The 68,816-nt window shown below is 50.4% G+C and overlaps 2 protein-coding genes across 2 annotated transcripts; both read left to right on the plus strand.

The window, feature by feature from the left end:
- The first annotated feature begins 24,153 nt into the window (after window positions 1-24,153).
- On the plus strand, window positions 24,154-33,161 carry LOC147090534 (zona pellucida sperm-binding protein 3-like). Its single transcript, XM_085977055.1, has 7 exons — window positions 24,154-24,160; window positions 24,251-24,374; window positions 24,511-24,637; window positions 32,451-32,542; window positions 32,629-32,780; window positions 32,847-32,978; window positions 33,055-33,161. The coding sequence occupies exons 1-7, from the start codon at window positions 24,154-24,156 to the stop codon at window positions 33,159-33,161; spliced, it is 741 nt and encodes a 246-aa protein (XP_085833181.1).
- A 24,187-nt stretch (window positions 33,162-57,348) lies between these two features.
- Window positions 57,349-58,874, plus strand: LOC147090535 (zona pellucida sperm-binding protein 3-like). The gene is made up of 6 exons (XM_085977291.1): window positions 57,349-57,464; window positions 57,552-57,655; window positions 57,746-57,923; window positions 58,017-58,143; window positions 58,560-58,639; window positions 58,733-58,874. Exons 1-6 carry the CDS (start codon window positions 57,349-57,351, stop codon window positions 58,872-58,874), a joined length of 747 nt encoding a protein of 248 aa, XP_085833417.1.
- Window positions 58,875-68,816: the final 9,942 nt, after the last annotated feature.

Here is a 68,816-nt window from a genome sequence, read left to right on the forward strand (position 1 = left end):
GGCTTCTGTCATTCTCTCTGCGCCTAATGAACGGTATGTGATGGGTGGATGGGGAATGACTTCCTGTAGTCACCCACTGGCAGTTGTACCCAGTCTCCAACCCTTGTCCCTCTTGTACTTCAGATGACTGGCTCACAGAGCGCACCTCGACTGTCTACTACCTGGGTGACCTCATTCACATTGAGGCCTCTGTTTCAATGACCAACCACATGCCCCTGAAGCTCTACATTGATCGCTGTGTCGCTACGTTGAGCCCAGACGAGGACTCCACCCCGAGATACAGCATCATTGACTACAATGGGTAAGGAGCACTCTGCTTTCTCCAGCTAGTCCTGTCTCAATGGCTTCTCTTGATTCACTCAATGTCCCTTTTTAAAAATTATTTCTTCAGTTGCCTCCTGGACAGCAAAGCTGAGGACTCCTTCTCAACCTTCGTGTTGCCAAGAGACGAGCGTGAGCTGGACAAGCTCCACTTTGACCTGGATGCGTTCCGCTTCTTTGGAGATGACCGTTCCTTGGTAAGAGGAAGCCGACCATTGCAAAGTATTTACAGCCGTTCTGCATAACTGGGTTGTGCTCCACACGAGTGTCCTCCCACCCCTCTTCATCTAACTCCAACATATCCTTCTATTCCTTTCTCCCTCATGTATTTATCTAGCTTCCCCTTAAATGAATCTACACTATTTGCCTCACACTCCCTGTGGTAGCGAGTTCCACATTCTCACCACTCTGGGTAAAGAAGTTTCCCCTGAAATCCCTCTGCTGTATATCCTGTGATCCTATGAATCACTAACATTAACCACTTTTCTCTGTTTCTAGCCAGCTTGCTATCCATTCTGCTACTTGTCCCCTGAATCCACCTGTTCATTGAGTTCCCAAGTTGGGAGGGAGTCACTATATATAATGACTTGTGTTGAATGTGTCCCTCAGATTTTCATCTCCTGTCACCTGAAGGTTGCTGCAGTGGATCGGAGAGATTCCATGAGCAAAGCTTGTACTTTCCAGAAGATGCAGAATGTGTAAGTGCCCCCTCTCTCCCTCAGGGATGTGTTGTGTGGGGAAGTGATGCCCAACCTGATTGTGAAACTGATTCTCTTGTTTAGCTGGGCTCCATTGGAAGTATCCAACAATGACATTTGTGCCTGTTGTCACTTGGGCAACTGCAGTGCCACAAGGGAGTTTGGATTTGATTCCAGAGGAAGGAGGGATCTTGTACCTGAAGATGGTAGGACATTGATCCTCTAGATGTTGGAGGTTGCCCTTTACCCTCTCTAACTGGAATGTTTGATATTGCAGTGAGTGATGCTGAATTGAAGTGGGAGGGTGAGGCCTCCCTTGGACCCCTGGTCATTCTGGACACTGATGTGACAGACCTGGCAACCGAGTCCCTTAATGAGGTTGAGCAACGGATGGCGGAGAGGTCTCCAGGTGGTGAGTTGGCCGACTGCTAGTTTCCATTTCCCCCTCAGTATTTCCTTCACTCACTGTTGGTTTCTCATTGCTGTTTAGGTGCGGAGTCTGAGGTGGTCCTGATGGTGGCCCTGACTGTGACTGCTGTGTCTCTGATCTCTGCTTCTTTGATCGCCTTGTTCCTGTACAGGAAACGCAAGCAAACCCTGCGCAACAACTTGTGATTAATAAAGTGGTGAAATTAGCAAATCTGTAATGGTTATTGCTTGCATTTGGTCATTAATCACGGCTGGGGATTTGCATTCTGAATATGGGAAGTTTTCCATATTTATTTACTTCCATTAATGATTCTTGACCCAGTGGCATGCCTGCTGAGTGTATTTAAGCTTTTCACCAGATATCAGGCTACTGGGGTATGTGCCCCATTTCACTAGTTTATTAACAGCAACTTGGAAGTGTTTGCCTGGAGCTAGTTATCTTGGCCTGCTGTTTGTCCCTTGTTAAGGAGCTTTGTGGGGCTCTTGTGGAGTGAGGTTAGTGGGACTGATTATTGAGCCCATGAAATTGCAATGTTCCTGGAAATTTTAATACTGGGATTAGTTTATTACTAGAAGTGGAGGTTGTTTAGTCCTCTATAACTGACTGGGATAATGAGTCTAAATGGGGTAGATGTCCATATTCTAAAAATGATAGCCGCACTAGTGAGGGTGCAAAACATTTTAGGCTGATGCCAGAACCTAGATTCGACTTATTAGGAAAGATTGACCTGTTTGGGTTGCCTTCTCTAGGAAAGAGAAGGCTGAGGGTGTTTAAAATTATGACTGGGTTTGATAGGTTAGATATCGATGTTTCCACTTGGGGGCAAGACCAGAACTAGGGGCCTGTAACTACAAGGTAGTAACTAACTAATGACTCCAATGGTAAATTCAGGAGAAACTTCTTTACCCAGAGAGTGGTGAGAATGTGGATCTCTATCACGGAGTGGTTGAGGCGAATGGTGTAGCTGCATTTAAGGGGGAGCTCTAAGCATGAGGGAGGAAGGATATGCTGTTTGGGTGAGATGAAGGGTGGGAGGAGGCTCGTGTGGAGCATAAACACTGGCGTGGACAATTGGGCTGAATAGCCTGTTTCTGTGCTGTCGATGGCTTGTTAACCTGCAGGATTAGTCACCTGAGGAATTGCATCTCTGAAGGCCCCTTAAATGGCTTTCGGTGTTGGCCGTGGCTCAGTGGACAGCACTCTAGCCTGGGTCGGAAGGTCGTAGGTTCAAATCCCACTATAGAAACCTGAGTACAAAATCCAGGCTGACACTCCCAGTGCTGCACTGTCGGAGGTGCCATCTTTCGGATGAGAAGTTAAACCGAGGCCACTTCTGGCCCCTCGGGTGGATGTAAAAGATCCTATGGCACTTTTGGAAGAAGAGCAGGGGAGTTCTTCCCTCTGACCAATTGTTAGCCATCAGCCAACATCATAAGATGATCTGGCCATTATCACATTGCTGTTTGTCGGCTCTTGATGGGCTGCCATGTTTCTGACAATAGGGACTTCATTTCAAAAGTAATTCATTGGATATGAAATGCATTTTTTAATTTGTTCATGGGATGTGGGTGTCACTGGCAAGGCCTGCATTTATTGCCCATCCCTAGTTAGCCTTGAGAATGTGGTGGTGAGCTGCCTTCTAGTCCAGTTGGTCAGTGTGCTGTTGGGGAGTTCCAGGACTTTGACCCAGTGACGATGAAGGATCGACGATATACTTGCAAGTCGGGATGGTGTGTGATTTGGAGGGGAACTTGGAGGTGGTGGTGTTCCCATATGCCTGCTGCCCTTGTCCTTCTAGGTGGTAGAGGTCGCGGGTTTGGGAGGTGCTGCCGAAGAAGCCTTGGCGAGATGCTGCAGTGCGCCAGTGGTGGAGGGAGTGAATGTTTAAGGTGTTGGTGTGACATCCTGAATCTGGGTATGGTGCTGTAAAAATAAGATTGTTCTTTCTAAACATCTGACGTGAGTTTGGGACCTACAATAAAATATAATTATCCCTAACCAACATACTAGGTCCCCAATTGGGATTCAGTTGCCGTACTGGATCTCCAACAGCAGGTGGGGATAGAATCCATACCAACTTAACGAGCACAGTTTTGTATCTCTTGTGGCTGACCCTGGTCAGTGAATGCTGGCTGAAATCTGCAGTAGAACTGTTGTCAATACTTAACCACTTACATTTATGTAGCCCCTTCAATGCACTGAAATGTCCCAAGGTGCTTCACAGAAGCCCTATTGAATAAAATTTGACACCAAGCCACATAAGGAGATATTAGGGCAGATGACCAAAAGCTTGTTCAAGAGGTAGATTTTTAAGGAGGAGGGAGTGCCAGAGTTTGGGGCCCAGGCAGCTGAAGGCAAGGTTGCCAATGGTGGAGCGATTACATAGAAAGATAGGAGTAGGCCGCTTGAGCCTGCTCTGCCATTCAATGCAATCATCCAAATTCAGTACCCGATCCTTGCTATCTCCCCATAACCCCTTGATCCCTTTAGCCTTAAGCAATGTATCCAACTCCTTCTTGAATATATCTAATGAATTGTCCTCTGCTGCCTTCTGGTGGTAGAGAATTCCACAGGTTCACCACGCTGTGGGTGAAGAAATTCCTCCTTCAGCGACTGGTGCACAAGGCCACCCAGGTCTCGTTGGCAATAGATTGGGAGAAGGGGAAATGCATTCAGATAATCTGCCTTCCTGGTTTTGCCACCAAGTGGATAACCTCACATTTATCCACGTTATATTTCTTCTGCCCAATCACCCAACCTGTAAAACGTCCTGTAGTTTCTCGGCATCCTCCTCACAGCACACACGCCCGCCCAGCTTTGTGTCGTCTGCAAATTTAGAGATATTGCATCTAGTTCCCTTGTCTAGATCATTAATATATATTGTGAATAGCTGGGGTCCAAGGACCGATCCCTGCGGTACCCCACTAGTCACTGCCTTCCACTCAGAAAAAGACCTGTTTATTCCAACTCTTTGCTTTCTATCTGCCAACCAGTTCTCTATCCAAGTCAGTACCTTGCTCCTAATCCCATGTGCCTTAACTTTACATACAAATCTCTTATGTGGGACCTTATCGAAAGCCTTCTGAAAGTCCAAATACACCACATCCACTGGTTCGCCCTTATCTATTTTACCAGTGACATCCTCAAAAAATTCCAGTAGATTAGTCGAGCACGATTTACCTTTTGTAAATCCATGTTGACTTTGTCCGATCCTGTCTCTGTTTTCCAAGTGCTCTGCTATTACATCTTTTATAATGGACTCTAGCACTTTCTCCACTACCGATGTCAGGCTTACCGAGATCTGTAATTCCCCGTTTTCTCTCTCCCACCTTTTTTGAATAGTGGAGTAACATTAGCTACCCTTCAATCCATGGGTACTGTTCCAGAGTCCATCGAATGTTGGAAGATGATCAGCAATGCATCTACTATTTCTAGGGCCACTTCCCTAATTACGCTAGGATGTAGATTATCAGGCCCTGGGGATTTATCGGCCTTCAATCCCATCAATTTCCCTAACACCATTTCCCTACAAATACTGATTTCTTTCAGTCCCTCCCTTTCGTCGGATCCCTATATTCCCCGACATTTTTGGGAGGTTATTTGTGTCCCCCTTTGTGAAGACAGAACCAAAATATGTATTTAATTGGTCTGCCATTTCTTTGTTCCCCATTATAAATTCCCGAGTTGGGGATGCTCAAGAGGCCAAAATTGAAGGAGCGCAGAGCTTGCAGAGGGTTGTGGGGCTGGAGGAGGTTGGAGGGATTTCAAAACAAGGATGAGAATTTTTAAAATCAAGGCGTTGCTTAACCGGGAATCAATGTAGGTCAGCGAGGGGTGAATGGGACTTGGTGCGAGTTAGGATACGGGCAGCTGAGTTTTGGACGGCCTCAAGATAATGGCGTGTAGTGCGTGGAAGGTCAGCATTGGAATAGTCGAGACTACAGGCGAATAGAGATGTGGCAGTCAGTCTCACCTGGGTTTAGTGAGTGTCAACACAAAGCCTCATACACAACATACAAAAAGTTGATGTGCATTCACACTGAAGTCTTCCAATAAATATGTATAATCACAGAAGTGCTTGTTTGAGTAAACCAGTTAACATTTTATACACAGCCAGCACACCTCGCCTCACCCCTAAACAGCTGCCATCAAAGCCCAGTTGCTGTATTATTTTGTGGGTCTGTGCTCGGGTTAGCAGCCCTCCAGGATTGTCCCAGAGTCTCCAGGAATTAAAAGATTCATCTCTGGGATCCTGGCACGTCCTGAGTTCATGATAGGTGCGGTATTCCCAGAAGGTTGTGGGTTCGAGTCCCACTCCAGTGACGAGCACATTAATGCAGGCTGACACTCTAGTGCCACTGCTGAGGGAGCGGCGCACTGTCGGAGGTGTCATCTTTCGGATGAGACGTTAAACCGAGGGCCCGTCTGCCCTCTCGGGTGGATGTAAAAGATCCCATGGCCACTATTTCGTAGAAGAGCAGGGAGTTATCCCCTGGTGTTCTAGCAAATATTTATCCCTCAATCAACATCACTAAAAACAGATTATCTGGTCATTATCACATTGCTGTTTGTGGGAGCATGCTGTGTGCAAATTGGCTGCCGCGTTTCCTACATTATAACAGTGACTGCGCTCCAAAAAGTACCTCATTGGCTGTAAAGCGCTTTGGGATGTCCAGAGGCTGTGAAAGGCGCGATATAAATGCAAGTCTTTCTTTCTTTTACAGGCGGCTTTGGGCCGATGGTTCCCAAAGCTCTGCACCCAATGGGGGCACTTTGGTTTGGTTTTTGGTTGATGACATCGCCCAATGTCTTTCTATTGATGGTTTTGGAGAAGGTCAACCCAATCTCTGCCTCTTTCTTTATCATAGGCAACGGCCTATTAAAAGTCAACCACGTGCTCCCTTTTTAAAGCGTCGCAAACGATAAGGTCTGTAAATTAACATAAATTTGAAAGGAACCTTAACAAATCAAATTAAAATTTGGTTGCCGGGGGTGATGATGCACTCCATTCTCCGCGGCGCCCACCGGTCGCGGAAGGCCTCAAGCGTGCCAGTGGATACCGCGTACTCCATATCCAGGGCCACCCGGGCACGAACGTGGCCGCGGAAGAGAGGCAGGCAATCGGGCAGCTCTTTCCCACCCTCTTTCCAGTTGCCTGTTGACACAGCCGAGGCGAAAACTCCCTTTCGTCTTTTGTGTCGCCGCGAGATCACCGGGACAAGCTCTGGTTCAACATGGATGCGTTCCGCTTCTTTGAGGATGCCAGGGACCTGGTAAGAGTTGGCCAGATGTTGGAAGGTAAGACGGTGAGCGTTGACGCTGAGTAACTCCTGGGTGTGTCTCCTGCAGATCTTCATCAGTTGCCACCTGCGAGTAGCTGCAGCAGATCAAAGGCCGGATTCGGTCAACAAAGCCTGTTCCTTCCAGAAGCCAGCCAACCGGTGAGGTAATCTACCCCCGAATGGTGGACCTCTTTCTTTTTGGCGCATGAATGCGTTCTGACCAATGGCTTGCTTCCTTGTTTAGATGGTCCCCGGTGAACGAGTTGGACCTGTCCCTGCTGGAAGGATCCAATGAGGTTTGTGCCTTTTGTGATAGGAGAAACTGCAGGGTCCAGAGATTGCGATCTGGAGGAAGACCACACTCCAGGGGCAGGAGGGAGGTCCCATCTGAGCTTGGAATGTTGTGTTGGGTGTTGAGGGTGATAATGGATGTTTTGTAACTGGATGGAACTAATTGTTGCAGAGTCTGAGCCTGTGTGGGAGAGTGAGGCCTCCCTTGGACCTCTGATCGTTCTGGATGTAGATCTGGACCTAGTTCATTCGGTGGAAGGTGAAGCTGTTGGGACTCGTGAGGAGGTTCCGAGTTCTTATCGAGGTGAGTGTTGATTGTATGAAAACCCAATTCCAGTCCTGTGACTCCTAACTCCATATTGGCTTCTCGTTCTCGGCAGGTGATGTGGGTTCTGAGCTGCTTCTGGTCGTGGCTGTGACGTTGGCAGCTGGGGTCCTGATCTCCACCTCTCTGGTGGCCTTCCTACTGTCCAGGAAACACAACTGAATCCTCTCCCTCAATTGAGCTGCTTTATTTGTCAAATGGTTCAACAAAATTGAAATGTGACTTGGTTGAGTTATAGTCTTTGATGTTGAACTGGATTTTAAATACACTGTCATGGTGGTTTGAACTAAGTTGTCTAAATGACACTAGACCAGTTTTGGAGGCCTATATTTAACTGACAATTTCACCACACACTGCTGCGTTTTGGGTAGTTGAAATTAGGCATTTGCACCTGGAATAAGATTGTGACATTAATAGGATGGCAACTAGAATCATACAGCACAGAAAGAGGCCATTCAGCCCATCATACCTGTGCTGGCTCTTTGAAAGAGCTCTCCACATTTAACATCCCTTAAAGGTTAGTTACAATTGCCTTTTTGAATAGAGTGATGTCACCTACCACCCACCATCACACATGGGTGGGTAGTGGAGTCAAACAGTGCAGAGGGGATTGGTAAAGGATCAATGATCTTTTTCATTGCACTCTGGCCTCTGGTGCATTTCCCCCACCCGCCCAAAATCCTTCGCCCACCCCACCTCCCATCACCCCCTGTTGGTGGCCGTGCCTTCAGACATCTGGCACCTCAGCTCAGACATTCTCTCCCTAAAATCCTCAACCTCTCCTCCTAAGACATTGCTTAAAACCTACATCAGTGTCCAGGCATTTACCTGTCCTAATGTCTCCTCCTTTGACCCTGTCAGGTTTTTGTCTGATTTACGTGAGTTGAAAGCTTTCCTTAGTTGAACATTGGGCGGTGTAACAAGGCACCACCGCAACAAGATGGTGAGGATAAAGGGGCAGGAATATAAGATGGCCATTAACAGATCAAATTAAGAATTTAGGAGAACATTCTTTACACAGAATGTGGAACAGGGAGTGGTTGAAGCAGATATATTTGGAGTTGAGATACAGATCGACCATGATCGAATTGAATGGCAGAACAGGCTCGAGGGCCTGAATGGATTCCTCCTGCTCCTATGTAAGGGAGGCTGGTAGCATAGATAAGGGAGAATGAAATAAAGGGCTCTGTGGAGGCAGGGGGTTAGATACAAGGTAAAGCACGCTCTACACTGTCCCATCAAATACTCCCAGGGCAGGTACAGCATAGGTTAGATACAGAGTAAAGCTCCCTCTACACTGTCCCATCAAACACTCCCAGGGCAGGTGCAGCATGGGTTAGATACAGAGTAAAGCTCCCTCTACACTGTCCCATCAAATACTCCCAGGGCAGGAACAGCACGCGTTAGATACAGAGTAAAGCTCCCTCTACACGGTCCACATCAAACACTCCCAGGGCAGGTACAGCACAGGTTAGGTACAGAGTAAAGCTCTCTTTACAATGTCTCATCCAACACTCCCAGGGCAGGTGGAGCACGGGTCAGATACAGAGTAAAGCTCCCTCTACACGGTCCCATCAAACACTCCCAGGGCATGTAGAGCACGGGTCAGATACAGAGTAAAGCTCCCTGTGCTCTGCGCAAAAAAGTTATCAAATCCCAACCTCAAGGATCACACCCTATTAACCATCTCCCTCAGAATTCATGTTCCCACAGCTCCGGCCATTTGTGGATCCTCCCCTTCCTTCACTCCACCATTGGCACCTTGGGATGTTTTTCTGCATTAAAGGTGCGATATGATGTAAGATTTGAAATTTTCAGCAATAATCACGCAAGAAAACAGGATAAAATAAGACAGTTTATTGACCAAAGTAAGCTTGCACAGAAAAACCTTTGATAAAAGGGCATACAAAATGGCCGCCGGGCCTCGTGATCAGTTTCTGGACCATTTGATTTCTGTTACTGCAAGCCAGACAGGCTTGTGGATTGAAGACAGTAAGCCCGCGAAAGCCAGTATCGGGAAACCGAAACTCAGGGAAACAGCATACATATTCAATAGATTCTAAGTACAAGACAGTTTCAGGCAAACAGGATGGGGCCCATCAAGATATGGGCGGACAATGAATGAACACTTAAACCCATTTAATGTACAAAGGAGAAACCGTTTAACAGCCATCAAGGGAAATCTCCAGACCGATCAATATGCGAACCGAGTTACGGCGACAAAGTAAAAGACATTAAAAGACATTATCGGCCAGGAAGGCCAGTGAAGTTATCACCGGCTCCCTTTACAAGACAAAGCGCCCCTGCAGAGATTTCTGCCCGCCAAAATATTACAAAGACTGGACTATGATCTGGCGGGAGATAAGGCTGGCCCAAAAAGTGTATAAATATGGATTTTGAAAAGTCCATCAGCGCCTCTTCTACCTCGATAGCTTCGGAATTCGATCAGGAAGTTTCGGACGGACATTTCGGAAAGGACAACATGGTCGGTGTTCAGCCAGACAAGGCTCGGCCACGACGAGGGTGGCCCGGGTACCGTTGTCGGGAGATCATCGACGACCCAGGCCGAAGAGAAGACACCCTCAGGAAAACCGACGATCCAGGCCGGAGAGAAAGGACATTCCGGGCCTAGCACTTCCGTGCCTCAACATCCCATCGAGGTGTTGTTCTGTTCCATGAACCCAAATCCACAACAGACTTGGTGGATTTCAGCCATGACGAGCGCTCACCGAGGCTGTGTCCACTGCCTCATCGCCTGAGAGAGAGAGAGAAAAACAAGCTGCGCCAGAAGTTTCCAAATCCACGTGACGATGGAAAGCTGTGCCAGAAAGGCTGCAAACCCCTCCTTTTTGCGATTCTGATAGTGGTGAGCATGATCCCGAGTTCCTCAAGTCGAAACTTAGTTTAGGTATTAGGGGAGGGAGTAAGGTTAAATCGTAATGTGTTTCCCCTTTTACGACGTGCCGTGTGTTCCCCATTTCCATAGAGTCAAGTTCATAAATTTGTGCACGATTGTAGTTACTTTAATCTGTGCCTATGACATGTATTTTGTAATGCTTCAAACTGTTTAAAAATAAAAGCATCCATTTCGTGCTATTCAACCTGGTCTATTGAGTCCTTTCTCTGCACTACAGTTCTCTGCATCTAAGTCCAAGGTCTAGAACCATAGGGGAGAGTGGGTCGAACCACTCAAGGGTAATTATTGCACAAAGCCTGGCAGGAAACCAGAACGAGCAAGAGAAACCCCCTACAGAAATGGCGACCGCGGCAGGACCTTGGCAGCAGGAAAGTAGTGTGTTAGATCAAGGTCTGAATAAATGAAATGTGATGGATGAAAGAATAGCGGATTATGTTTTTGGAAAGGTAAACCTCACAAAACAATGGATATCTGACCTATTAAGGGATAGGCGCCCGCTAGACGCAGCCATCAAGTGGACAGAAAGCAAAGAGCACAAAAGATCTGTAGAAAAGGCGGTCTGGCTGATGTGCTGCAAGAAGCAAGTCCAGCTTTTGGACCAAGTCGTTGTAGCACAGACGGCCCAGATCAAAGGGTTATTAGCAGAAGTAGAGGAAAAGGTTGCGGGAGGTCAAAAATTGATTGAATCGCTTAACGCGCTGAATCAGGAACGCCAATCCACAACTCACCGCCACGAAACCCGGGTAGAGTATTTAAAATGTCAGGTCATTGAAGCCAAGGCCTGTGAAGGTAGAATGAGAGAAAGGTGTTTCCGTCTAGCTAAGCAAATAGAGACCCAAGAGGAAAAACTTCTGGGAGCCAGGGCAGCATATAAGATGGCCACGGAGGATAGATCTGAGAGCACTGACCACAGCGCTTGCCGCCGGGAGCAAGAGGACCTGAGAACGGCCCTAGCCAAGGCAAACGGGTTGGTGTGTCTCATAAACCCACCAGCGAGTCAGCTAATGCTAGCCAAGGAATCCAAAAGACCGATTCCACAAGAGATAGTTCAGGAACCAACCCCCGAACCCTCTGCGCCTCCTGCTTATGATGAGTCTTGGACTCCGGGAAAGGAAACGGAGACGGTAGATGAAGAGATTCTTGAGGAAGAGCCACCCCAGGTAGCAGAGTCAGGACCGGCACCGATGTGTCCCACGCGACACCGGAGGCTCGGTCCAGGCGCCAATGATGGCAAGGACGGACCCCTTGTGAACCAGATCATAATGCCCCACAGCGCACAACAGCTGAGGGCAATGATAAGTCACATCCCAAAACTCACCGAGTCAGGAGATCCCTCCGTCCATTTTAGGGACATGGAGCAGACCGCAGCAGTTAATGACTGCGACGGGGTTGAACAGTCTAAGATGCTGCTGTTCTCCCTGGACAGCTCGCTCCTCCAGTGTCTCCCTGACGAGAGCAAGAGAGGGCACAGGGAATATGGGTTGTTACGGGATGAGATCCTGGAGATTATAAGAGAGGGTGACGGAACTCCGTTCCTCCGTTTAGAAAAGACAGTGCAGCTAGAAGGAGAACCCCCACGGGTTTTCGCCGGAAGGTTGTGGCCCGTGTATCGGCGCAGCTGCCCGGGAGGACCGGACCGGAACGCGCTAAATGATGAACAAAGGGCTCATTGGCTCCGGTGCCTGGTAGCAGGTTGCTTGCCAATAGTGAGGGAGCAGGCCAAAGCATGGTTTGACCCCACTAACGCCCGCTCCACGGAAGACGTAGTGCTCGATCAGCTCACGATCAGTTACAGGAACAACAACGCCTGTTTTAAAAGGAAAGGTGCATGAGGTGAGGCCTGCAGCTTCTGCTAAAAAGGAATGGCATCAGGAGGGGAATCGCCCTCCCCAAGCCAAAAGCAGTTGTTACGGGTGTGGGAAGGAGGGTCATTGGCGCAAGGACTGTAGAAATCCATGGAAGGATAATAGGGGGAGATTCCCCGCAGCCCAAGCCCAAGCCCAAGCCCAGACCGTTGCCCCAGCACCAGCCCAAAACCCAACCGTAGCCCCTGCCCCAGCAACAGGAGGTGGTGCGGTTGTGGATCCCGCTACGATTGAGTCAATTTTAGAGACTATGCGGTCTCTGATGACCTCGCAGGGGAAGGTAGCAGTCGCCAACAGCCCTATCGCTCCCGAGACCCCAACCGAAGCACCTAAATGACTGACGCCTGCGCAGCCCGTCTACTTGTGTCCGCTCCGCTATGACGCCTGGAGAAGACCTGTGGTGGAAATGGAGGTGGAAAGGGAAAAGGGTAGTTACCTGTTGGATACGGGAGCTTCGTGCACCGTGATCCACACAGCTAGACCTTTTGCCTCACCTCTGTCCACCCAGGCTCCATTCTCAGTAGCGGGTTTCACAGGCAGAGAACAGGCTGGCGCGTACTCCATCCCGCTCTCCATTCATTTGGGAGCACTCCACACCACATGGACGTGTATCCTATTGAAGTGGAGTGAGGGGGGTGGAAAAGGCATCCTCGGGGCTGATTTCTTGGTGGAACACGGGATCCTCGTGGACCTGAGAAATCACTGTCTCTGGGGAGCCGAGAGCGGTTTAGGTAAGGTAGTTGTAATCCCAGGGAGGGAAGAAAAGGGGGCCCTGTGCACCATGAAGCCGTCAGGAGGTTACGATCTCGAGCTCATGGTAGCGAACGTCCCAACGGACTTGCAGGCGTGTGTGTCGGAAAATCTGACCACGTTTGCCACCCACAAGCACGACTGTGGGAGAGTCACTGGGTTTGAAGTCAGCGTAGACGGGGACCCCATGATCCGACCCCAAAAACAGTATAACTTCCCCAAGGAGGCAGAACCCGACATGGAGACCGCAATATCTTCATTGGTGCAGCAGGGCGTATTGAGACCAATAGCCACTCACGTGAACTCCCCCTTATGGCCGGTAAAGAAGCCGGACAATTCGTGGAGAGCCACGGTGGACTACAGAGTCCTCAATAGTAACATCCCAGCCTGCGCGCCCACGGTAGCAGCAGTTGCAGACCTAATAGGGAGTATTCCAGCATCGGTGACCACATTCACGGTGCTGGATATCTCGAACGGTTTTTGGTCCATTCCGCTGCGGCGGGAGGATCAGTACAAGTTTGCCTTTACTTTCAAAGGACAACAGTACACTTGGAACTGCTTGCCACAGGGTTTTCACAACAGCCCCAGCATTTTCCATCAATGCATGGCGGGGAGTTTAAAAGAATTTAGCCAGCCCAACCAGATAGTACAGTATGTGGACGACTTACTCCTGTTCACGGACACAAGGGAGGAGCACGGCCCACTATCAGCCGAATTATTGGAGCTGTTAGAAAGGAAGGGTTTCAAAGTAAACCCAAAGAAAGCACAGATCGGCCAGCAGGAAGTCAAATTCCTGGGTCTGGCCATCCGCGCTGGAGAAAGAGCCATAGATAAGGCCAGAAGGGAATCAGTACAAGATCTGCCGATCCCCAACACAGTAACGGGTGTAAGGTCCTTTTTGGGATTGACCGGGTACTGCAGAGATTTCATCGAGGACTATGCTGCCACAGCAGCCCCGCTACTCCGACTCTTACACAAGGGAATCGAGTGGTCTTGGGAGAAGGGGTGCCAGGCAGCATTTGAGAAGTTGAAAAGAGATCTGCAGACCGTGCCAGCCCTAGGGGCCATAGATGGGGGAGAGGAGTTTTTCCTGGAGGTAGCCGCTAGTGGGGACAGCCGGAGCGCCGTGCTGCTCCAGGAGCGGCACGGCAAGCTGAGGCCGGTAGTTTATTCCTCCAGGGTGCTCACGGATGTAGAGAGGAGTTTCTCCAATTGCGAACGGCATCTCCTGGCCACGCATTGGGCTGTGAACAGATCAGTGATCTTCACAGGAACCTCTCCCATCACGCTCCTCACCCATCACACCCCCACAAAGATGCTTCTGGATGGAAGGATTAAGGATGGGACCGTAAGCAGCGCTCGGATTGCGCGCTGGACCCTCCTCCTTTCCCAGATGGATCTCAAAGTTAAAGGCCTCTGCCAGCCAAAGCTCGCAGCCAACATGGTATATCCCGGAACAGCCCATCGGTGTTCCGTAGAAGGGGTATGGGAGGTCAACATAGGTTTACGGGCCGGGATACACCCCACAGGCCGCGAAATCTACGTAGACGGTTCCAGCACTGTATCTGCTGGCGAACGACTCACAGGGTGTGGAGCTTATGACTCTGCGGCAAACATTGCCCTGGCAATTAAGCTCCCCAGCACTATGAGCGCACAGCAGGCTGAACTGTCCGCGGTGGCGTACGTGGTTACCCACCCCGAGATTTTCCCAACCCCATACACGATTTGCTCAGACAGCATGTTCACATGCAATTCGTGTACGGAGTACCTCGCCATCTGGTCCCGCCGCGGATATACCTCTGCGGACGGGCGGCCTTTAACAGTTAAGCCCTTGCTGGAAAAGATCCTGGCAGCTGTGGGGGAGGAAGGGAAAGTGTTCATCCATAAGGTGAAGGCTCATTCCACCACAGAACCCCGCAGTCAGGGCAACCAGCAGGCGGATGCGCTAGCCAGGGAGGGTGCCTGCAACGGCATTCTCTGGGACCCCTATGGACCCTGATCCGTGGCGGCGATCCAAGGCAGGGAGGGAATTCCAGGGAACACAGGGGTGACACCGCCCCCAGACCTAAAGACCGTCCAAACCCTGGATCCCGCCCTAAAAACAGTCCTAAAAGCCATCACAGAAGGCAAGCAGGTAGAGGGTCCGTACAGTACGGCAGCCCTCTCAGTCAAAGAAGGCATGCTGTTCCGAGAGGAGCAGTGGGTTGTGCCGCAGCAGCACCGGAGGGAATTCCTGCAACTGGCCCACGAGGGTCCAGGGGCGGGACACCCCGGGCCTGAGGTTACCTGGCAACGGGTAGAGCAGGCGGGACGGTGGCCGGGACTTCGGGACGATGTCCGCGAGTTCTGCACAAGCTGTCTTGTGTGCGCTGCAAACAACCCAGACCCCCACAAAAGGAAGGTGCCCATGGGGCACATCAGGAGGGTAGAGGGACCATGGCAGTCGATTCAGGTAGACTACATAGGGCCCCTTGTCCTGGTAGATGCGTTCACCAAATGGGTAGAAGCTTTCCCGTGCAGAGCAGCTACGGCACTGGGCAATGCTAAGATCTTGATTCGGGAATTGTTCTCACGGTGGGGACTCCCCCGTTGTGTAGAGTCCAACCAAGGGAGTCAGTTCACCGGTCAAGTAATGCAGAACGCCCTCATGCTCTTGGGCATTGAGGGGAAGTGGCACGTAGCATACAATCCCCAGTCATCCGGGATTGTTGAACGCATGAATCGGACCCTCAAGGAAAAGCTGAGGAAAGAGACAATGGGCTCGCCCCAGAAATGGGCGGAGGTCCTGCCTTTAGACCTCATGGGGATCCGGGCCGGCCAGTCCAAAAGTACGGGGTATTCCCCGCACGAATTAATGACTGGAAGGATCATGCGAACACCCACCCATGTACTAGCCCCGGTGCTCACTGAGGGCCAGCTCCGAGAGGTGAAGCGAGACAAATTCGTCCAAACCCTTTTGGAGCGCCTGAAACAGATTTATGGGCAGGCGGCTGGGAACATGGGAAGACAGCATCGGGGAAACCGACTGTTACTGGAACCTCGTAAGCAACATGAGTGGGTAGTCGGAGACCAGGTCATGGTCCGAAACGATGCCAGGGTAGGGAGTTTTGAACCATTGTACATGGGGCCTTACAGCATTGTAGACAAGGCCAGCCCCATGGTTTATGCAGTGAAGGTGCCCCGACGTACCAAATGGTTTCACATTAACCAGTGTAAACTGTTTAAATCGGGTGCACAAGGGCCAACAACAGGGACCAGGTCTGAGAACAAAAATCCTCAGCCTGTAACAGAGTCACAGACCACACAGGCTGGAACAGTAGCCTGCGTGAAGGGAGGGGCCACCCCATCGGAGTGGGAGGTCTCCCCTCTAATTTGGGATTCGGACGAGGATGAGCCCGAACAGCTCGACCTCGCCTTAGACCCAATCACGGAGGAGGAAGAGTCAGAGGACGACGATCCCGCCCTCGACTCATGCTTGGGGGAGGTGGGGAATGGGGGCGGAGACTCACTACCTGTAGGGACAGGTGAGGTGGAGTCGGAAGCCACAAATCCCGGCCCCGGGGGGGCGGAGCCTGAGGGAGGGGAGCTGGAGCCGGCAGCTGTGGTGGAACCACAGGCTGTGACGGTGACAGTCCCAACCCCTGGTCCATCAGCCCCGGGAGCCTCACCCAAAGCAGCCCCTCGTAGGTCGACTCGAGCGCCCCAGCCCAGAAAGTTTTGGTCAGATTCTCCCCATCCTTCCCAACCTCGGTCTAGAGCAGCCCCAGAAAGGCATGGTTCCCGTTCAACAGCGACAGGCTGCGGGGGATCAAAGCCGAAGGTCAGTGCAGCCCCACCACAGGGTGCAGCACGCTGCAGCCCTCACAGGAATTCAGTAGGCCGCCCGGCGGAGGGCGGTGCTGTACATAAGTTAAGTTAGGTAATTATGATGATAGTTTAAGGAATATAAAGTTTACGGTGTTAAGAAATGTTAAGAGTACGATTTTGAAGTCTGCCCGGTATGTGTGCTTGTTTGGAAGCGGGGTCTAGGAACCCGCGCGTCCATTTAATTAGGCCAGCACCTATTGGGAGCCTGGCTACATCATTTTATTGGTTACAGAAACCTGGGATATGATGAAAAAGATTCTCATCGTGTTCGTAGCGATCGGGTGCGGGTGGGCCTACCGGGGCCGCACCAAGGACGTCATCATCTTTGGGTGTTCCGGGGACACGGCCCCCATCGCGACGGATGGGACAGGGGAGCGAGAGGTTGAGGAAACCGCCACCTACTTCCACCAGGGGAGATGGCCAGGTTGGCTGGGGACGAATTCTACGGAATACTCCAGCAATTTCGGTTTTGCCTACCAAGAGACTTCGTTAACGTGCCCTCGGGTGAGGATCCTTGCACCCAGAGTCAGCGTTACCGTGGGAAAGAGGATCTGTCTGGTGTGTAATGGGAACGTACCACTAAGGCGATGGTGGTGGCTGCGAAAGCTGGGAAAGGACATGAAGAACTCTACGGTCGAGTGGGAGCGACTGGGTAATAATACCCATCGGACTATTACGGGGACTCACGGACAATTACGTGTGTGTTGGGACAAATGGTGGGAACCAGATGAAGGAATATATGCCTGTATGTGGGGTTCAAAACGCGTTTGCCCCAAGGGCGTATCCATCTTCTTCCAGAGGCAGTGGCAGGATGAAGGAAAGGGGATGAGATGGGATGTCAGCACTCGGGCGTGCGGAGCCCCATACTCCCCTATTCTGGTAAACGCCACTGAACTCATCACCCGCCCACACAAGCCCCTGCCCACGCTTCCGGCGGCACTAGCCCAGAAAGAAGGGTGCCCCACCACCACCAAGGGACCCGGGAACGGTTTAGTATTGGTAGCCACCGGTCAGGTGCTGTACCAAGGGGCACACTACGCGGTAGCCTCAGTGATTTTAAACCTCACTGAGGTACGATTGCCGGAGTGGTGTCCCAAAGAAACGGAACAATTATACCAGGTCCCGTTAACCCGAATGTTTAGACAGTTTTACGAGTTTGACTTTGCCGACATCGACAAAGACAAATTATACACCACACCACCGGAAGTTTTGGATCGAGTCGGGAGGCAAAGAAGGGGTACAGTAAATGACATATTCACTGCTTTTAATACCGGGACATCTGTCGTCAACGCTCTAGATAACGTGGAGCTGCAGACACAGATCAACGGTTTAAAAGCCCAGTTAAGGAACATACTAACAGACGAAAATAAGGTAGTGGGTTCTGAGTTACATGAAGACCAGGCCATGACACTACACTTTAAGGAAATAATAGCTGAGCTGGAGAAACACGCGAGAACGGTAAATGCGCTCATTAAGGAGGATCGGAATGCGTCCGATCAAGCTGCGCAAAACGAGGCCTGTGTGCTATACGGGGCGTGGTTACTGGGCGAGGGCCGCAGTAATCTTGAGGATTTAAAACAGGGTTTGGTCCCGTCCTGGATCAGCAACAAGCACTTGCAAGCGCTCCACCCTTTTGAGAATGCATTAAGCCCGTGCCAGCTCAGGCTAGTTGCAGAAGCGTACCCAGTCCCAGTGGACTGCGGACGTTCGAATCATACTATCATGGGAATAGTGGTAAGAATGCCGGTGTTGGGTCCCGCAGCAAAGCCCGCCCCGGTATACAGGGTGGAGAACATTGGAGTCATTCAGGGGGGCGCGCACATTCGTTACGCAGTGGTCCCGCCTTACGTCATCAGATGGGAGCGTACGATGACAGGCACCGACCTCTCGGGGTGTCGGAGCCGGGGAGCACACATCATCCTGTGTCCCCAGCACTTGAATGCCTTTTTGAAACCACAGTGCGGGTTCCGAACCGCTAGCGCGAAGCCGATAAATTGCACCATGGAGGCAATGGCAGAGGACCATGTGCCCCCGCAGGTAGCATATATCGGGGGTGGGACATACTGCGTCACCACTGCAGCGCCTCACTACCGCTACGGACAGCACGAGTGGTGTTCGATCAGTGATAGCAGTTTCTGTTTCAAACCCAGGGCCGAGGTTCAAGTGGCACAACAACGAACTGTCCCCATTCCTGCACCCTCCACCGTTCACCTCACTGTAAAAGAGAATTTCACAGACTTACAACGATTCGTCGCGCATTTTGGTTATGTAATTCCCCCTCTTCCCTAACACCTCACCAAGATTTTAAAAGCAGTTATAGTTTCACAGAAACATTTTTACACACTGGAGCAGAAGACCTTAGAGATAGGAAAAGACATATTGGACATAGTCATCCCACCATGGTGGGACTTGTTCACTAACATAGAGATCCCGGCCTGGATTAGAATAGCATCCCACATCCTAGTAGTGTGTCAGGTTTTAATTGTGATATTTTTGCTGTTCGTGCATTGCAAGAGAGGCAAACGCCTCCAGAGGCACGAGAACACAGGAGAATGGAGAGAACGCTATGTGCGAATGGGGGAAGAAGACACCCCACTTTAAGCTGCTAGTATTGAAAGTTAGGCGTCCCTCCATTTTTAGATTTTGGCCATTTGCGCGTTTTCTTTTAAGTGTATGAATATTGTTATGTTATTAGTCGTTGTTAAGTTTTTGGATTAATAAAAGGTGTATGCAGGTGGTGCAAGAGGGTATCAACCCCTGCACATCTGACAGATGAATGTGTTATAGTTTAAGAAGTACTGCCTATGATTGTCCAAATGTGCACAAGGTCATTGTCGTTTTTTTCGGAAATGGGAACTGCATGTGTCGTGAGGGTCATAGATAGTTAAGTGCCAGGAATGTTTGGATGTGGGGAATCAGGGAAAATTTGCTCACCAAGGATCATTGATACCTCTAGCAAGCTATCAGTATCACAGGGGGGCCTGTAAGATTCGAAATTTTCAGCAATAATCACGCAAGAAAACAGGATAAAATAAGACAGTTTATTGACCAAAGTAAGCTTGCACAGAAAAACCTTTGATAAAAGGGCATACAAAATGGCCGCCGGGCCTCGTGATCAGTTTTCTGGACCATTTGATTTCTGTTACTGCAAGCCAGACAGGCTTGTGGATTGAAGACAGTAAGCCCGCGAAAGCCAGTATCGGGAAACCGAAACTCAGGGAAACAGCATACATATTCAATAGATTCTAAGTACAAGACAGTTTCAGGCAAACAGGATGGGGCCCATCAAGATATGGGCGGACAATGAATGAACACTTAAACCCATTTAATGTACAAAGGAGAAACCGTTTAACAGCCATCAAGGGAAATCTCCAGACCGATCAATATGCGAACCGAGTTACGGTGACAAAGTAAAAGACATTAAAAGACATTATCGGCCAGGAAGGCCAGTTAAGTTATCACCGGCTCCCGTTACAAGACAAAGCGCCCCTGCAGAGATTTCTGCCCGCCAAAATATTACAAAGACTGGACTATGATCTGGCGGGAGATAAGGCTGGCCCAAAAAGGGTATAAATATGGATTTTGAAAAGTCCATCAGCGCCTCTTCTACCTCGGTAGCTTCGGAATTCGATCAGGAAGTATCGGACGGACATTTCAGAAAGGACAACGCGGTCGGTGTTCAGCCAGACAAGGCTCGGCCGCGACGAGAAGACGACGAGGGTGGCCCGGGTACCGTTGTCGGGAGATCATCGACGACCCAGGCCGAAGAAGAAGACACCCTCAGGAAAACCGACGATCCAGGCCGGAGAGAAAGGACATTCCGGGCCTAGCACTTCCGTGCCTCAACATCCCATCGAGGTGTTGTTCTGTTCCATGAACCCAAATCCACAACAGACTTGGTGGATTTCAGCCATGACGAGCGCTCACCGAGGCTGTGTCCACTGCCTCATCGCCTGAGAGAGAGAGAGAAAAACAAGCTGCGCCAGAAGTTTCCAAATCCACGTGACGACGGAAAGCTGTGCCAGAAAGGCTGCGAACCCCTCCTTTTTGCGATTCTGATAGCGGTGAGCATGATCCCGAGTTCCTCAAGTCGAAACTTAGTTTAGGTATTAGGGGAGGGAGTAAGGTTAAATCGTAATGTGTTTCCCCTTTTACGACGTGCCGTGTGTTCCCCATTTCCATAGAGTCAAGTTCATAAATTTGTGCATGATTGTAGTTACTTTAATCTGTGCCTATGACATGTATTTTGTAATGCTTCAAACTTTTTAAAAATAAAAGCATCCATTTCATGCTATTCAACCTGGTCTATTGAGTCCTTTCTCTGCACTACAGTTCTCTGCATCTAAGTCCAAGGTCTAGAACCGTAGGGGAGAGTGGGTCGAACCACTCAAGGGTAATTATTGCAGAAAGCCTGGCAGGAGACCAGAACGAGCAAGAGAAACCCCCTACAATGATGACAAGTTGGTGTTGTTGTTCCAGTGTGACAGTCTCCATTTCCCATCACAACCTTTATCAGTCTGTATGAAACAGGACAATTGTAATTAGAGTGACTTTGCCACTATTTTGGGGTTTTAATTGGATAGACTGTTTCCCCCTGATGATGTCCTTTTACTTATCAGCAAGGACGGGGGAGCTTGTCCTGTTTTGCAGACTACGAGTTAGGGGCAGTGGGTGAAGCCATGGCCCATACCGATCATCTATAAGAGGTCCTCCCCACAAGGGACAGGACACCACTAACAAGAACAAAGAGTCTGTCCGAACTAATGTCCCACAGTACATATCAACTGATTAAGGTCCAACTTTCCGATCCGGTAAAATGAAGCAATGATCCCGTCCGCATCCAGCCATTTGTAGAAGCTTCTGGAAAACCCATTGGACGCCGAGTGCTTGCGTGCCAGGCTCCCTGGAGAGGGAGCGGGCAACGCCCACCGGTACACTCAAGGCCTCCCGCAACCGGTGGGCACCGCAGGGAATGGAGAGTCTTATCGGCACGAGTAATAATATTATGATTTACTTTTATGAGTTTCCTGTTGTTTTGTCGAAAGAACATTCTGCGTTTGAGTTCCTTTGTTAATTGTGCCACCTTAAAGAGGGAGGCCAGGTGTAAATTCGTTCCTCTGTTGATGACACCGGGACAACCCATGTCATTTTATGGCTCAATTTTTCAAAATCCACATTAGACATAGGAACATCGGAACAGGAGGAGGCCATTCAGCCCCTCGAGCCTGTCGCTCCATTCAATGAGATCGTGGCTGATCTGGGACCTAACTCCATATACCCGTCTTTGGCCCAAATCCCTTAATACCTTTGGTTATCAAAAATCTATCAATCTCAGATCTAAAATTAACAATTGACCCAGCAACAACTGCCGTTAGCGGAAGAGAGTTCCAAACCTCTCCCACCCTTTGTGTGTAGAAATGTTTCCTAACTTCACTTCTGAAAGATCTGGCTCTAATTTTTAGGCCATGTCCCCTTGTCCTGAACTCCCAACCAGCGGAAATAGTTTGTCTCTGTGTACCCTATCGGTTCCCCTTAATATCTTGAAAACGTCAATCAAATCACCCCTTAACATTGTAAATTCCGAGCTTTTCACCATTGGGAAAGTACGCTGATCTATCCTTTTTAGATCCAAAGTGGATGACTACTGTATTAATGGTGCCCATCAAAATGTGCCCTTGTGTGACTCTTTCAGGTGGGGGTGATTGACCAAATTGTAATAGGCCCTCCTGGCAATAAATCTGTGAGTTCTGTCTTTTTTTTCCTTTTTTTATTATTATTTTTTTTTCTTCTTTTGTCAAGTTTTATTTAAAGTTTTATTAATTTACAGTTGATTAGTTTAATCAAAAGAGCACCCCTAATTGGTCGAATGTTTTCTTAAGTTACAGTCAATTGCTTTAATCAAAAAGAGCAGCCAAATTTTAAATTAATTTGTTAAGGTTCCTTTAAAGTTTTATTTATAAACTAATTGGTTAATCACCCACACAAAAAAGATTACTGTAGATTTGCTTAAACACCCAATCAAAAGGGTCACTCCGATTGGTTGAATTAAAATAGGCCCTCCTGGCAATAAATCCATGAGTTCTGTGATTGGGTAGAAATTGTGGAGATTGGGGTTAATTGTCTCAATGTGACTGCAGGTTGTGTGTATAAAAGGTGCTTGTTGGTGGGTGCAGGGATAGTTGAGTTGTTTAGTATCATGGGGGATTTTGTAGTGAGGGGTTTGCTCCCAGTGCTGGTGTTAGTTGGAGCTGTTTGTTCCTCTGATATTTGGCAACAGTTTGGGGGCCAGAGGTTTCCATGGAGAAGAGTAAAAGCCACCCCTGGGCCTCAGCGAGTCCCTTCTCCTGGGTCTCCCTTTGGCTCCGGTTTCAGTGTGTCTGAGGGGCGCAGTGTGTCTCCACTGCAGACTGTGAGGGTGCAGTGTGGAGAGCACAACCTGCTGGTCAGGGTACAGATGGATTTATTTGGAACCAGGCACCTGATTAAAGCTGCTGACCTGACCCTGGGGACGGCAGGTTGTCCGTCAACCGGGATCTACTCTCAGAACCACACTGTCCTCTTTGACTATGGGCTGCATGAGTGTGGCAGCAGAGTGAAGGTAATGTGATTCCTCAACTCTTGCTCTAAGCTTGGTGTCTGGAATAGACCCAACTTGTTTTTCCTACCCTGATTCCTGTCTCCTGCTTTTAAAACCTCCAGACTTGTGTTGAATGATGTATTGTCCTTTGCTTTAACTGGTTTTCCTGAGTGTCTCCAACTTTGATCTCGGCCTTATTGGCCTTGATCCTTCACTTAGTTCTTAACTTTTCCTTCCTTACATCCTGTCTTGTGGATTTTCAGGTCACTGGGGGTTTAGTTATCTACTCCTTTGTATCAGAATACAGGGGAGTCTGGCTTAAATGAGGCTTTAATCTTGTTCTATTCATTGCTCTAAATTATCAACCTGTGGCTCCTTTTATTGAAGTGAAGCTGTCCTTTTTATTGAATCTTTATTCTGTTTAATTGTCTTGTGCTTGCAATCCCCCTCCTTGCTTTAGCTACTGAGGCTGTGCAACTTCCAACCACCTGAGTAGAATGTTGTCCATTTCTGAACCTGATGTCTTTCAGATGTCTGGAGATTTCCTGGTCTATGCCACCCACCTGAACCACACCCCCAAGGCCCATGGATCTGTCATTGTGAGAACTAATGGAGCTGTCGTTCCCATTGAGTGCCACTATTTTAGGTAAGATTCTTTACACTGTCGCAAATAACGTCTACAGCTGGTGTAGTTCTCTGACCTTGTCCTAAAATGGCTCCGTTGTCTTTCCAGGAAGGGCAATGTGAGCAGTAACCCGATCAAGCCCACCTGGATCCCGTTCAGCTCCACCAAGTCTGGAGAGGGGCTTCTGTCATTCTCTCTGCGCCTAATGAATGGTATGTGATGGGTGGATGGGGAATGACTTCCTGTAGTCACCCACTGGCAGTTGTACCCAGTCTCCAACCCTTGTCCCTCTTGTACTTCAGATGACTGGCTCACAGAGCGCACCTCGACTGTCTACTACCTGGGTGACCTCATTCACATTGAGGCCTCTGTTTCAATGACCAACCACATGCCCCTGAAGCTCTACATTGATCGCTGTGTCGCTACGTTGAGCCCAGACGAGGACTCCGCCCCGAGATAGAGCATCATTGACTACAATGGGTAAGGAGCACTCTGCTTTCTCCAGCTGATCCTGTCTCAATGGCTGCTCTTGATTCACTCCATGTCATTTTTATTTCTTCAGTTGCCTCCTGGACAGCAAAGCTGAGGACTCCTTCTCAACCTTCGTGTTGCCAAGAGACGAGCGTGAGCTGGACAAGCTCCACTTTGACTTGGATGCCTTCCGCTTCTTTGGCGATGATCGTTCCTTGGTAAGAGGAAGCCGACCACTGCAAAGTATTTACAGCCAATCTGCATAACTGGGTTGTGCTCCACATGAGTGTCCTCCCACTCCTCTTCATCTAACTCTCCAACATATCCTTCTATTCCTTTCTCCCACCTGTGTTTATCTAGCTTCCCCTTAAATGAATCTACACTATTTGCCTCAAACACTCCCTGTGGTAGCGAGTTCCACATTCTCACCACTCTCTGGGTAAAGAAGTTTCCCCTGAAATCCCTCTGCTGTATATCCTGTGATCCTATGAATCACTAACATTAACCACTTTTCTCTGTTTCTAGCCAGATTGCTATCCATTCTGCTACTTGTCCCCTGAATCCACCTGTTCATTGAGTTCCCAAGTTGGGAGGGAGTCACTATATAATGACTTGTGTTGACTGTGTCCCTCAGATTTTCATCTCCTGTCACCTGAAGGTTGCTGCAGTGGATCGGAGAGATTCCATGAGCAAAGCTTGTACTTTCCAGAAGATGCAGAATGTGTAAGTGCCCCCTCTCCCTCAGGGATGTGTTGTGTGGGGAAGTGATGCCCAACCTGATTGTGAAACTGATTCTCTTGTTTAGCTGGACCCCATTGGAAGTATCCAACAATGACGTTTGTGCCTGTTGTCACTTGGGCAACTGCAGTGCCACAAGGGAGTTTGGATTTGATTCCAGAGCAAGGAGGGATCTTGTACCTGACGCTGGTAGGACATTGATTCTCTAGATGTTGGAGGTTGCCCTTTACCCTCTCTAACTGGAATGTTTGATATTGCAGGGAGTGATGCTGAATTGAAGTGGGAGGGTGAGGCCTCCCTTGGACCCCTGGTCATTCTGGACACTGATGTGACAGACCTGGCAACCGAGTCCCTTAATGAGGTTGAGCAACGGATGGAGGAGAGGTCTCCAGGTGGTGAGTTGGCCGACTGCTAGTTTCCATTTCCCCCTCAGTATTTCCTTCACTCACTGTTGGTTTCTCATTGCTGTTTAGGTGCGGAGTCTGAGGTGGTCCTGATGGTGGCCCTGACTGTGACTGCTGTGTCTCTGATCTCTGCTTCGTTGATCGCCTTGTTCCTGTACAGGAAACGCAAGCAAACCCTGCGCAACAACTTGTGATTAATAAAGTGGTGAAATTAGCAAATCTGTCATGGTTATTGCTTACATTTGGTCATTGATCACGGCTGGGGATTTGCATTCTGAATATGGGAAGTTTTCCATATTTATTTACTTCCATTAATGATTCTTGACCCAGTGGCATGCCTGCTGAGTGTATTTAAGCTTTTCACCAGATATCAGGCTACTGGGGTATGTGCCCCATTTCACTAGTTTATTAACAGCAACTTGGAAGTGTTTGCCTGGAGCTAGTTATCTTGGCCTGCTGTTTGTCCCTTGTTAAGGAGCTTTGTGGGGCTCTTGTGGATTGAGGTTAGTGGGACTGATTATTGAGCCCCATGAAATTGCAACGTTCCTGGAAATTTTAATGCTGGGATTAGTTTATTACTAGAAGTGGAGGTTGTTTAGTCCTCTATAACTGACTGGGATAATGAGTCTAAATGGGGTAGATGTCCATATTCTAAAAATGATAGCAGCACTAGAGAGGGTGCAAAACATTTATTAGGCTGATGCCAGAACTGAGATTTGACTTATTAGGAAAGATTGACCTGTTTGGGTTGCCTTCTCTAGGAAAGAGAAGGCTGAGGGTGTTTAAAATTATGACTGGGTGCGATGGGTTAGATATCGATGTTTCCACTTGGGGGCAAGACCAGAACTAGGGGCCTGTAACTACAAGGTAGTAACTAACTAATGACTCCAATGGTGAATTCAGGAGAAACTTCTTTACCCAGAGAGTGGTGAGAATGTGGATCTCGCTATCACGGAGTGGTTGAGGCGAATGGTGTAGCTGCATTTAAGGGGGAGCTCTAAGCATGAGGGATGAATAGAAGGATATGCTGTTTGGGTGAGATGAAGGGTGGGAGGAGGCTCGTGTGGAGCATGGACTAGTTGGACTGAATAGCCTGTTTCTGTGCTGTCGATGGCTTGTTAACCTGCAGGATTAGTCACCTGAGGAATTGCATCTCTGAAGGCCCCTTAAATGGCTTTCGGTGTTGGCCGTGGCTCAGTGGACAGCACTCTAGCCTGGGTCGGAAGGTCGTAGGTTCAAATCCCACTATAGAAACCTGGAGTACAAAATCCAGGCTGACACTCCCAGTGCTGCACTGTCGGAGGTGCCATCTTTCGGATGAGAAGTTAAACCGAGGCCACTTCTGGCCCCTCGGGTGGATGTAAAAGATCCTATGGCACTTTTGGAAGAAGAGCAGGGGAGTTCTTCCCTCTGACCAATTGTTAGCCATCAGCCAACATCATAAGATGATCTGGCCATTATCACATTGCTGTTTGTAGGCTCTTGATGGGCTGCCATGTTTCTGACAATAGTGACTACATTTCAAAAGTAATTCATTGCTAATGAAATGCATTTTTTTATTTGTTCATGGGATGTGGGTGTCACTGGCAAGGCCTGCATTTATTGCCCATCCCTAGTTAGCCTTGAGAATGTGGTGGTGAGCTGCCTTCTAGTCCAGTTGGTCAGTGTGCTGTTGGGGAGTTCCAGGACTTTGACCCAGTGACGATGAAGGATCGACGATATACTTGCAAGTCGGGATGGTGTGTGATTTGGAGGGGAACTTGGAGGTGGTGGTGTTCCTATATGCCTGCTGCTCTTGTCCTTCTAGGTGGTAGAGGTCGCGGGTTTGGGAGGTGCTGCCGCAGAAGCCTTGGCGAGATGCTGCAGTGTGCCAGTGGTGGAGGGAGTGAATGTTTAAGGTGTTGGTGTGACATCCTGAATCTGGGTATGGTGCTGTATAAATAAGATTGTTCTTTCTAAACATCTGACGTGAGTTTGGGACCTACAATAAAATATAATTATCCCTAACCAACATACTAGGTCCCCAATTGGGATTCAGTTGCCGTACTGGATCTCCAACAGCAGGTGGGGATAGAATCCATACCAACTTAACGAGCACAGTTTTGTATCTCTTGTGGCTGACCCTGGTCAGTGAATGCTGTCTGAAATCTGCAGTAGAACTGTTGTCAATACTTAACCACTTAAATTTATGTAGCCCCTTCAACGTACTGAAATGTCCCAAGGTGCTTCACAGAAGCCCTATTGAATAAAATTTGACACCAAGCCACATAAGGAGATATTAGGGCAGATGAGCAAAAGCTTGTTCAAGAGGTAGATTTTAAGGAGGAGGGAGTGCCAGAGTTTGGGGCCCAGGCAGCTGAAGGCAAGGCTGCCAATGGTGGAGCGATTACATAGAAAGATAGGAGTAGGCCGCTTGAGCCTGCTCTGCCATTCAATGCGATCATGGCTGATCACCTAAATTCAGTACCTGATCCTTGCTATCTCCCCTTGATCCCTTTAGCCTTAAGAAATGTATCCAACTCCTTCTTGAATATATCTAATGAATTGGCTTCTGGTGGTAGAGAATTCCACAGGTTCACCACGCTGTGGGTGAAGAAATTCCTCCCTCAGCGACTGGTGCACAAGGTCACCCAGGTCTCGTTGGCAATAGATTGGGAGAAGGGGAAATGCATTCAGATAATCTGCCTTCCTGGTTTTGCCACCAAGTGGATAACCTCACATTTATCCACGTTCTATTGCTTCTGCCCAATCACCCAACCTGTAAATCATCCTGTAGTTTCTCGGCATCCTCCTCACAGCACACACGCCCACCCAGCTTTGTGTCGTCTGCAAATTTAGAGATATTGCATCTAGTTCCCTTGTCTAGATCATTAATATATATTGTGACTAGCTGGGGTCCAAGGACCGATCCCTGCGGTACCCCACTTGTCACTGCCTTCCACTCAGGAAAAAGACCCGTTTATTCCAACTCTTTGCTTTCTATCTTGTAGGGGGTTTCTCTTGCTCTTTCTGGTCTCCTGCCAGGCTTCGTGCAATAATTACCCTTGAGTGGTTCGACCCACTCCCCCTACGGTTCTAGACCTTGGACTTAGGTGCAGAGAACAGTAGTGCAGAGAAAGAACTCAATAGACCAGGTTGAATAGCACGAAATGGATGCTTTTATTTTTAAACAGTTTGAAGCATTACAAAATACATGTCATAGGCACAGATTAAAGTTACTACAATCATGCACAAATTTATGAACTTGACTCTATGGAAATGGGGAACACACGGCACATCGTAAAAGGGGAACCACATTACGATTTCCCTTAACTCCCTCCCCTATACCTAAACTAAGTTTCGACCTGGGGAACTTGGGATCATGCTCACCACTCTCGAAATCGCGAGAAAGGGGGTTCGCAGCCCTTTTGGCACCGCTTTCCGTCGTCACGTGGATTTGGAAACTTCTGGCGCAGTCGATATTCTCTCCTCCCTCGAGGCAGTGGGGTAGACCCAGCCTCGATGAGCGCTCGTTAAGGTTGAGATCTACTAAGTCGATTTGGGTTCATGGAGCAGACTCAGATGCAGGCTATGCACTTGGGAGAATCTTGTGGCCTAGATCGCCAGTCCTCCAGAGGGTTTCTTCTCCGTCGGCCTGGGTCGTCGATGATCTCCCGACCCCAGTACCCGGGCCACCCTCGTCGTCTTCTCGTCGTGGCCGAGCCTTGTTTGGCTGAACACCGACCACGTTGTCCTTTTACCGAAACCGTCCGTCTTTAAAAAAGACGAAAACGTTTTCATCGATCTGCCGAAGTGGAAGAGGCGCCGATCCGGGCACCGTCCGCCTTTCGTTCGTTCCTCGTAGAAGAAAGTTCTTGAAGAAATGGAAGCCTGAAGTCGCCCAATAAGAAGCCGTGGCATTGAAGAAGAAGTTGTTCAAGTAACCCGGAGTCCGAAGTAACTTAGATGGACTTTCAATCCATAGTTATACTCTTTTGGGACAGTCTTATCTCCCGCCAAATCATAGTCCTGTCTTTGTATTAATTTTGGCGGGCAGAAATCTCTGCAGGGGCGCTTTGTCTTGTAACGGAGCCGGTGATAACTTAAACTGGCCTTCCTGGCCGATAATGTCTTTCAATGTCTTTTGCATTGTCACCGTGGCTCGGTTCGCATATTGATCGGTCCGGACATTTTCCTTGATGGCTGCTAAACGGTTTTTCCTTTGTACGATAAATGGGTATAAGTGTTTTTACATTGTCCGCCCATATCTTGATGGGCCCCATCCTGTACTTATAATCCATTGAATATGTATGCTGTTGCTCTGAGTTTCGGTTCCCAGAGACTGTCTTCAATCCACAAGCCTGTCTGGCTTGCAGTAACAGAAATAAAATGGTTCATAAACTGATCACGGGGCCTGGCGGCCATTTTGTATGCCCTTTTATCAAAGGTTTTTCTGTGCAAGCTTACTTTGGTCAATAAACAGTCTTATTTTATCCAGTTTTCTTGCGTGATTTTTGCTGAAAATTGCGAATCTTACAATCTGCCAACCAGTTCTCTATCCAAGCCAGTACCTTGCCCCCCAATCCCATGTGCCTTAACTTTACATACAAATCTCTTATGTGGGACCTTATCGAAAGCCTTCTGAAAGTCCAAATACACCACATCCACTGATTCTCCCTTATCTATTTCACTAGTGACATCCTCAAAAAATTCCAGTAGATTAGTCAAGCACGATTTACCTTTTGTAAATCCGTGTTGACTTTGTCCGATCCTGTCTCTGTTTTCCAAGTGCTCTGCTATTACATCTTTTATAATGGACTCTAGCACTTTCCCCACTACCGATGTCAGGCTTACCGAGATCTGTAATTCCCCGTTTTCTCTCTACCACCTTTTTTGAATAGTGGGGTAACATTAGCTACCCTTCAATCCATGGGTACTGTTCCAGAGTCCATCGAATGTTGGCAGATGATCAGCAATGCATCTACTATTTCTAGGGCCACTTCCTTAATTACGTTAGGATGTAGATTATCAGGCCCTGGGGATTTATCGGCCTTCAATCCCATCAATTTCCCTAACACCATTTCCCTACAAATACTGATTTCTTTCAGTTCCTCCCTTTCGTCGGACCCTATGTTCCCCGACATTTTTGGGAGGTTATTTGTGTCCCCCTTTGTGAAGACAGAACCAAAATATGTATTTAATTGGTCTGCTATTTCTTTGTTCCCCATTATAAATTCCCCAGTTGGGGATGCTCAAGAGGCCAAAATTGAAGGAGCGCAGAGCTTGCGGAGGGTTGTGGGGCTGGAGGAGGTTGGAGGGATTTCAAAACAACGATGAGAATTTTTAAAATCAAGGCGTTGCTTAACCGGGAATCAATGTAGGTCAGCGACGGGTGAATGGGACTTGGTGCGAGTTAGGATACGGGCAGCTGAGTTTTGGACGGCCTCAAGTAAATGGCGGGTAGTGCGTGGAAGGTCAGCATTGGAATAGTCGAGACTACAGGCGAATGGAGATGTGGCAGTCAGTCTCACCTGGGTTTAGTGAGTGTCTACACAAAGCCTCATCCACAGCATACAAAAAGTTGATGTGCATTCACACTGAAGTCTCCCAATAAATATGTATAATCACAGAAGTGCTTGTTTGAGTAAACCAGTTAACATTTTATACACAGCCAGCACACCCCGCCTCACCCCGTAAACAGCTGCCATCAAAGCCCAGTTGCTGTATTATTTTGTGGGTCTGTGCTCGGGTTAGCAGCCCTCCAGGATTGTCCCAGAGTCTCCAGGAATTAAAAGATTCATCTCTGGGATCCTGGCACGTCCTGAGTTCATGATAGGTGCGGTATTCCCGGAAGGTTGTGGGTTCGAGTCCCACTCCAGTGACAAGAGCATATTAATGCAGGCTGACACTCTAGTGCCACTGCTGAGGGAGCGCCGCACTGTCGGAGGTGTCATCTTTCGGATGAGACGTTAAACCGAGGGCCCGTCTGCCCCCTCGGGTGGATGTAAAAGATCCCATGGCCACTATTTCGTAGAAGAACAGGGAGTTATCCCCTGGTGTCCCAGCAAATATTTATCCCTCAATCAACATCACTAAAAACAGATTATCTGGTCATTATCACATTGCTGTTTGTGGGAGCAGGCTGTGTGCAAATTGGCTGCTGTGTTTCCTACATTACAACAGTGACTGCGCTCCAAAAAGTACCTCATTGGCTGTAAAGCGCTTTGGGATGTCCTGAGGCTGTGAAAGGCGTGATATAAATGCAAGCCTTTCTTTCTTTTACAGGCAACTTTGGGCCGATGGTTCCCAAAGCTCTCCACCCAATGGGGGCACTTTGGTTTGGTTTTTGGTTGATGACATCACCCAGTGTCTTCCTATTGATGGTTTTGGAGAAGGTCAACCCAATCTCTGCCTCTTTCTTTATCATAGGCAACGGCCTATTAAAAGTCAACCACGTGCTCCCTTTTTAAAGGGTCGCAAACGATAAGGTCTGTAAATTAACATAAATTTGAAAGGAACCTTAACAAATCAAATTAAAATTTGGTTGCCGGGGGTGATGATGCACTCCATTCTCCGCGGCGTCCACCGGTCGCGGAAGGCCTCAAGCGTGCCAGTGGATACCGCGTACTCCATCTGCAGGGCCACCCGGGCGCGAACGTGGCCGCGGAAGAGAGGCAGGCAATCGGGCAGCTCTTTCCCACCCTCTTTCCAGTTGCCTGTTGACACAGCCGAGGCGAAAACTCCCTTTCATCTTTTGTGTCGCTGCGAGATCACCGGGACAAGCTCTGGTTCAACATGGATGCGTTCCGCTTCTTTGAGGATGCCAGGGACCTGGTAAGTGTTGGCCAGATGTTGGAAGGTAAGACGGTGAGCGTTGACGCTGAGTAACTCCTGGATGTGTCTCCTGCAGATCTTCATCAGTTGCCACCTGCGAGTAGCTGCAGCAGATCAAAGGCCGGATTCGGTCAACAAAGCCTGTTCCTTCCAGAAGCCAGCCAACCGGTGAGAGAAATCTACCCCCGAATGGTGGACCTCTTTCTTTTTGGCGCATGAATGCGTTCTGACCGATGGCTTGCTTCCTTGTTTAGATGGTCCCTGGTGAACGAGTTGGGCCTGTCCCTGGTGGAAGGATCCAATGAGGTTTGTGCCTGTTGTGATGGGAGAAACTGCAGGGCCCAGAGATTGCGATCTGGAGGAAGACCACACTCCAGGGGCAGGAGGGAGGTCCCATCTGAGCTTGGTATGTTGTGGTGGTGTTGAGGGTGATAATGGATGTTTTGTAACTGGATGGAACTAATTGTTGCAGAGTCTGAGCCTGTGTGGGAGGGTGAGGCCTCCCTTGGACCTCTGATCGTTCTGGATGTAGATCTGGACCTAGTTCATTCGGTGGAAGGTGAAGCTGTTGGGACTCGTGAGGAGGTTCCGAGTTCTTATCGAGGTGAGTGTTGATTGTATGGAAACCCAATTCCAGTCCTGTGACTCCTGACTCCATATTGGCTTCTCGTTCTCGGCAGGTGATGTGTGTTCTGAGCTACTTCTGGTCGTGGCTGTGACGTTGGCAGCTGGGGTCCTGATCTCCACCTCTCTGGTGGCCTTCCTACTGTCCAGGAAACACAACTGAATCCTCTCCCTAAATTGCGCTGCTTTATTTGTCAAATGGTTCAATAAAATTGAAATGTGACTTGGTTGAGTTATAGTCTTTGGTGTTGAACTGGATTTTAAATACACTGTCATGGTGGTTTGAACTAAGTTGTCTAAATGACACTAGACCAGTTTTGGAGGCCTATATTTAACTGACAATTTCACCACACACTGCTGCGTTTTCGGTCGTTGAAATTAGGCATTTGCACCTGGAATAAGATTGTGACATTAATAGGATGGCAACTGGAATCATACAGCACAGAAAGAGGCCATTCGGCCCATCATACCTGTGCTGGCTCTTTGAAAGAGCTCTCCACATTTAACATCTCTTAAAGGTTAGTTACAATTGTCTTTTTGAATATAGTGATGTAACCTACCACCCACCATCACACATGGGTGGGTAGTGGAGTCAAACAGTGCTGAGGGGATTGGTAAAGGATCAATGATCTTTTTCATTGCACTCTGGCCTCTGGTGCATTTCCCCCACCCGCCCAAAATCCTTCGCCCACCCCACCTCCCATCACCCCCTGTTGGTGGCCGTGCCTTCAGACATCTGGCACCTCAGCTCAGACATTCTCTCCCTAAAACCCTCAACCTCTCCTCCTAATACATTGCTTCAAACCTACATCAGTGTCCAGGCATTTACCTGTCCTAATGTCTCCTCCTTTGATTCTGTCAGGTTTTTGTCTGATTTACGTGAGTTGAATGCTTTGCTTAGTTGAACATTGGGCAGTGTAACAAGGCACCACTGCAACAAGATGGTGAGGGCAAAGGGGCAGGAATATAAGATGGCCATTAACAGATCAAATGAAGAATTTAGGAGAACATTCTTTACACAGAATGTGGAACATGGAGTGGTTGGAGCAGATACATTTGGAGTTGAGATACAGATTGACCATGATCAAATGGAATGGTAGAACAGGCTCGAGGGCCTGAATGGATTCCTCCTGCTCCTATGTAAGGGGAGGCTGGTAGCATAAATAAGGGAGAATGAAATAAAGGGCTCTGTGGAGGCGGGGGGTTAGATACAAGGTAAAGCACGCTCTACACTGTCCCATCAAATACTCCCAGGGCAGGTACAGCACGTGTTAGATACAGAGTAAAGCTCCCTTTAAACTGTCCCATCAAATACTCCCAGGGCAGGAACAGCACAGGTTAGATACAGAGTAAAGCTCCCTCTACACTGTCCCATCAAACACTCCCAGGGCGGCTACAGCACGCGTTAGATACAGAGTAAAGCTCCCTTTAAACTGTCCCATCAAACACTCCCAGGGCAGGTACAGCACAGGTTAGGTACAGAGTAAAGCTCTCTTTACAATGTCTCATCCAACACTCCCAGGGCAGGTAGAGCACGGGTCAGATACAGAGTAAAGCTCCCTCTACACTGTCCCATCAAACACTCCCAGGGCAGGTACAGCACGGGTTAGATACAGAGTAAAGCTCCCTCTACACTGTCCCATCAAACACTCCCAGGGCAGCTACAGCACGGGTTAGATACAGAGTAAAGCTCCCTTTAAACTGTCCCATCAAATACTCCCAGGGCAGTTACAGCACGCGTTAGATACAGAGTAAAGCTCCCTTTAAACTGTCCCATCAAACACTCCTAGGGCAGGTACAGCACAGGTTAGGTACAGAGTAAAGCTCTCTTTACAATGTCTCATCCAACACTCCCAGGGCAGGTAGAGCACGGGTCAGATACAGAGTAAAGCTCCCTCTACACTGTCCCATCAAACACTCCCAGGGCAGCTACAGCACGCGTTAGATACAGAGTAAAGCTCCCTTTAAACTGTCCCATCAAATACTCCCAGGGCAGGAACAGCACAGGTTAGATACAGAGTAAAGCTCCCTCTACACTGTCCACATCAAACACTCCCAGGGCAGGTACAGCACGAGTTAGATATAGGTTACAGCACGAGTTAGATATAGAGTAAAGCTCCCTCTACACTGTCCCATCAAACACTCCCAGGGCAGCTACAGCACGCGTTAGATACAGAGTAAAGCTCCCTTTAAACTGTCCCATCAAACACTCCCAGGGCAGGTAGAGCATGCGTCAGATACAGAGTAAAGCTCCCTCTACACGGTCCCATCAAACACTCCCAGGGCATGTAGAGCACGGGTCAGATACAGAGTAAAGCTCCCTGTGCTCTGCGCAAAAAAGTTATCAAATCCCAACCTCAGAGGATCACACCCTATTAACCACCTCCCTCAGAATTCATGTTCCCACAGCTCCGGCCATTTGTGGAACCTCCCCTTCCTTCACTCCACCATTGGCACCTTGGGATGTTTTTCTGCATTAAAGGTGCGATATGATGTAAGATTTGAAATTTTCAGCAATAATCACGCAAGAAAACAGGATAAAATAAGACAATTTATTGACCAAAGTAAGCTTGCACAGAAAAACCTTTGATAAAAGGGCATACAAAATGGCCGCCGGGCCTCGTGATCAGTTTCTGGACCATTTGATTTCTGTTACTGCAAGCCAGACAGGCTTGTGGATTGAAGACAGTAAGCCCGCGAAAGCCAGTATCGGGAAACCGAAACTCAGGGAAACAGCATACATATTCAATAGATTCTAAGTACAAGACAGTTTCAGGCAAACAGGATGGGGCCCATCAAGATATGGGCGGACAATGAATGAAAACTTAAACCCATTTAATTTACAAAGGAGAAACCGTTTAACAGCCATCAAGGGAAATCTCCAGACCGATCAATATGCGAACCGAGTTACGGTGACAAAGTAAAAGACATTAAAAGACATTATCGGCCAGGAAGGCCTGTTAAGTTATCACCGGCTCCCGTTACAAGACAAAGCGCCCCTGCAGAGATTTCTGCCCGCCAAAATATTACAAAGACTGGACTATGATCTGGCGGGAGATAAGGCTGGCCCAAAAAGGGTATAAATATGGATTTTGAAAAGTCCATCAGCGCCTCTTCTACCTCGGTAGCTTCGGAATTCGATCAGGAAGTTTCGGACGGACATTTCGGAAAGGACAACGTGGTCGGTGTTCAGCCAGACAAGGCTTGGCCGCGACGAGAAGACGACGAGGGTGGCCCGGGTACCGTTGTCGGGAGATCATCGACGACCCAGGCCGAAGAAGAAGACGCCCTCAGGAAAACGGACGATCCAGGCCGGAGAGAAAGGACATTCCGGGCCTAGCACTTCCGTGCCTCAACATCCCATCGAGGTGTTGTTCTGTTCCATGAACCCAAATCCACAACAGACTTGGTGGATTTCAGCCATGACGAGTGCTCACCGAGGCTGTGTCCACTGCCTCATCGCCTGAGAGAGAGAGAGAGTAAAACAAGCTGCGCCAGAAGTTTCCAAATCCACGTGACGACGGAAAGCTGTGCCAGAAAGGCTGCGAACCCCTCCTTTTTGCGATTCTGATAGCGGTGACCATGATCCCGAGTTCCTCAAGTCGAAACTTAGTTTAGGTATTAGGGCAGGGAGTAAAGTTAAATCGTAATGTGTTTCCCCTTTTACGACGTTCCCCATTTCCATAGAGTCAAGTTCATACATTTGTGCATGATTGTAGTTACTTTAATCTGTGCCTATGACATGTATTTTGTAATGCTTCAAACTGTTTAAAAATAAAAGCATCCATTTCGTGCTGTTCAACCTGGTCTATTGAGTCCTTTCTCTGCACTACAGTTCTCTGCATCTAAGTCCAAGGTCTAGAACTGTAGGGGAGAGTGGGTCGAACCACTCAAGGGTAATTATTGCACAAAGCCTGGCAGGAAACCAGAACGAGCAAGAGAAACCCCCTACAGAAATGGCGACCGCGGCAGGACCTTGGCAGCAGGAAAGTAGTGTGTTAGATCAAGGTCTGAATAAACGAAATGTGATGGATGAAAGAATAGCGGATTATGTTTTTGGAAAGGTAAACCACAAAACAATGGATATCTGACCTATTAAGGGATAGGCGCCCGCTAGACGCAGCCATCAAGTGGACAGAAAGCAAAGAGCACAAAAGATCTGTAGAAAAGGCGGTCTGGCTGATGTGCTACAAGAAGCAAGTCCAGCTTTTGGACCAAGTCGTTGTAGCACAGACGGCCCAGATCAAAGGGTTATTAGCAGAAGTAGAGGAAAAGGTTGCGGGAGGTCAAAAATTGATTGAATCGCTTAACGCGCTGAATCAGGAACGCCAATCCACAACTCACCGCCACGAAACCCGGGTAGAGTATTTAAAATGTCAGGTCATTGAAGCCAAGGCCTGTGAAGGTAGAATGAGAGAAAGGTGTTTCCGTCTAGCTAAGCAAATAGAGACCCAAGAGGAAAAACTTCTGGGAGCCAGGGCAGCATATAAGATGGCCATGGAGGATAGATCTGAGAGCACCGACCACAGCGCTTGCCGCCGGGAGCAAGAGGACCTGAGAACGGCCCTAGCCAAGGCAAACGGGTTGGTGTGTCTCATAAACCCACCAGCGAGCCAGCTATTGCTAGCCAAGGAATCCAAAAAACCGATTCCACAAGAGATAGTTCAGGAACCAACCCCCGAACCCTCTGCGCCTCCTGCTTATGATGAGTCTTGGACTCCGGGAAAGGAAACGGAGACGGTAGATGAAGAGATTCTTGAGGAAGAGCCACCCCAGGTAGCAGAGTCAGGACCGGCACCGATGTGTCCCACGCGACACCGGAGGCTCGGTCCAGGCGCCAATGATGGCGAGGACGGACCCCTTGTGAACCAGGTCATAATGCCCCACAGCGCACAACAGCTGAGGGCAATGATAAGTCACATCCCAAAACTCACCGAGTCAGGAGATCCCTCCGTCCATTTTAGGGACATGGAGCAGACCGCAGCCGTTAATGACTGCGACGGGGTTGAACAGTTTAAGATGCTGCTGTTCTCCCTGGACAACTCGCTCCTCCAGTGTCTCCCTGACGAGAGCAAGAGAGGGCACAGGGAATATGGGTTGTTACGGGACGAGATCCTGGAGATTATAAGAGAGGGTGACGGAACTCCGTTCCTCCGTTTAGAAAAGACAGTGCAGCTAGAAGGAGAACCCCCACGGGTTTTCGCCGGAAGGTTGTGGCCCGTGTATCGGCGCAGCTGCCCGGGAGGACCGGACCGGAACGTGCTAAATGATGAACAAAGGGCTCATTGGCTCCGGTGCCTGGTAGCAGGTTGCTTGCCAATAGTGAGGGAGCAGGCCAAAGCATGGTTTGACCCCACTAACGCCCGCTCCACGGAAGACGTAGTGCTCGATCAGCTCACGATCAGTTACAGGAACAACAACGCCTGTTTTAAAAGGAAAGGTGCATGAGGTGAGGCCTGCAGCTTCTGCTAAAAAGGAATGGCATCAGGAGGGGAATCGCCCTCCCCAAGCCAAAAGCAGTTGTTACGGGTGTGGGAAGGAGGGTCATTGGCGCAAGGACTGTAGAAATCCATGGAAGGATAATAGGGGGAGATTCCCCGCAGCCCAAGCCCAAGCCCAAGCCCAGACCGTTGCCCCAGCACCAGCCCAAAACCCAACCGTAGCCCCTGCCCCAGCAACAGGAGGTGGTGCGGTTGTGGATCCCGCTACGATTGAGTCAATTTTAGAGACTATGCGGTCTCTGATGACCTCGCAGGGGAAGGTAGCAGTCGCCAACAGCCCTATCGCTCCCGAGACCCCAACCGAAGCACCTAAATGACTGACGCCTGCGCAGCCCGTCTACTTGTGTCCGCTCCGCTATGACGCCTGGAGAAGACCTGTGGTGGAAATGGAGGTGGAAAGGGAAAAGGGTAGTTACCTGTTGGATACGGGAGCTTCGTGCACCGTGATCCACACAGCTAGACCTTTTGCCTCACCTCTGTCCACCCAGGCTCCATTCTCAGTAGCGGGTTTCACAGGCAGAGAACAGGCTGGCGCGTACTCCATCCCGCTCTCCATTCATTTGGGAGCACTCCACACCACATGGACGTGTATCCTATTGAAGTGGAGTGAGGGGGGTGGAAAAGGCATCCTCGGGGCTGATTTCTTGGTGGAACACGGGATCCTCGTGGACCTGAGAAATCACTGTCTCTGGGGAGCCGAGAGCGGTTTAGGTAAGGTAGTTGTAATCCCAGGGAGGGAAGAAAAGGGGGCCCTGTGCACCATGAAGCCGTCAGGAGGTTACGATCTCGAGCTCATGGTAGCGAACGTCCCAACGGACTTGCAGGCGTGTGTGTCGGAAAATCTGACCGCGTTTGCCACCCACAAGCACGACTGTGGGAGAGTCACTGGGTTTGAAGTCAGCGTAGACGGGGACCCCATGATCCGACCCCAAAAACAGTATAACTTCCCCAAGGAGGCAGAACCCGACATGGAGACCGCAATATCTTCATTGGTGCAGCAGGGCGTATTGAGAACAATAGCCACTCACGTGAACTCCCCCTTATGGCCGGTAAAGGAGCCGGACAATTCGTGGAGAGCCACGGTGGACTACAGAGTCCTCAATAGTAACATCCCAGCCTGCGCGCCCACGGTAGCAGCAGTTGCAGACCTAATAGGGAGTATTCCAGCATCGGCGACCACGTTCACGGTGCTGGATATCTCGAACGGTTTTTGGTCCATTCCGCTGCGGCGGGAGGATCAGTACAAGTTTGCCTTTACTTTCAAAGGGCAACAGTACACTTGGAACTGCTTGCCACAGGGTTTTACAACAGCCCCAGCATTTTCCATCAATGCATGGCGGGGAGTTTAAAAGAATTTAGCCAGCCCAACCGGATAGTACAGTATGTGGACGACTTACTCCTGTTCACGGACACAAGGGAGGAGCACGGCCCACTATCAGCCGAATTATTGGAGCTGTTAGAAAGGAAGGGTTTCAAAGTAAACCCAAAGAAAGCACAGATCGGCCAGCAGGAAGTCAAATTCCTGGGTCTGGCCATCTGCGCTGGAGAAAGAGCCATAGATAAGGCCAGAAGGGAATCAGTACAAGATCTGCCGATCCCCAACACAGCAATGGGTGTAAGGTCCTTTTTGGGATTGACCGGGTACTGCAGAGATTTCATCGAGGACTATGCTGCCACAGCAGGCCCGCTACTCCGACTCTTACACAAGGGAATCGAGTGGTCTTGGGAGAAGGGGTGCCAGGCAGCATTTGAGAAGTTGAAAAGAGATCTGCAGACCGTGCCAGCCCTAGGGGCCATAGATGGGGGAGAGGAGTTTTTCCTGGAGGTAGCCGCTAGTGGGGACAGCCTGAGCGCCGTGCTGCTCCAGGAGCGGCACGGCAAGCTGAGGCCGGTAGTTTATTCCTCCAGGGTGCTCACGGATGTAGAGAGGAGTTTCTCCAATTGCGAACGGCATCTCCTGGCCACGCATTGGGCTGTGAACAGATCAGTGATCTTCACAGGAACCTCTCCCATCACGCTCCTCACCCATCACACCCCCACAAAGATGCTTCTGGATGGAAGGATTAAGGATGGGACCGTAAGCAGCGCTCGGATTGCGCGCTGGACCCTCCTCCTTTCCCAGATGGATCTCAAAGTTAAAGGCCTCTGCGAGCCAAAGCTCGCAGCCAACATGGTATATCCCGGAACAGCCCATCGGTGTTCCGTAGAAGGGGTATGGGAGGTCAACATAGGTTTACGGGCCGGGATACACCCCGCAGGCCGCGAAATCTACGTAGACGGTTCCAGCACTGTATCTGCTGGCGAACGACTCACAGGGTGTGGAGCTTATGACTCTGCGGCAAACATTGCCCTGGCAATTAAGCTCCCCAGCACTATGAGCGCACAGCAGGCTGAACTGTCCGCGGTGGCGTACGTGGTTACCCACCCCGAGATTTTCCCAACCCCATACACGATTTGCTCAGACAGCATGTTCACATGCAATTCGTGTACGGAGTACCTCGCCATCTGGTCCCGCCGCGGATATACCTCTGCGGACGGGCGGCCTTTAACAGTTAAGCCCTTGCTGGAAAAGATCCTGGCAGCTGTGGGGGAGGAAGGGAAAGTGTTCATCCATAAGGTGAAGGCTCATTCCACCACAGAACCCCGCAGTCAGGGCAACCAGCAGGCGGATGCGCTAGCCAGGGAGGGTGCCCGCAACAGCATTCTCTGGGACCCCTATGGACCCGGATCCGTGGCGGCGATCCAAGGCAGGGAGGGAATTCCAGGGAACACAGGGGTGACACCGCCCCCAGACCTAAAGACCGTCCAAACCCTGGATCCCGCCCTAAAAACAGTCCTAAAAGCCATCACAGAAGGCAAGCAGGTAGAGGGACCGTACAGTACGGCAGCCCTCTCAGTCAAAGAAGGCATGCTGTTCCGAGAGGAGCAGTGGGTTGTGCCGCAGCAGCACCGGAGGGAATTCCTGCAACTGGCCCACGAGGGTCCAGGGGCGGGACACCCCGGGCCTGAGGTTACCTGGCAACGGGTAGAGCAGGCGGGATGGTGGCCGGGACTTCGGGACGATGTCCGCGAGTTCTGCACAAGCTGTCTTGTGTGCGCTGCAAACAACCCAGACCCCCACAAAAGGAAGGTGCCCATGGGGCACATCAGGAGGGTAGAGGGACCATGGCAGTCGATTCAGGTAGACTACATAGGGCCCTTTGTCCTGGTAGATGTGTTCACCAAATGGGTAGAAGCTTTCCCGTGCAGAACAGCTACGGCACTGGGCAATGCTAAGATCTTGATTCGGGAAGTGTTCTCACGGTGGGGACTCCCCCGTTGTGTAGAGTCCAACCAAGGGAGTCAGTTCACCGGTCAAGTAATGCAGAACGCCCTCATGCTCTTGGGCATTGAGGGGAAGTGGCACGTAGCATACAATCCCCAGTCATCCGGGATTGTTGAACGCATGAATCGGACCCTCAAGGAAAAGCTGAGGAAAGAGACAATGGGCTCGCCCCAGAAATGGGCGGAGGTCCTGCCTTTAGACCTCATGGGGATCCGGGCCGGCCAGTCCAAAAGTACGGGGTATTCCCCGCACGAATTAATGACTGGAAGGATCATGCGAACACCCACCCATGTACTAGCCCCGGTGCTCACTGAGGGCCAGCTCCGAGAGGTGAAGCGAGACAAATTCGTCCAAACCCTTTTGGAGCGCCTGAAACAGATTTATGGGCAGGCGGCTGGGAACATGGGAAGACAGCATCGGGGAAACCGAATGTTACTGGAAGCTCGTAAGCAACAAGAGTGGGTAGTCGGAGACCAGGTCATGGTCCGAAACTATGCCAGGGTAGGGAGTTTTGAACCATTGTACATGGGGCCTTACAGCATTGTAGACAAGGCCAGCCCCATGGTTTATGCAGTGAAGGTGCCCCGACGTACCAAATGGTTTCACATTAACCAGTGTAAACTGTTTAAATCGGGTGCACAAGGGCCAACAACAGGGACCAGGTCTGAGAACAAAAATCCTCAGCCTGTAACAGAGTCACAGACCACACAGGCTGGAACAGTAGCCTGCGTGAAGGGAGGGGCCACCCCATCGGAGTGGGAGGTCTCCCCTCTAATTTGGGATTCGGACGAGGAAGAGCCCGAACAGCTCGACCTCGCCTTAGACCCAATCACGGAGGAGGAAGAGTCAGAGGACGACGATCCCGCCCTCGACTCATGCTTGGGGGAGGTGGGGAATGGGGGCGGAGACTCACTACCTGTAGGGACAGGTGAGGTGGAGTCGGAAGCCACAAATCCCGGCCCCGGGGGGGCGGAGCCTGAGGGAGGGGAGCTGGAGCCGGCAGCTGTGGTGGAACCACAGGCTGTGACGGTGACAGTCCCAACCCCTGGTCCATCAGCCCCGGGAGCCTCACCCAAAGCAGCCCCTCGTAGGTCGACTCGAGCGCCCCAGCCCAGAAAGTTTTGGTCAGATTCTCCCCATCCTTCCCAACCTCGGTCTAGAGCAGCCCCAGAAAGGTATGGTTCCCATTCAACAGCGACAGGCTGCAGGGGGTCAAAGCCGAAGGTCAGTGCAGCCCCACCACAGGGTGCAGCACGCTGCAGCCCTCACAGGAATTCAGTAGGCCGCCCGGCGGAGGGCGGTGCTGTACATGAGTTAAGTTAGGTAATTATGATGATAGTTTAAGGAATATAAAGTTTACGGTGTTAAGAAATGTTAAGAGTACGATTTTGAAGTCTGCCCGGTATGTGTGCTTGTTTGGAAGCGGGGTCTAGGAACCCGCGCGTCCATTTAATTAGGCCAGCACCTATTGGGAGCCTGGCTACATCATTTTATTGGTTACAGAAACCTGGGATATGATGAAAAAGATTCTCATCGTGTTCGTAGCGATCGGGTGCGGGTGGGCCTACCGGGGCCACACCAAGGACGTCATCATCTTCGGGTGTTCCGGGGACACGGCCCCCATCGCGACGGATGGGACAGGGGAGCGAGAGGTTGAGGAAACCGCCACCTACTTCCACCAGGGGAGATGGCCAGGTTGGCTGGGGACGAATTCTACGGAATACTCCAGCAGTTTCGGTTTTGCCTACCAAGAGACTTCGTTAACGTGCCCTCGGGTGAGGATCCTTGCACCCAGAGTCAGCGTTACCGTGGGAAAGAGGATCTGTCTGGTGTGTAATGGGAACATACCACTAAGGCGATGGTGGTGGCTGCGAAAGCTGGGAAAGGACATGAAGAACTCTACGGTCGAGTGGGAGCGACTGGGTAATAAGACCCATCGGACTATTACGGGGACTCACGGACAATTACGTGTGTGTTGGGACAAATGGTGGGAACCAGATGAAGGAATATATGTCTGTATGTGGGGTTCAAAACGCGTTTGCCCCAAGGGCGTATCCATCTTCTTCCAGAGGCAGTGGCAGGATGAAGGAAAGGGGATGAGATGGGATGTCAGCACTCGGGCGTGTGGAGCCCCATACTCCCCTATTCTGGTAAACGCCACTGAACTCATCACCCGCCCACGCAAGCCCCTGCCCACGCTTCCGGCGGCACTAGCCCAGAAAGAAGGGTGCCCCACCACCACCAAGGGACCCGGGAACGGTTTAGTATTGGTAGCCACCGGTCAGGTGCTGTACCAAGGGGTACACTACGCGGTAGCCTCAGTGATTTTAAACCTCACTGAGGTACGATTGCCGGAGTGGTGTCCCAAAGAAACGGAACAATTATACCAGGTCCTGTTAACCCGAATGTTTAGACAGTTTTACGAGTTTGACTTTGCCGACATCGACAAAGACAAATTATACACCACACCACCGGAAGCTTTGGATCGAGTCGGGAGGCAAAGAAGGGGTACAGTAAATGACATATTCACTGCTTTTAATACCGGGACATCTGTCGTCAACGCTCTAGATAACGTGGAGCTGCAGACACAGATCAACGGTTTAAAAGCCCAGTTAAGGAACATACTAACAGACGAAAATAAGGTAGTGGGTTCTGAGTTACATGAAGACCAGGCCATGACACTACACTTTAAGGAAATAATAGCTGAGCTGGAGAAACACGCGAGAACGGTAAATGCGCTCATTAAGGAGGATCGGAATGCGTCCGATCAAGCTGTGCAAAACGAGGCCTGTGTGCTATACGGGGCGTGGTTACTGGGCGAGGGCCGCAGTAATCTTGAGGATTTAAAACAGGGTTTGGTCCCGTCCTGGATCAGCAACAAGCACTTGCAAGCGCTCCACCCTTTTGAGAATGCATTAAGCCCGTGCCAGCTCAGGCTAGCTGCAGAAGCGTACCCAGTCCCAGTGGACTGCGGACGTTCGAATCATACTATCATGGGAATAGTGGTAAGAATGCCGGTGTTGGGTCCCGCAGCAAAGCCCGCCCCGGTATACAGGGTGGAGAACATTGGAGTCATTCAAGGGGGCGCGCACATTCGTTACGCAGTGGTCCCGCCTTACGTCATCAGATGGGAGCGTACGATGACAGGCACCGACCTCTCGGGGCGTCGGAGCCGGGGAGCACACATCATCCTGTGTCCCCAGCACTTGAATGCCTTTTTGAAACCACAGTGCGGGTTCAGAACCGCTAGCGCGAAGCCGATAAATTGCACCATGGAGGCAATGGCAGAGGACCATGTGCCCCCGCAGGTAGCATATATCGGGGGTGGGACATACTGCATCACCACTGCAGCGCCTCACTACCGCTACGGACAGCACGAGTGGTGTTCGATCAGTGATAGCAGTTTCTGTTTCAAACCCAGGGCCGAGGTTCAAGTGGCACAACAACGAATTGTCCCCATTCCTGCACCCTCCACCGTTCACCTCACTGTAAAAGAGAATTTCACGGACTTACAACGATTCGTCGCGCATTTTGGTTATGTAATTCCCCCTCTTCCCGAACACCTCACCAAGATTTTAAAAGCCGTTATAGTTTCACAGAAACATTTTTACACACTGGAGCAGAAGACTTTAGAGATAGGAAAAGACATATTGGACATAGTCATCCCACTATGGTGGGACTTGTTCACTAACATAGAGATCCCGGCCTGGATTAGAATAGCATCCCACATCCTAGTAGTGTGTCAGGTTTTAATTGTGATATTTTTGCTGTTCGTGCATTGCAAGAGAGGCAAACGCCTCCAGAGGCACGAGAACACAGGAGAATGGAGAGAACGCTATGTGCGAATGGGGGAAGAAGACACCCCACTTTAAGCTGCTAGTATTGAAAGTTAGGCGTCCCTCCATTTTTAGATTTTGGCCATTTGCGCGTTTTCTTTTAAGTGTATGAATATTGTTATGTTATTAGTCGTTGTTAAGTTTTTGGATTAATAAAAGGTGTATGCAGGTGGTGCAAGAGGGTATCAACCCCTGCACATCTGACAGATGAATGTGTTATAGTTTAAGAAGTACTGCCTATGATTGTCCAAATGTGCACAAGGTCATTTTCGTTTTTTTCGGAAATGGGAACTGCATGTGTCGTGAGGGTCATAGATAGTTAAGTGCCAGGAATGTTTGGATGTGGGGAATCAGGGAAAATTTGCTCACCAAGGATCATTGCTACCTCTAGCAAGCTATCAGTATCACAGGGGGGCCTGTAAGATTCGAAATTTTCAGCAATAATCACGCAAGAAAACAGGATAAAATAAGACAGTTTATTGACCAAAGTAAGCTTGCACAGAAAAACCTTTGATAAAAGGGCATACAAAATGGCCGCCGGGCCTCGTGATCAGTTTCTGGACCATTTGATTTCTGTTACTGCAAGCCAGACAGGCTTGTGGATTGAAGACAGTAAGCCCGCGAAAGCCAGTATCGGGAAACCGAAACTCAGGGAAACAGCATACATATTCAATGGATTCTAAGTACAAGACAGTTTCAGGCAAACAGGATGGGGCCCATCAAGATATGGGCGGACAATGAATGAACACTTAAACCCATTTAATGTACAAAGGAGAAACCGTTTAACAGCCATCAAGGGAAATCTCCAGACCGATCAATATGCGAACCGAGTTACGGTGACAAAGTAAAAGACATTAAAAGACATTATCGGCCAGGAAGGCCAGTTAAGTTATCACCGGCTCCCGTTACAAGACAAAGCGCCCCTGCAGAGATTTCTGCCCGCCAAAATATTACAAAGACTGGACTATGATCTGGCGGGAGATAAGGCTGGCCCAAAAAGGGTATAAATATGGATTTTGAAAAGTCCATCAGCGCCTCTTCTACCTCGGTAGCTTCGGAATTCGATCAGGAAGTTTCGGACGGACATTTCGGAAAGGACAACGTGGTCGGTGTTCAGCCAGACAAGGCTCGGCCACGACGAGGGTGGCCCGGGTACCGTTGTCGGGAGATCATCGACGACCCAGGCCGAAGAAGAAGACACCCTCAGGAAAACCGACGATCCAGGCCGGAGAGAAAGGACATTCCGGGCCTAGCACTTCCGTGCCTCAACATCCCATCGAGGTGTTGTTCTGTTCCATGAACCCAAATCCACAACAGACTTGGTGGATTTCAGCCATGACGAGTGCTCACCGAGGCTGTGTCCACTGCCTCATCGCCTGAGAGAGAGAGAGAGAAAAACAAGCTGCGCCAGAAGTTTCCAAATCCACGTGACGACGGAAAGCTGTGCCAGAAAGGCTGCGAACCCCTCCTTTTTGCGATTCTGATAGCGGTGAGCATGATCCCGAGTTCCTCAAGTCGAAACTTAGTTTAGGTATTAGGGGAGGGAGTAAGGTTAAATCGTAATGTGTTTCTCCTTTTACGACGTGCCGTGTGTTCCCCATTTCCATAGAGTCAAGTTCATAAATTTGTGCATGATTGTAGTTACTTTAATCTGTGCCTATGACATGTATTTTGTAATGCTTCAAACTGTTTAAAAATAAAAGCATCCATTTCATGCTATTCAACCTGGTCTATTGAGTCCTTTCTCTGCACTACAGTTCTCTGCATCTAAGTCCAAGGTCTAGAACCGTAGGGGAGAGTGGGTCGAACCACTCAAGGGTAATTATTGCACAAAGCCTGGCAGGAGACCAGAACGAGCAAGAGAAACCCCCTACAATGATGACAAGTTGGTGTTGTTGTTCCAGTGTGACAGTCTCCATTTCCCATCACAACCTTTATCAGTCTGTATGAAACAGGACAATTGTAATTAGAGTGACTTTGCCTCTATTTTAGAGTTTTAGTTTGGATAGACTGTTTCCCCCTGATGATGTCCTTTTACTTATCAGCAGGGACGGGGGAGCTTGTCCTGTTTTGCAGACTACGAGTTAGGGGCAGTGGGTGAAGCTCAGGCCCATACCGATCATCTATAAGGGGTCCTCCCCACAAGGGACAGGACACCACTAACAAGAACAAAGAGTCTGTCCGAACTAATGTCCCACAGTACATATCAACTGATTAAGGTCCAACTTTCCGATCCGGTAAAATGAGGCAATGATCCCGTCCGCATCCAGCCATTTGTAGAAGCTTCTGGAAAACCCATTGGACGCCGAGTGTTTGCGTGCCAGGCTCCCTGGAGAGGGAGCGGGCAACGCCCACCGGTACACTCAAGGCCTCCCGCAACCGGTGGGCACCGCAGGGAATGGAGAGTCTTGTCGGCACGAGTAATAATATTATGATTTACTTTTATGAGTTTCCTCTTGTTTTGTCGAAAGAACATTCTGCGTTTGAGTTCCTTTGTTAATTGTGCCACCTTAAAGAGGGAGGCCAGGTGTAAATTCGTTCCTCTGTTGATGACACCGGGACAACCCATGTCATTTTATGGCTCAATTTTTCAAAATCCACATTAGACATAGGAACATGGGAACAGGAGGAGGCGATTCAGCCCCTCGAGCCTGTCGCTCCATTCAATGAGATCGTGGCTGATCTGGGACCTAACCCCACATACCCGTCTTTGGCCCATATCCCTTAATACCTTTGGTTATCAAAAATCTATCAATCTCAGATCTAAAATTAACAATTGACCCAGCAACAACTGCCGTTAGCGGAAGAGAGTTCCAAACCTCTCCCACCCTTTGTGTGTAGAAATGTTTCCTAACTTCACTTCTGAAAGATCTGGCTGTAATTTTTAGGCTATGTCCCCTTGTCCTGAACTCCCAAGCAGCGGAAATAGTTTGTCTCTGTGTACCCTATCGGTTCCCCTTAATATCTTGAAAACGTCAATCAAATCCCCCCTTAACATTGTAAATTCCGAGCTTTCCACCATTGGGAAAGTACGCTGATCTATCCTTTTTAGATGCAAAGTGGATGACTACTGTATTAATGGTGCCCATCAAAATGTGCCCTTGTGCGACTCTTTCAGGTGGGGGTGATTGACCAAATTGTAATAGGCCCTCCTGGCAATAAATCCATCAGTTCTGTCTTTCTTTTCCTTTTTTTATTATTATTTTTTTTTCTTCTTTTGTCAAGTTTTATTTAAAGTTTTATTAATTTACAGTTGATTAGTTTAATCAAAAGAGCACCCCTAATTGGTCGAATGTTTTCTTAAGTTACAGTCAATTGCTTTAATCAAAAAGAGCAGCCAAATTTTAAATTAATTTGTTAAGGTTCCTTTAAAGTTTTATTTATAAACTAATTGGTTAATCACCCACACAAAAAAGATTACTGTAGATTTGCTTAACCACCCAATCAAAAGGGTCACTCCGATTGGTTGAATTAAAATAGGCCCTCCTGGCAATAAATCCATGAGTTCTGTGATCCTCTTTTGGTAAAACCATAAATTTAGACAGATAAAAAACTGTAAATAAACCATTAAAACTGTAAATAAACCAATCAAACTGTAATAAACCAATAAAACTTCAAATAAACCTTAATAATCAAATTAAAATTTGGTTCTCCAGCCCAATTATGCACTCCAGTCCCCGCGGCGCCCACCGGTCACGAAAGTGATCTAGCGCGCCGGCGGACACCGCGTGCTCCAGCTCTAGGGCCACCCGGGCGCGAACATGGCCACGGAAGAGAGGGAGGCAATCCGGCCGGACGACCCCCTCGACCGCCCGCTGCCTGGACCAATTAATGGCCTTCTTCGCCAGGCCCAGGAGCAGACCCACGAGGAGGTCCTCCGACCTGCCCGCTCCCCTCCGCACCGGGTGACCGTAGATCAAGAGCGTGGGACTGAAGTGCAACCAAAACTTGAGGAGCAGCCCCTTCAAATAATGAAAGAGGGGCTGCAACCTCTCACACTCTATATAAATATGAAACACGGACTCCTCCAGACCGCAGAACAAACATGCGGTCTGGGAGTCCGTGAACCTACTTAAATACCTATTGCACGGGACTGCCCTGTGCAACACCCTCCAGGCCAAGTCCCCAATAGAACAAGGGAGGACTCCCGCATAGAGAGCCCCCCATTGGGGACCTCCGCCTCCGTCGGAAGGTAAAACTGCACGCCACGGCGTGTCCGGACGGCAGGCGAAGATGGCAAAGTGGAAGGTGTGCAGGAGCAGCCCGTACAGGAAACCCCTCCGTGCGGAATGAAAAGGCACAGAGGGTATTTCCTCGAGACGGCTCAAGTTGTGAGGCGCCGGCTCCCGAGGGGGGGGTCGGGGCTGGGCGCCGACAAGGAATTCCGTCCGAACGGGGGAAAGCTCAGACGGGATCGCCCCACACGCCTGAGCCGCCTCGATACACCTAGTGGTGCCGGGGCGCACTTTCGCCTTTATCGACTCGATGGCATCGGCCGCGAGCCGGACGTTTACCCAAGACATGCGCCTCGCCAACTCCTCCGGCGCCATCCAGCCCACTCCTCCGCCATCGAGCAGGTCCCCGACTCGAGTCACCTTGCCAGCCACAGCTCTGTGCTCCGCCAGCCACCCGAACCTGCGGACGTGGAGGTGCGGATTCCTGAACAGTGGCTCCCGAAGGACAGCCACCATTCCTGTCGGGGGAGAGCTGCGCCTGGAATAGACCCGGTTCCAAACCCATAGCAGTTCCTGGTAGAAGACAGGCAGCCCCCGCAGGCTGGCACGCGTGCCACCCACTTCCACAAACAGGAGCTGCGTGTCATAATTGAGGCCACGCAGCTGGCGGAAAAAATACGTCGCCAGCGCGCACCATCTTGGAGGAATCTCAACGTGCAGGTATCTCTGCAGCGTCTGAAGACGGAAAGTCGCAGCCTGGGTGCGAAGGCACACCAGCGCCTGACCGCCCTCCCTAAGCGGGAGACTCAGAACCGCGGCAGAGACCCAGTGCATCCTGTTGTTCCAGAAGAAGTCGACGAGCTTCTTCTGTATCTTGGCGACAAACGCAGGGGGAGGGATCAGAGTAACCAACCGGTACCACAACATGGCGGCCACCAGTTGGTTTATGACCAACGCCCGACCCCTGTAGGACAACACTCGGAGCAATCCCGTCCAGCGACCTAAGCGAGTGGCGACTTTGGCCTCCAACTCGTGCCAGTTCGCCGGCCAGGCGTCCTCGGCCAGGCTGAGGTAGACTCCCAAGTAGAGGAGGTGCGTAGTGCTCCAGGCGAAGGGCCTGAACTCCTCCGGCAGGGAGTCCACCTGCCACTGACCCACCAGGAGTCCAGAACATTTCCCCCAGTTGATCCTGGCGGAGGATGCGTCCGAGTAAATCTGCTGACATTCCCGCATCCTCCGCAAGTCAACGGGATCCGTGACCATGAGGAGCATGTCATCGGCGTAAGCCGAGAGGACCACCTCCACGCCCGGCCCTTGCAGAGCCAGTCCCGTCAACCTCTTCCGCAAGAGGCGCAGGAAAGGCTCCACGCAAATGGCATATAACTGGCCGGACATGGGGCATCCCTGACGCACCCCCCTCCCGAAGCGAGGGGGCGCCGTCAAGGACCCGTTAACTTTAATCAGACACACCGCGGCAGCGTACAGAAGTCGGATCCGGGCGACAAAATGTGTCCCGAACCCGAATGCGCGCAGAGTCCCGAAAAGATACTCGTGATCCACCCTGTCGAACGCCTTCTCCTGATCTAGGGAAAGGAAGGCGACCGACAGACCAGCCCTCTGGGAATGGTGGAGCAGGTCCCGGACCAGATGGATGTTATCATGAATAGACCGGCCCGGGACCGTGTAGGACTGGTCGGGGTGGATCATGTGGGCCAGCACGGCGCCAAGGCGAGCAGACATGGCCCTGGCAAAAATTTTATAATCCGTGCTGAGGAGGGAGACCGGGCGCCAGTTCTTAAGAAGCCGGAGATCGCCCTTCTTAGGCAGCAGGACAATCACTGCCCTGCGCCACGAGAGGGGCATCTCCCCGGTCGCCAAACTTTCCCCCAGGACCCGCGCGTAGTCGCCCCCCAGGACGCCCCAGAACGCCCTGTGGAACTCCACGGTCAGCCCGTCCAGCCCCGGGGACTTCCCCCTAGAGAGCTGGCGGAGGGCGCCGGTCAGCTCCTCCAGACACAGAGGAGCATCCAATTTTTCGGCGCCCTCCAGGCCGACCTTCGGCAGGTCCTCCCACAAAACTCTGCGCGCGTCCTCGCTGGACGGATCTGGAGAGAACAGAGCCCCGTAATAGGCGCGGGTCTCCGCGCGGATTCCCTCCGGATCCGAGACCGGAGATCCGTCGTCGGCCAGCAGCTCCAGGAGCTGCTTACGGATCCCCCGTCTTTTTTCCAGCGAGTAGAAGAAGGGGGAGCCGCGGTCCAGGTCCCGCAGGAACTGAATCCGCGACCTCACGAGCGCGCCTCGGGACCCGACGAGCTGCAGGTCCTTCAGCGTGCCCTTCTTCTCTTCGTACACCAACCGCAGGGCCGGGTCCTCGACGACTTGACCGAGACGGGACTCCAGGTCGAGCACCTCCTTCTCCAACCGCCCGACCCTGGCTTCCCGCCTCTTGGTCGACCCCCTCGCATACTCCTGACAGAAGAGACGGACGTGAGCCTTGCCCACGTCCCACCATAGCCTCAAGGAGGGGAAGCCCCCCTGCTTCCTTCTCCAGCCGGCCCAGAACCGACGAAACGAATCCTGGAACCGCGCGTCCTCCAGCAGCAGGTTGTTAAAATGCCAGTACGCGGACCCCCCCCCCCCGCGCGCAGCGGAACGAGCTCCGCCCACACCAGGTGGTGGTCCGCGCATGGCACCGGCCGCATGGAAGCCGCCGGAACGCAGGAAACGTATGCCCTGGAAATGTAGAGGCGGTCGATTCTGGACGCACCTCTCCCAGGCCTCACACAAGTGAAAGCGCTGGAGTCGGGATGGAGATTTCGCCAGACGTCCACCAAGTCGAGGGACCCGACCAGGTCCCTCAACTTCTCCATCGCCGCCGGGCATCGCAGGTGGCCGGTGCGGTCCCTTGCCTCGAGGGTGCAATTAAAATCCCCCCCGAGGACGACGCACTCGCCCGCGTCGATGGAGCCCAGAAGAGTGGACACTTCTTCAAAGAAGCGCGCTTGCTGCGCACCGGCCCCAGGGGCGTACACGTTCACTAAATGGAGCGGCACGCCCCCCAGGCGAACAGTGACCTGGAGCAAGCGGCCCGGCACGAGCTCCTTGACCCCCAAGATCTCCGGCTGAAAATGCGGGGCCAGCAAAATAGCCACCCCACTGGAAACATTGGAGAGGTGACTCATGCTGACCCCTCCTTGCCACTCCAGGAGCCACGTGGCCTCGTCTCCCGGAACGGTGTGGGTTTCTTGCAGGAAGCACACCGCATACTTCCCGTCCCGAAGGACCGAAAAGTTATTAAATCTGCGGCTAGCTTCCCTGCTGCCGTTGATGTTGAGGCTGGCTATGGTTATCTTCATTTCAGAAGCATAATCCAACCCCTACTTAACACTAACGGGGGAAGGGAGGGCGGCCGCTAGTCGACCGCCACTCCCTTTGCAGCCCAGTGAGGAAGGACCGGAACTGACGCAGCTCGAGCGGGTCCACGCCCGCGTCCGCGACCATGGTCTTGAAGGCGACGCGGGCCGACCCGACGAGCAGCGCCAGCCCCGACCATCTATCGAGGGCCAGCCGGGTCCTTTGACGACCCTGGCACGTGGCCACAAAGTCCCGGAGATCCTCAATGGGAATGAGGGGGGTCCCGGCGAGGGGCGCGAGGTCCTCCATCTCCTCATCAGCGATGGAGTCGCATTCCTCCTCCGCCCCCACCACCGAGTCCCCCTCCTCCTCCGGGGGGTCGCCACCGGCGGCCGACCCGTCCGCCACGCGGAGCGCAGCGAGCGGCTCGGCCGCGACGGCCGGCCCCGCCTCCGCCCGGATCCCACCTCCAGGATCGGTAGCGGAGGATTCCTCCCTGGGCTCCTCTAGGGGCGCCGGGCCAGAAGACGGCGGCGGTTCAGAGCCCCCCTCCGCCCCAGGCGCCAGAACGACCGGAGAGATCGGAGAGTACGTAAAAACGAACTCCTCCATGTCGCCCGGTGCCGGAGACAGAGACAGAGACAGAGGGCCCCCCTCTTCCGCGCCACCGGCCTCCGACCGAGCGGATGGGGTAATTTCAGTCAACCCCTGGACGAGGTCGAGCAGCACCTGGGAGACGACCGGGTCACTTTGGGCGAGCTCATTATCCGAGGACTCGCCCGACCCGGACCCCAGGCCGCCCGACCCGTCGAGGGGCAGCGGTACCGATAAGGGGTCTACTTCTGCCGCGGGTTGCTCCGCGACCCCCCCCACGGGCAGGGTCTCGTCCCCAGCCCCGGGAGGCACGAGCTGGGCAGACACCTCTGCCTCAGCCCCCCTAGGGACAGGCGACCCCTGCCGTTCGCCCGTGATGGTATTAGCGGTGGGGTGGGGCGCAGTACCCGCGGCGGGCGACGACTCCCCCTGACCGGAGGGACCTTCCTCCTCCCGGTCCTCCTCCTCATCCAGGGGGTCGCGCCTTCTTTTAAGTGCGGAGGGGTAGAGCGAGACCTCCATTTCCGCAGAGGCCACCCCTGCTCCCTCCCGTGGAGCGAGTTCTTCGGGTCCCCCGGGCCCGAGCCCGGCCGCAGATTCTGGCGCTACCGCCTCGGCGGTCGCGGCCACAGGCTCGGACACGAGGGCCCCCCCCCCCGCACTCCGCGATTAGCGCGGCGACGCTCTCTGGCGTCAGGGGCTCCATATTGTGGGGCACGCACTCCTCGGGTGGACCCGCCCTCCGGTATTTGCTTTTCCCCCGCGCCTTCCTCCCGACCGGACAACCCTCCTCCCCCCCGCCGGAGGCCAGGATGGCATCGACCTCCGACGACGACCGCACCCCGGTAGTTTTTGTTTGAGGGGGGGCACGGCTAGACCCGGGGGGAGGAGCGGCGGCGGCGCCAGCTACGGCCACGCCAGACGATCTGGCGGCCTTGGAGGCGGGGCAGTTCTTACGGATATGCCCCACCTCCCTGCAGGCGTGGCACCGCACGCCGTCCGTCGTGTAGAAGACGCGGTACGGGGTCCCCTCGTGGAGGACTGTAAAGGCCCCGTCCGTCTCCCCCTCCCGCGCCAGCTGGATAAAGGCCTGGTGCCGGAAGGAGAAGACATGGCGAAGGCTGGGTTCCCGGAATCCGAGCGGGATCGGCGTAATCCCCGACCTCACCTCCCCAAGTTGGTGCAAGTGGGGGAGGAGGAGCTCACCGGAGATGAAGGGCGGGATGTTAGACAACACGACCCTCTGCGCGGTGGCCTCAAGAGGGTCCACCGGCAGGAAGGTCCCGCCCACGGTGAGCCCCTGGGCGATGGCCAGGGCCACCGCCCGCTCGGACTCCAGGAAGAACACAGCCTTCCCATACATCCTCGAGGCGGCGAGGATGGCTGAAGGGCCGACAACCCCAGCCATCGCCTTCACACAATCCTCGATAGTCATGTTGGGGTGAGTGTAGCTCTTCACCCCGAGCTTCTTCGTAACAAGTCGGAACGGCGACAGGGCAGCGGAAGGAGCGGGAGCAGCCGCGGCTTTGGCCGTCACCGCCGCATACGTTCTCGCTGGCCCCGTCACCGCCGAAGACGTCGAAGCCATACTGGGGTGGTTTGTTTTTTGGGAGCTACACACACCCCAAGTCACAGGCCCTGTGGTATTAAGTGGCCTCGGGAGTAATTTAATGTCTGCCACCGAGCAGAGGGAGCTTAAAGCCAATGGCCCGCCTCTCCCCTTGATGGAATGATTGGGAGAGGGGCCTCCTCCTCTCTGCTCAAAGTGGCTATTAGTGGGTTTAATGGAGGTGCCCTCTGAGAGAGACAAAGGAGAGGGATAAAGAGAGAGAGAGAGGGGATGGGTGGGAAGGAGGGGGGGCCGCAAAGGCAGGGTCCGCACTCTAGGTGGTTGTTGGTGGGTGGGTGTCAGCAGGGGTGCACTCCCCGATGGTAACAAAGTCTATAAAGATGGTCTTCGGGCAGGGGGAGAAGATGTCTTCGCCTGGGTAGGCTGGAAAAAGCCCAGGCTCAGCCCCACACCAGGTCTTCTCGATGTAGGTAAGTGAGTAAGAGGCTTCACCTGGGCAGCTCCAGCTGACCCAGGCCAGGCTTTCCGGCCCGTCTTCTTTCCTCCCCCCGCCTAGAATACACAGTCTTTTGGGGAATGCACAAAAAAGACACCCACCTGCAGATGTTCAAAGTGATGATGCAGCTCCTTCCCTCCTTCCAAGTAGAAGTTGGCTGGTGTTCCTCTCCCCTCTCTCCCTCTCCTGAGATGGAGGCCTTTCCTCTCCTCCTCTCCCTCCAGGCACCTCAGTTGTAGATGGTCTGGTTGGTGGTGGACTGGTGCTTCTCCTTCTCCTTCTTGCCTGGTCAGGAGGCCACCACGCTCTTCTTTCCTCCTGCAGCTCAGAGGAAGGCAGAGACAACCTGCAGCACTCAGAGCAAGCCAGAGAATGAGTCCAGGCCTCTGGATTGCTAGTTCAGTATGGGTTCTGTCATTGGGTAGAAATTGTGGAGCTTGGGGTTAATTGACTCAATGTGACTGCAGGTTGTGTGTATAAAAGGTGCTTGTTGATGGGTGCAGGGATAGTTGAGTTGTTTAGTATCATGGGGGATTTTGTAGTGAGGGGTTTGCTCCCAGTGCTGGTGTTAGTTGGAGCTCTTTGTTCCTCTGATATTTGGCAACAGTTTGGGGGCCAGCGGTTTCCATGGAGAAGAGTAAAAGCCACCCCTGGGCCTCAGCGAGTCCTTTCTCCTGGGTCTCCCTTTGGCTCCGGTTTCAGTGTGTCTGAGGGGCGCAGTGTGTCTCCACTGCAGACTGTGAGGGTACAGTGTGGAGAGCACAACCTGCTGGTCAGGGTACAGATGGATTTATTTGGAACCAGGCACCTGATTAAAGCTGCTGACCTGACCCTGGGGACGGCAGGTTGTCGGCCAACTGGGATCTACTCTCAGAACCACACCGTCCTCTTTGATTATGGGCTGCATGAGTGTGGCAGCAGAGTGAAGGTAATGTGATTCCTCAACTCTTGCTCTAAGCTTGGAGTATGGATTAGACCCAATTCTTCATTCCTACTCTTGGTGAAATGTCATTGATGTTGAGATTCCTGTCTCTTGCTTTTAAATCCTCAGACTTGTGCTGAATTATGCATTGTCCTTGGCTTTAACTGGTCTTCCTTAGTCTCTCCAACAATGTCATGTCAGCACTATTGGCCTTGATCCTTGACTTGGTTCTTCCAAACTTTTCCTTCCTTACATCCTGTCTTGTGGATTTTCTGGTCACTGGGAATTCAGTTTAATGGTTCAGTTATCTACAATATTCAGCTTTTTATCTCCCACTCCGTGTAGAATACAGGGGAGCCTCGATTAAATGAGGCTTTAATCTTGTTCTTTTCATTGCTCCAAATTATCAACCTGTGGCTCCTTTTATTGAAGTGAAGCTGTCCTTTCATTGAGTCTTTATTCTGTTTAATTGTCTTGTGCTTGCAATCCCCCTCCTTGCATTAGCTACTGAGGCTGCACAACTTCCAACCACCTGAGTAGAATGTTGTCCATTTCTGAACCTGATGTCTTTCAGATGTCTGGAGATTTCCTGGTCTACGCCACCCACCTGAACCACACCCCCAAGGCCCATGGATCTGTCATTGTGAGAACTAATGGAGCTGTCGTTCCCATTGAGTGCCACTATTTTAGGTAAGATTCTTTACACTGTCGCGAATAACGTCTACAGCTGGCGTAGTTCTCTGACCTTGTCCTAAAATGGCTCCGTTGTCTTTCCAGGAAGGGCAATGTGAGCAGTGACCCGATCAAGCCCACCTGGATCCCGTTCAGCTCCACCAAGTCTGGAGAGGGGCTTCTGTCATTCTCTCTGCGCCTAATGAACGGTATGTGATGGGTGGATGTGGAATGACTTCCTGTAGTCACCCACTGGGAGTTGTACCCAGTCTCCAACCCTTGTCCCTCTTGTACTTCAGATGACTGGCTCACAGAGCGCACCTCGACTGTCTACTACCTGGGTGACCTCATTCACATTGAGGCCTCTGTTTCAATGACCAACCACATGCCCCTGAAGCTCTACATTGACCGCTGTGTCGCTACGTTGAGCCCAGACACGGACTCCACCCCGCGATACAGCATCATTGACTACAATGGGTAAGGAGCGCTCTGCTTTCTCCAGCTAGTCCTGTCTCAATGGCTTCTCTTGATTCACTCCATGTCCCTTTTTTTTAAAAATTATTTCTTCAGTTGCCTCCTGGACAGCAAAGCTGAGGACTCCTTCTCAACCTTCGTGTTGCCAAGAGATGGGCGTGAGCTGGACAAGCTCCACTTTGACCTGGATGCGTTCCGCTTCTTTGGAGATGACCGTTCCTTGGTAAGAGGAAGCCGACCATTGCAAAATATTTACAGCCAATCTGCATAACTGGCTTGTGCTCCACACGAGTGTCCTCCCACGCCTCTTCATCTAACTCCAACATATCCTTCTATTCCTTTCTCCCTGATGTATTTATCTAGCTTCCCCTTAAATGCATCTACACTATTTGCCTCAACCACTCCCTGTGGTAGCGAGTTCCATATTCTCACCACTCTCTCTGGGTAAAGAAGTTTCCCCTGAAATCCCTCTGCTGTATATCCTGTGATCCTATGAATCACTAACATTAACCACTTTTCTCTGTTTCTAGCCAGCTTGCTATCCATTCTGCTACTTGTCCCCTGAATCCACCTGTTCATTGAGTTCCCAAGTTGGGAGGGAGTCACTATATAATGACTTGTGTTGACTGTGTCCCTCAGATTTTCATCTCCTGTCACCTGAAGGTTGCTGCAGTGGATCGGAGAGATTCCATGAGCAAAGCTTGTACTTTCCAGAAGATGCAGAATGTGTAAGTGCCCCCTCTCTCCCTCAGGGATGTGTTGTGTGGGGAAGTGATGCCCAACCTGATTGTGAAACTGATTCTCTTGTTTAGCTGGACCCCATTGGAAGTATCCAACAATGACGTTTGTGCCTGTTGTCACTTGGGCAACTGCAGTGCCACAAGGGAGTTTGGATTTGATTCCAGAGGAAGGAGGGATCTTGTACCTGACGCTGGTAGGACATTGATTCTCTAGATGTTGGAGGTTGCCCTTTACCCTCTCTAACTGGAATGTTTGATATTGCAGCGAGTGATGCTGAATTGAAGTGGGAGGGTGAGGCCTCCCTTGGACCCCTGGTCATTCTGGACACTGATGTGACAGACCTGGCAACCGAGTCCCTTAATGAGGTTGAGCAACAGATGGCGGAGAGGTCTCCAGGTGGTGAGTTGGCCGACTGCTAGTTTCCATTTCCCCCTCAGTATTTCTTTCACTCACTGTTGGTTTCTCATTGCTGTTTAGGTGCGGAGTCTGAGGTGGTCCTGATGGTGGCCCTGACTGTGACTGCTGTCTCTCTGATCTCTGCTTCGTTGATCGCCTTGTTCCTGTACAGGAAACGCAAGCAAACCCTGCGCAACAACTTGTGATTAATAAAGTGGTGAAATTAGCAAATCTGTAATGGTTATTGCTTGCATTTGGTCATTGATCACGGCTGGGGATTTGCATTCTGAATACGGCAAGTTTTCCATATTTATTTACTTCCATTAATGATTCTTGACCCAGTGGCATGCCTACTGAGTGTATTTAATCCTTTCACCAGATATCAGGCTACTGGGGTATCTGCCCCATTTCACTAGTTTATTAACAGCAACTTGGAAGTGTTTGCCTGGAGCTAGTTATCTTGGCCTGCTGTTTGTCCCTTGTTAAGGAGCTTTGTGGGGCTCTTGTGGATTGAGGTTAGTGGGCCTGATTATTGAGCCCCATGAAATTGCAACGTTCCTGGAAATTTTAATGCTGGGATTAGTTTATTACTAGAAGTGGAGGTTGTTTAGTCCTCTATAACTGACTGGGATAATGAGTCTAAATGGGGTAGATGTCCATATTCTAAAAATGATAGCAGCACTAGAGAGGGTGCAAAACATTTATTAGGCTGATGCCAGAACTGAGATTCGACTTAGGAAAGATTGACCTGTTTGGGTTGCCTTCTCTAGGAAAGAGAAGGCTGAGGGTGTTTAAAATTATGACTGGGTGCGATGGGTTAGATATCGAGATGTTTCCACTTGGGGGCAAGACCAGAACTCGGGGCCTGTAACTACAAGGTAGTAACTAACTAATGACTCCAATGGTGAATTCAGGAGAAACCTCTTTACCCAGAGAGTGGTGAGAATGTGGATCTCGCTATCACGGAGTGGTTGAGGCGAATGGTGTAGCTGCATTTAAGGGGGAGCTCTAAGCATGAGGGAGGAATAGAAGGATATGCTGTTTGGGTGAGATGAAGGGTGGGAGGAGGCTCGTGTGGAGCATGGACTAGTTGGACTGAATAGCCTGTTTCTGTGCTGTCGATGGCTTGTTAACCTGCAGGATTAGACACCTGAGGAATTGCATCTCTGAAGGCCCCTTAAATGGCTTTCGGTGTTGGCCGTGGCTCAGTGGACAGCACTCTAGCCTGGGTCGGAAGGTCGTAGGTTCAAATCCCACTATAGAAACCTGGAGTACAAAATCCAGGCTGACACACCCAGTGCTGCACTGTCGGAGGTGCCATCTTTCGGATGAGAAGTTAAACCGAGGCCACTTCTGGCCCCTCGGGTGGATGTAAACGATCCTATGGCACTTTTGGAAGAAGAGCAGCGGAGTTCTTCCCTCTGACCAATTGTTAGCCATCAGCCAACATCATAAGATGATCTGGCCATTATCACATTGCTGTTTGTAGGCTCTTGATGGGCTGCCATGTTTCTGACAATAGTGACTACATTTCAAAAGTAATTCATTGGTTATGAAATGCACTTTTATATTTGTTCATGGGATGTGGGTGTCACTGGCAAGGCCTGCATTTATTGCCCATCCCTAGTTAGCCTTGCGAATGTGGTGGTGAGCTGCCTTCTAGTCCAGTTGGTCAGTGTGCTGTTGGGGAGTTCCAGGATTTTGACCCAGTGACGATGAAGGATCGACGATATACTTGCAAGTCAGGATGGTGTGTGACTTGGAGGGGAACTTGGAGGTGGTGGTGTTCCCATATGCCTGCTGCCCTTGTCCTTCTAGGTGGTAGAGGTCGCGGGTTTGGGAGGTGCTGCCGAAGAAGCCTTGGCGAGATGCTGCAGTGCGCCAGTGGTGGAGGGAGTGAATGTTTAAGGTGTTGGTGTGACATCCTGAATCTGGGTATGGTGCTGTATAAATAAGATTGGTCTTTCTAAACATCTGACGTGAGTTTGGGACCTACAATAAAATATAATTATCCCTAACCAACATACTAGGTCCCCAATTGGGATTCAGTTGCCGTACTGGATCTCCAACAGCAGGTGGGGATAGAATCCATACCAACTTAACGAGCACAGTTTTGTATCTCTTGTGGCTGACCCTGGTCAGTGAATGCTGGCTGAAATCTGCAGTAGAACTGTTGTCAATACTTACCCACTTACATTTATGTAGCCCCTTCAACGTACTGAAATGTCCCAAGGTGCTTCACAGAAGCCCTATTGAATAAAATTTGACACCAAGCCACATAAGGAGATATTAGGGCAGATGAGCAAAAGCTTGTTAGAGGTAGATTTTTAAGGAGGAGGGAGTGCCAGAGTTTGGGGCCCAGGCAGCTGAAGGCAAGGCTGCCAATGGTGGAGCGATTACATAGAAAGATAGGAGTAGGCCGCTTGAGCCTGCTCTGCCATTCAATGCGATCATGGCTGATCATCCAAATTCAGTACCCGATCCCTGCTATCTCCCCATAACCCCTTGATCACTTTAGACTTAAGAAATGTATCCAACTCCTTCTTGAATATATCTAATGAATTGGCCTCTGCTGCCTTCTGTGGTAGAGAATTCCACAAGTTCACCACGCTGTGGGTGAAGAAATTCCTCCTTCAGCGACTGGTGCACAAGGTCACCCAGGTCTCGTTGGCAATAGATTGGGAGAAGGGGAAATGCATTCAGATAATCTGCCTTCCTGGTTTTGCCACCAAGTGGATAACCTCACATTTATCCACGTTCTATTGCTTCTGCCCAATCACCCAACCTGTAAAACGTCCTGTAGTTTCTCGGCATCCTCCTCACAGCACACACGCCCACCCAGCTTTGTGTCGTCTGCAAATTTAGAGATATTGCATCTAGTTCCCTTGTCTAGATCATTAATATATATTGTGACTAGCTGGGGTCCAAGGACCGATCCCTGCGGCACCCCACTAGCCATTGCCTTCCACTCAGAAAAAGACCTGTTTATTCCAACTCTTTGCTTTCTATCTGCCAACCAGTTCTCTATCCAAGTCAGTACCTTGCCCCCAATCCCATGTGCCTTAACTTTACATACAAATCTCTTATGTGGGACCTTATCGAAAGCCTTCTGAAAGTCCAAATACACCACATCCACTGATTCTCCCTTATCTATTTTACTAGTGACCTCCTCAAAAAATTCCAGTAGATTAGTCAAGCACGATTTACCTTTTGTAAATCCGTGTTGACTTTGTCCGATCCTGTCTCTGTTTTCCAAGTGCTCTGCTGTTACATCTTTTATAATGGACTCTAGCACTTTCCCCACTACCGATGTCGGGCTTACCGAGACCTGTAATTCCCCGTTTTCTCTCTAACACCTTTTTTGAATAGTGGGGTAACATTAGCTACCCTTCAATCCATGGGTACTGTTCCAGAGTCCATCGAATGTTGGCAGATGATCAGCAATGCATCTACTATTTCTAGGGCCACTTCCTTAATTACGCTAGGATGTAGATTATCAGGCCCTGGGGATTTATCGGCCTTCAATCCCATCAATTTCCCTAACACCATTTCCCTACAAATACTGATTTCTTTCAGTTCCTCCCTTTCATTGGATCCCTATGTTCCCCGACATTTTTGGGAGGTTATTTGTGTCCCCCTTTGTGAAGACCGAACCAAAGTATGTATTTAATTGGTCTGCCATTTCTTTGTTCCCCATTATAAATTCCCCAGTTGGGGATGCTCAAGAGGCCAAAATTGAAGGAGCGCAGAGCTTGTGGAGGGTTGTGGGGCTAGAGGAGGTTGGAGGGATTTCAAAACAAGGATGAGAATTTTTAAAATCAAGGCGTTGCTTAACCGGGAATCAATGTAGGTCAGCGATGGGTGAATGGGACTTGGTGCGAGTTAGGATACGGGCAGCTGAGTTTTGGACGGCCTCAAGTAAATGGCGGGTAGTGCGTGGAAGGTCAGCATTGGAATAGTCGAGACTACAGGCGAATGGAGATGTGGCAGTCAGTCTCACCTGGGTTTAGTGAGTGTCTACACAAAGCCTCATACACAACATACAAAAAGTTGATGTGCATTCACACTGAAGTCTCCCAATAAATATGTATAATCACAGAAGTGCTTGTTTGAGTAAACCAGTTAACATTTTATACACAGCCAGCACACCTCGCCTCACCCCCTAAACAGCTGCCATCAAAGCCCAGTTGCTGTATTATTTTGTGGGTCTGTGCTCGGGTTAGCAGCCCTCCAGGATTGTCCCAGAGTCTCCAGGAATTAAAAGATTCATCTCTGGGAGCCTGGCACGTCCTGAGTTCATGATAGGTGCGGTATTCCTAGAAGGTTGTGGGTTCGAGTCCCACTCCAGTGACGAGAGCACATTAATGCAGGCTGACACTCTAGTGCCACTGCTGAGGGAGCGCCGCACTGTCGGAGGTGTCATCTTTCGGATGAGACGTTAAACCGAGGGCCCGTCTGCCCCCTCGGGTGGATGTAAAAGATCCCATGGCCACTATTTCGTAGAAGAGCAGGGAGTTATCCCCTGGTGTCCCAGCAAATATTTATCCCTCAATCAACATCACTAAAAACAGATTATCTGGTCATTATCACATTGCTGTTTGTGGGAGCATGCTGTGTGCAAATTGGCTGCCGTGTTTCCTACATTACAACAGTGACTGCACTCCAAAAAGTACCTCATTGGCTGTAAAGCGTTTGGGATGTCCTGAGGCTGTGAAAGGCGCGATATAAATGCAAGTCTTTCTTTCTTTTACAGGCGACTTTGGGCCGATGGTTCCCAAAGCTCTCCACCCAATGGGGGCACTTTGGTTTGGTTTTTGGTTGATGACATCACCCAGTGTCTTCCTGTTGATGGTTTTGGAGAAGGTCAACCCAATCTCTGCCTCTTTCTTTATCATAGGCAACGGCCTATTAAAAGTCAACCACGTGCTCCCTTTTTAAAGGGTCGTAAACGATAAGGTCTGTAAATTAACATAAATTTGAAAGGAACCTTAACAAATCAAATTAAAATTTGGTTGCCGGGGGTGATGATGCACTCCATTCTCCGCGGCGTCCACCGGTCGCGGAAGGCCTCAAGCCTGCCAGTGGATACCGCGTACTCCATATCCAGGGCCACCCGGGCGCGAACGTGGCCGCGGAAGAGAGGCAGGCAATCGGGCAGCTCTTTCCCACCCTCTTTCCAGTTGCCTGTTGACACAGCCGAGGCGAAAACTCCCTTTCGTCTTTTGTGTCGCTGCGAGATCAGCGGGACAAGCTCCGGTTCAACTTGGATGCGTTCCGCTTCTTTGAGGATGCCAGGGACCTGGTAAGAGTTGGCCAGATGTTGGAAGGTAAGATGGTGAGCGTTGACGCTGAGTAACTCCTGGATGTGTCTCCTGCAGATCTTCATCAGTTGCCACCTGAGAGTAGCTGCAGCAGATCAAAGGCCGGATTCGGTCAACAAAGCCTGTTCCTTCCAGAAGCCAGCCAACCGGTGAGAGGAATCTACCCCCGAATGGTGGACCTCTTTTTGGCGTATGGATGCATTCTGACCGATGGCTTGCTTCCTTGTTTAGATGGTCCCTGGTGAACGAGTTGGGCCTGTCCCTGCTGGAAGGATCCAATGAGGTTTGTGCCTGTTGTGATGGGGGCAACTGCAGGGGCGAGAGATTGCGATCTGGAGGAAGACCACACTCCAGGCGCAGGAGGGAGGTCCCATCTGAGCTTGGTATGTTGTGGTGGTGTTGAGGGTGAGGAAGGATGTTTTGTAACTGGATGGAACTAATTGTTGCAGAGTCTGAGCCTGTGTGGGAGAGTGAGGCCTCACTTGGACCTCTGATTGTTCTGGATGTAGATCTGGACCTAGTTCATTCGGTGGATAGTGAAGCTGTTGGGACTCGTGAGGATGTTCCGAGTTCTTATCGTGGTGAGTTTTGATTGCATGAAAACCCAATTCCAGTCCTGTGACTCCTGACTCCATATTGGCTTCTCGTTCTCCGCAGGTGATGTGTGTTCTGAGCTACTTCTGGTCGTGGCTGTGACGTTGGCAGCTGGGGTCCTGATCTCCGCCTCTCTGGTGGACTTCCTACTGTCCAGGAAACACAACTGAATCCTCTCCCTCAATTGAGCTGCTTTATTTGTCAAAAAATGCTTCAATAAAATTGAAATGTGACTTGGTTGAATTACAGTCTTTGGTGTTGAACTGGATTTTAAATACACTGTCGTGGTGGTTTGAACTAAGTTGTCTAAATGACACTAGACCAGTTTTGGAGGCCTATATTTGACTGACAATTTCACCACACACCGCTCAGTTTTGGGTAGTTGAAAGTAGGCATTTGCACCTGGAATAAGATTGTGGCCTTAATAGGATGGCAACTGGAATCATACAGCACAGAAAGAGGCCATTCAGCCCATCATGCCTGTGCTAGCTCTTTGAAAGAGCTCTCCAATTAGTCCCACTCCCCCCAGCTCTTCCCCATATCCCTGCCATTTTCACCTCTTTGTATTTATCCAATTCCCATTTTTGAAAGACACTATTGAATCTGCTTCCACCGCCCTTTCAGGGAGCGTGTTCCAGATCACAACTTCTTCTTTATATTAGAAGTCTCCTCACCTCTGGCTCTCTTGTCAATGACGTTATTTACTAACCCTTCTGTCAGTGGAAACCGTTTCTCCTTATTTACTTTTATTAAAACCCTTACCATTTTGAACCCCTCCCTTGACCTTCTCTGCTCTAAGGAGAACAATCCCAGCTTCTCTGCATTAATATTGTGACCTTTGTAAAGGGATGAAAGCGATGGGGAGCTTCTGCCATCTTTCTAGAGCGAGTAGATGGGGTTACAGACACCCAGCTAGGAGTCCGCTGTGAGAAGGTTCTAGTCCCACATCGGGGTCAAGAGACTAGACCAAAGCAGCATCTCCTTAATTGGCCATCTTGCTCCTTGTCCACTGGCGGTAGGTGTGTCTTGGCCTGGTACTGTCACTCTGCTGGCTCTGTTCCACATTTAACATCCCTTAAAGGTTAGTTACAATTGCCTTTTTGAATATAGTGATGTAACCTACCACCCACCATCACACATGGGTGGTTAGTGGAATCAAACAGTGCTGAGGGGATTGGTAAAGGATCAATTATCTTTTCATTGCACTCTGGCCTCTGGTGCATTTCCCCCACCCGCCCAAAATCCTTCGCCCACCCCACCTCCCATCACCCCCTGTTGGTGGCCGTGCCTTCAGACATCTGGCACCTCAGCTCAGACATTCTCTCCCTAAATCCCTCAACCTCTCCTCCTAATACATTGCTTCAAACCTACATCAGTGTCCAGGCATTTACCTGTCCTAATGTCTCCTCCTTTGACTGTCAGGTTTTTGTCTGATTTACGTGAGTTGAATGCTTTGCTTAGTTGAACATTGGGCGGTGTAACAAGGCACCACTGCAACCAGATGGTGAGGATAAAGGGGCAGGAATATAAGATGGCCATTAACAGATCAAATTAAGAATTTAGGAGGACATTCTTTACACAGAATGTGGAAATGGAGTGGTTGAAGTAGATACATTTGGAGTTGAGATACAGATTGGCCATGATCGAATTGAATGGCGGAACAGGCTCGTGGGCCTGCATGGACTCCTCCTGTTCATTTGTAAGGGAGGCTGGTAGCATAGATGAGGGAGAATGAAATAGAGGGCTCGGTGGGGTCGGGGTTTAGATACAAAGTAAAGAACTCTACACTGTCCCATCAAACACTCCCAGTGCAGGATACAGCATGAGTTGGATACAGGTTGCAGCACGAGTTAGATACAGGTTACAGCACGAGTTAGATGCAGAGTAAAGCTCCCTCGACACTGTCCCATCAAACACTCCCAGGGCAGCTACAGCACTGGTCAGATACAGAGTAAAGCTCCCTCTACACTGTCCCATCAAACACTCCCAGGGCAGCTACAGCACAGGTTAGATACAGAGTGTAAGATTTGCAAAACTTCCACATTTCCCCAAGATTATTATTAATAAAAGGGACCCTGCGTGGACATTTTAAAAAGCGTACCCAAAGATGGTGTCCGCACCTCGTGGCCAAAAGCCTGCAAGATTTAAAAAGCTTGGACTCTGTGGCACAAGCAGCTTTTGGGAAATCGAAACCAAAGCTGCAGTTTCTGTGAAGAGAGACTTTTGTATTTTGAAAAGCAGACAGGACTTTGAATTATGCTTTAAGCCAAATCGCAGGCAGACCAAAACCAGTTAGGCCTATACTTAAGGCCATCAAGTTGTTTGCATAAATAATCGGAAACAGCTTAGGGAAGCCATCGAGGCTGGTCAGGCCAATTAAGATGTATTAATAACAAAACAACTCAGAAATCGGGCCAGTAGGTGCGATTACCGGCCATCTAAAAACAGTTTGTTTAGATTGCTACAATTATTTAAACTAGCCCGCTAAGATTGGGACAAAGAACTAACCTGATTTGGCGCGCAGATAAGGGTTATCGTGAGGAGTATAACTGAAGGCCCCGGGTAGCAATCTCTCTCTTGCTCTCTTGCTCTTGCCCTTGACTCTGCTCTCGTGGCTCCGGCCTCTTGGGCTGCCACTTGTACTCGTGCCCTGGCCTCATGGCGGGTTCTCTCCCCGGAGCAGATTTTCAGTAGCCAGTAACACCATACCAACTGTTAGGAAGGGGAGCAAGGCCCAAGTCCACAGCCATCCAGGACGCCCAGGCCGCAGAAAGGGGCGAGACGAAGTTGAGCAGGTAGCCCAGGACTCGTATAGTAGTCCGACGAGACGAGACGAGTGGAGACGAAGAAGATGATGATAACTCGATAAGGGCAGAGCAGGGCAGCGAAAAACATAGCGATAAGTAAACCAAGCGCCTAGTTATAAGCTGACGCTTGGGGAAGAAAGTCCTTGAGGACGGTGAAGACAAACATCTTGTTGAACAATGCGATAACGCAGGTGTCTACGCCACAACGAATATACAGGCGTTGGTGCATGGCTAGTAAAATCTAAACGGTAACGACTGGTGACTGTCCGGTAAATATAACGTTACCGTCGACGACCGCCCGAGGGAGAAGAAGAGGACAACCCATCGAGACGAGACGACGACGGTCGTGGAGGGGAGAAGGTGTGTCGCAGTAGCTGACCCAGCACCGCACCCCTGAAGACCACGTGGCGACGGGGTACCTAGAAGGACCAGAAACCAGACTTCAAAATTCACACTCGTCAACAGTTGGCTTTTATCTTTGGATTGGTGAGCATGAATTCTGGCCCCTCATAGCTTAATCTAGTTAGGTATAAGGGGTGGGATAAGGATAAGGGGATTGTTAAGATAGCTGTTTTCCCTCGATGTGCCGTGTGTTCCCCATTCCCTGTATAAGTATAGTTATTTCGTATTTGCCTGTAATTTTATACTAGTAACTTCTCATAAGATTGTGTTAATTTCTGTTTCAATAAAAATCTTGGTTTTCTCACATCCAAACCACCTGTGTACTCGAGTCTTTTCTGTATCGCCACCTGTACCTAAGTCCGGTGTCTAGAACCCAGGGGCGTGGGAGCGATTCAAACCACTCACAAACAGTCAGAGGCATAACTGACTGGGCGTACGCGCCACCCCACACCACCACCCCCTACAAGAGTAAAGCTCCCTCTACACAGTCCCATCAAACACTCCCAGGGCAGGTACAGCATGGGTTAGATACAGAGTAAAGCTACCTTTAAACTGTCGCATCAAACACTTCCTTGGCAGGTACAGCACGGGTTAGAAAAAGATTAAAGCTCCCTCTACACTGTCTTATCCAACAC

The sequence above is a fragment of the Somniosus microcephalus genome, unplaced genomic scaffold, assembly GCF_052327205.1.
Source record: "Somniosus microcephalus isolate GS21.2 unplaced genomic scaffold, FLI_Smic_1.0 unresolved_chr4, whole genome shotgun sequence".
Taxonomy (NCBI): Eukaryota; Metazoa; Chordata; class Chondrichthyes; order Squaliformes; family Somniosidae; genus Somniosus; species Somniosus microcephalus.

Excerpts from the sequence above, each read along its gene's own strand:
- LOC147090534 (XM_085977055.1), top strand. Across the intron at positions 24,375-24,510 it reads ATTGATCGCTGTGTCGCTAC|TTGCCTCCTGGACAGCAAAG; the intron begins GTTGAGCCCAGA and ends TTATTTCTTCAG. Across the intron at positions 32,979-33,054 it reads GGTTCCGAGTTCTTATCGAG|GTGATGTGTGTTCTGAGCTA; the intron begins GTGAGTGTTGAT and ends CGTTCTCGGCAG.
- LOC147090535 (XM_085977291.1), top strand. The coding sequence starts at position 57,349 with ATGTCTGGAGATTTCCTGGTCTACGCCACCCACCTGAACCACACCCCC. Across the intron at positions 58,144-58,559 it reads TTGGAGATGACCGTTCCTTG|ATTTTCATCTCCTGTCACCT; the intron begins GTAAGAGGAAGC and ends TGTGTCCCTCAG. Across the intron at positions 58,640-58,732 it reads GCTTGTACTTTCCAGAAGAT|CTGGACCCCATTGGAAGTAT; the intron begins GCAGAATGTGTA and ends TCTCTTGTTTAG.